The sequence below is a fragment of the Zingiber officinale genome, chromosome 7B, assembly GCF_018446385.1.
Source record: "Zingiber officinale cultivar Zhangliang chromosome 7B, Zo_v1.1, whole genome shotgun sequence".
NCBI lineage: Eukaryota > Viridiplantae > Streptophyta > Magnoliopsida > Zingiberales > Zingiberaceae > Zingiber > Zingiber officinale.
The window spans coordinates 101582646-101654734 of record NC_055999.1 but is presented as its reverse complement, the minus strand read 5'-3'; the positions used below and the strand labels follow the sequence as shown (position 1 = coordinate 101654734).

The window sequence follows — 72089 nt, the reverse complement described above, 5'->3', positions numbered from 1 at the left end:
AATAGCTAGGGACGAACTGTGCTAGATCCTTCGATTTGAGTTATGAATGCACTGAAAAAGAAAACTTAAAATAGATACCAAGACTGAGTCTTATGATAAGTGGTGTGGGAAAAAGGTACAGTTATTGCAGTTATAACTAAGTGACGGAAATTAGGAAAATAAAAAAAACAATGATCCCCCTACTCGATCGATGGTTGCACCAATTTAGAAATAACTAGGCTCTAATACCACTTGATAGATTGTGAGCACATGAGAAGGGGAGTGAATCATGTGCTTTTAAAAATAGGGTTATTTTACAAATTTAAAGTAAAATCGCAGAGGAAAGTTTAAACTAAAAATAACACAAGAATAAATTTGGTCAGTTTTACTTAGTTCGAAGCCTTCGGCGATTCCTACTCCAAGACTCAGGTTCCGCAGACCTATCAATGGGTAATCCACTAAATGTCTCTTTCGGAACTACCAAAAGAGGTAATCGAATACAAAGATAGGGACAATATAACGGTCTATACTTCCCTTTTAAAGCAGTAAAAAGAAGATTGCAACACTATTAAAAGTTACTAACAATTTATAGCATGTTTATGTGTTGATGTCGATCTGCCGGAGATGATTGGATGACTTAGAAAAATAGCTCGGTGGAAGAAAAACTTTTTTAAAACAACAGCAAGAAGTCGGAACAATCAGAACTTTAAACAGACGTGTAGAATGTCATAGAAGTGATATCTGGAAGCCTTGGTCGAGATGCTCTTTTATTGAGTATTGAAGGCGCCTTCTATAGCACTGAAGGTGCCTTCAATGCATAAAATCTGATCCTGAACAATTCGTTTCTTATTGTTGATAAAGTCTAATTTTATTAGATAGAAGACGCCTTCCAAGCTTTCGAAAGCGTCTTCCATGAACAGTACTCAAGGCGCCTTCAAAGCTCCCAAAGGCGCCTCGGGTAGTGTTCACCCAAGGCACTTTGTGCTTCTTTTGTCTTGAAAAATGTGTTAGTCAAATACTAAAACATCTAATCCATAAAAAAAAGTTAACACAAAAAATAATAAGCAGTAATAATTAGTTTATATCCTTCCAAGATCAGGAACTAGTCAATGTCTCAGTTTATGAATCTAAAATGGACCTAAATTGGACCGGCCTAAAGTCCAAACATGGACTCATCCTTATTAGAACTCTCTTCTTTAATGACTTACCTTCACTTACCAACTTGCATCTATTGACTAACCTCTCGACCCACTAAGTCTTTTCGCTAGTTGTTAGGTTCATAGACCCAACTGTATTTCGGCCAACTGTCAATCCCAGCGGACCCAGCCAGACTTTTCGCCAAATATCAGGTCAGCCTTTTGACCTATCTAAGCTTCGCACCAACTATCGAGTCCTCGGACCTAGTTGGGTTCATCCTGGTGTTAGGTCCCCTAAACCCGTCAATTTTTGCACATTCAGTAAATATGTTATATCACAAAAATATCTAACTTAACTCACTTATCATTCATCAAAATCTGAGTTAGATTGTTAATACAGTGGAAGTCTTTAAAAACTCTATCGGGTGGTGAGAGAGATTCTGATGCTTTTAGCAATGAATGCAAGCTGCATGAATCAGGCAATATTTGTTGGTCCAGTAAAAGGGGGTGAATTGCCCTTAAAATAAATTGCACCTTCCTCAAACTTTAGGCTTTAGTTAATAGACACTTGTAAATTAAGCTAAAATGAATGTATAAAAAAAATACGAGACTACCTATTTACTTAGTATACAACTGGGGAAGTTGCTAATTCAAAGCAGAAGTAAGCACTAGCAAGAATCTCCTTCAACAAGGTCAGAGGTGGAGAAGCCTCAATAGCAGTTTATAGATCAGAAAGTAGAAAAACATATTTGAAAATCGTATACAAGCATTGTGTTTGAGCTAGAGAACATCCTCTCTTTTTATAGTGCTCAGAACACTTTTTTTACCATTGATTGATGTGGCACTAGAGGAACCTCCGTTGAGCCCGAGGCGCCTCCAACTCATAAAATCTATCCGATCAATGCTGATATGGAGGTGCCTCCATTTCATTGAGGCGCCTCCTGTGAGTAGTCATTGTTGTGGCTGAGTTTTGCGTGGAGGCCCCTCCATTCCTTCTTAGGAGCCTCCCTGCCTTTTCAGCTAAGGTGCCTCTAGTCCATGGAGGCACCTTCATGCCTTTCCGTGGCAGAGGCAGTCCCAACCATCTGAGATGCCTCCATTCCTCTAAGGTGCCTCGAGTCTTCAAGGCAGAACTCTTCATTCCAAGGTTAACCACCGAGGTGACCTTTTTCAATCTTTTGCTCCTGTGGGTGATACTTCATATCGTCCGGAGTTGTGCTCATCCGAACTTAACTCCGATCTTCTTCTCGAGAAGGCTTCCTCCCTGATTTCTCGTCCCTAAGACCGCCGCATGCGTCCTTCTCACTCCACCAGTGTACTCTTCCATAGCTTCTTATCCCTCGGATGCATCAAGTTTGTTGACTCGATTCCCATGTCATCCTTCTCGTCTATTGCGTCTTCCGCTCAACTTTTTGTGTTCCTAAGCTCCTGTACACTTTGACACAAGGCATCAAAAATAAATAGGACTCAACTTGACTTGGTTAATTACATTAAAATCAACCTAGGGTACTTATAATATTGATCTTCATTATTGGCCAGAAGTATCCAGCTAATAATGTCTTTTGAGAGAATGCCCTCCCTCTAATATGGTTTTCAAGATACCTTTGTGGACCTCCCTCATTACATAATTAGCATTCTCTAGATTGAGAAACTTGAGGAGGGGCGTGAGAAGGATTGACGAAACAACATGTCCCCAACTAAAGTGAAGTGGGGAACTCTTCTTTTGAGCAGTCAGGATTGATTAGAATCAGTAGACATAATTCCTTGCTTGAGATAAGTAATGATGTGTATTCTCTAATTGGAAAGCTCATCTTAACTTGAAACTTGATCGACCTAGAAAACTAGTAGAGTTTAAGACACATAGTCATCTATTCTTTAACTCGCCAGTGCGCTTGCTAGTTTGGCTAGTTCATCCGCCTTTTGATTATCTGCTCGAAGAATCTTATGCAAAATGACTTCTTGAAAATCACCCTTTAACTTTTAAAAAATATCAGCATACTGCCACAATCAGTTGTTTCTGATTTCAAAACTTCCTTCTAGCCGTTGAACCACCAATTGAGAGTCTGAATAGATGATCACTTAGGAGGCTCTGACTTGCTTTGCTGCTTGAAGTATTGTGAGTAATGTCTCATATTCGACTTCATTGTTCGATTCTCATAAGTTGAGCCGAACAAAAATTTGGAGCACACCTTTTCTAAGAGATATTAGTAATATCCTGACTTTGCTGTCTTATCGGGTGGAGGAGTCATCTACATCAATTTTCCAAGTCCCATCAGCCTCTCGATCAAAAACTTCTGTTAAAAATATGCTAAGGCCTAAGCTTTAATAGTTGTTTACTATTAATATTGGATATCATATTCACTCAACTTGGTAGTCTATTTGATTAACCTCCTTGAGGCTTCAGGATTAGTTAACACCTGACCCAAACTATTATTAGTGAGGAATATGATCGGGTGAGCGAGGAAGTATGACCTTAGTCGATGGGCTGCGAGGACCAGTCCGAGAACTAATTTTTTCAGATTAGTGTATCTACTTTTTGTGCCCTTTAATAAATGCCCCAATAAATAGGTGGGGTGTTGCATACCATTTTCTTATTAGAGTAGGACTACGATGATTGCTCCTTCGAACATTAATAAATATACTCATAGCATTTCTCCTGTCACCGATTTGTACAATAAAGGTAGTCGAGATAAAATTCCTTTAATTAGGTAAAAGCTTCATTGCACTTTGCGTCCTACTCGAACATAGAAGCTTTTCTCAATATCTTAAAAAAGGGTAAGCTTTGAATGGGAGATAAATCGAGGAAGTGTTGTAATAGACCCGACTAATCATTGTGCCTCCTTGAGATTACAGGGGAGGCATGTTCTAGAGCGCCTGGATCTTCTTGGGGGTTGCCTCAATTCCTCGTTCAATCACAATATATCCAAGAAAATTTTCACTTTTGAACCCAAATAGACACTTATTTAGATTAAGTTTAAGTTCATATTATCTGAGTGAGCGACATGTCTCCTCAATATCTGAGATCAAGGTATTAGATTGGACAGACTTGATTAAAATATCGTCAACATATACCTTAATGTTTCTCTCGATTTGATGCTTAAAGACTCAATCCATGATCGTTGATAGGTTGCCTCTGCATTCTTTAAACCAAATAACATGCCAATATAATAAAAGGTTCCATTAGTGGTTATGAAACTAATATTTTCATGATTTTTAGAAGTTAAGAAAATCTGATGATATCCTTGATAAGCATTCAACATGCATATGAGTTCACAGTCAGAAGTAGAGTCTACCAGTTGATCAATACGGGTAGGAAATAGTAATCTTTTGGACAGACTTTATTGAGGTCACAAAAATCGATACTGACTCTCTATTTACCTCCTGGCTTGAACACCAACACAACATTAGCAAGCTAGGTAGGGAATTGAACTTCTCGTATGTATCCGACTTCCATTAATTTGGTGATTTTCGTTTGAATTACTTGATCTTGTTCTGATGAGAAGTTGTACTTCTTTTGTCAAATAAATCAAACTTCTAGCAATGTGTTTAGCTGATAAGCCATTATAGTGGGTGAAATGCCTGTAATGTCCTTGGAGGACTAGGTGAATACATTATAATTGTATAAGAGGCATGCAATTAGTTTTTGTTTTAGCTTGGAAGGGAGGTCGATCGCTACTCGAGTGATCACGTCTAGTTGGTCGGGATGGACCCATACATTTTTATGATTCTCCTCAAATAGGGGCATTGACATCTTTGGACGACTTGGACAACATTATCTTGAGTTTGATGGATTTTACATGAGTCAGTTCAGATTATATCCACATAATATTTTCTTATCACCAACTAGTTATCTTTTACCTCCCCGACTTGGCTCCCCACTGGGAATTTGACTTTCTGATGAAAAGTGGAGACCAATGCTTGGAAGATACTTAGGGACGACCTCCCTATTATAACATTGAAGGTTGAGGCGATGTTTACGATGATAAAGTATGTTTGTCGAGTTTGCACTAGTGGTTCCTCTCTCAAGGAAAGAGAGAGGTTAATATGACCTATAGGTTCTACTTCATGTACCATGAAACCATACAGAGGAGTATGTATGAGATGAAGCTCCTCACTATTTAACTGCGTCTGATTGAAAGCAGTCTTAAAGATGATGTTAACAGAACTGTCGATGTCAATGAATACTTTATTCACTCGATAATTGGCGATGAAAACTTCAATAACTAAAGAATCATCATGGGAGCCTCGACTCCTGCCAAATCCTCGGGTTTGGAATTTATGAAATTCCTTGCTCTCTTCCCCGACTGATGCTAACAATGCAACTTTCTAATCTTCTACCATGAGCCTTTCTAGCTTGAGTGGAATCCCCATCCCTGGGTCCACCCAAGATTATGTTTAAGGTCTCTCAAGCATTAATCTTGTTATTGCTTGTTTCTTTTTTTAGGTCTTTTGACGAGATCGAGAAGATCCTCAGCATTCTTTTAAAGGAGAAGGAGATTGCCGACTTGTGGGTCGGTCGACATCATGGTGGCAATGACATTTGTAGGGTTCAGGAGACTTCCTCTTGCCCGACCCACTCCGATTGGGGTTCCCCTGATCAACTACTCATTTCAACTCCCTAACAGATTAGTAACAATCTGGAATAGAATGAATACTTAATTGATGGTAGGAACAGTATTGAGTCACCTCGGGGGATCTTCAACTAGCTTCAGGAGCATTAGTCGGGATTACCTCTTAACTTGTACCACCTTTTCTCCACTCTAATTTATGAATTCCTAATTTCGCAAGGGTGGGGGAGGAGTTCTACGCTCTTGATTAGTGGAAATATGAGTCGAAGTCGACGTTTCTTTTCTTTTACCTAATTGAGCTTCTTCGACTTGAACATATTTAAATGCCTGAACTTGTAATCGTTCAAAATTGGTTAGGGGTTTTTTCACTAAAAATTTGAAAAAAAAAATCACTATCAATCAAACCTTGAGAGAAAGCACTAACCTATACCTCTAGGATAACTCAGGAAGCATCCATGGTTACTTGATTAAACCGTTATAAATATTCTTTCAGGAGTTCTTTGAATTTCTATCTAAGAGCGAACAAATCATGTGAGATTTTTTGATATCTTTGACTGGTTGTAAAGTGTTGTATGAAGATGACTCTAAATTTCTCAAATGTCTGAATAGAAGAAGCACAGAGCCGACTAAACCATCTCTACACAGAGTCTGAGAGCGTGGTCAAGAAAACTCAACACTTGACACTATCTGTGTATTGATATAACAAAGGAGTGTTATCAAATTTACAGATGTGATCCTCAACATTTGTAATACCATTATATTCCTCGATCTATAATATCCAAAAGTGCCTTGGCAATTCATCTTGAAGGATCTCCTTCAAGAACGAAGGATCTCAAGGAGCTTTCGATCCTCCATATTCGGAGCCTTTTTCTCTTGGAAAACCTCGATAAGGGGTTTTACTAAAAAATTATATAGAAGACTATCTAGCAAATGACTTACTGATTGATATGGGGGAAACAGTTTGCGGTGTCCCGTAGGCCAAGGCACCTTTTAGTGCCTGACGTCTCTTCAACTGACTAGGACGACAGTTCATTGAAAGATTGATCGTTGGAGGATGCGAGAGGTACCCCTTTAACACCGCTTACACCGTCGTCGCTATCAATTTGTCAAAAATCCTCTGTTGCCATGACGATGATATTAAGTCTTCCAGTATCATCCATCTTCACGTTTCAATTTAGGTCTTAACTCAGAGTTCCCACAAACATTGCCAATTTGATCTTGCCGGCGAAAGTCGATGAGTGAATTATCGAACAGTTGGCTCTGTTACCAATTTAATTGTCAATCACCGAATAACAATGAGGATAATGATGTGGCTGGGAGCTTGGACGATGGTAACAAGAAGAAGAAGTTAGAATGATGGCCAAGGGATTCTTCGGCGCAGCTACTCCGATGCTTAAGTTAGAGGATAAAGAATATGAGCATTAGGGTTTTGATGTACGTAGGAATGCATATGTATCTGGATATCATAAAGGATTTACCTTTTATAAGGAGACCATATATTTTTTCCTTCCATTTCCTTTTACTTATTGTCATTATTTAATTCCTTAAATAATGCGAGATTTCTTCATGATGTTATTTTTTTTCATATAATCTGAGATTTGTACGACGATTATCTTTTCATGAAATAATCTGATATTTGTACAATGATTCATTCTTTTCCTAAAATGGTCCTGCCCTATGTCGCCAAGAGGTCAGGAAGCCAAGGAGTCGAGAGGCCCGAGAGTTGGGAGCCAAAAATCAAGATGTCTAAGAAGCCAAGAGGCTAAGGAGCCAAGATGCCTGAGAGACTGAAGGTTAAGGAGCCAGGAGGCTCGAGACTTTCCTCTATTAGAACCATCTCAATAAATTTTATTAATCTTCTCTTTTTCATGTAACGTCTACTAATCATTCCCTTAATCACTCCACATGTAAAAGATCATTATGCTAGGATAAAATGTTCCTATAATTTACTTATATGTGTCTAATCGAAGTGTCTAATAGAAAGTCAGTTATACTGGTCCATTTGAGATGATTTTTATTATTTTTTTACTCCCATTTAACTTTGACCCTGCGATATATAGTTATTTATGTCAAGTAATATTTTTTTTAATTTTAAAATTATCTAATGCTCCTTCGGCCATTTTTATCTCAAATTATTTCACTCCCTCCTAATCTAAATATTAACATTATTATTATTAAATGCCAATGACAAACAATTATATCTACAAGACAAGAATATATAAAACATACTTAAATAATTTTAAAATCCAGTGTATTTGCATTGACAAATCAAATAAATTAGATGTATAATTAATGGCATCGGCGTGATGGAGGAGGTAATTAATATTATCGTGGAATTTCACTTGGCATTTTCTCTCATTTTTAAAATTAATTAATTAATTATTTTAATCCTAGAATGCCGTGCTGAATGTGAGATGATTATTTAATCGAACGTCAAGATCTGCACATGTAAATGGAGATCCGAATCGTAAAATAAATAAAATATACAGCACATTTGGATAAATAACACGACTAAATTGTTTAAGATGATCTCTTTAATAATTTCTCAGACTTGATATATATATTTTTTATTTTTCAAAAGTCTTGTTTGAACATTCATAAATTATATTTAATTTTGGCAACTATATATTAAAATTTTACTAATATTTCATGTCATGTTTTTAAGTTAGCATCCAGTCCAGTTGGTTCTCGTTGTCCAACGAAAATTTTCCACAGATCCTCTATCAAAATAAATATGAAAGTATATGTAATTACAAATGACCCAGTAGTCCAATATCTTATACAAAAACACCGTAATTGAAAATCAGATTATGCATGTCTGGGAGACTGCCTGAGGGCTCCGTAGTCCGAGGGCAATTCCATGCTATCTTAAATCAGTGTCACTAATGATCTTATTCTAATAAATCTTATTTTGTCTTATTTTTTTTCAATTTAACCCTTTATTTTAATTTTATTAAAGTTGATCGTGCATTAATTTTTACACAAAATCTATCACATCAAAAATTATTTTTAATTTATATTTTTATTTAAGAAAAAAATTACTGCTAAACTTATATAGATGTTATGTCTTTATCAGTTCCTTAAAATTTTGCATTATATTTTTAAAAAACTGTTGCATAATTCCTATCATTTACGCTACGCTTTTTCTTTAAAAATACATATACATTGTTTCGATTTATGCTTTTCAAACGTGTTTGGGTGAGCACGTTAGCAACTTTAACAGAAGAATCGATCCGTTTGCTCTAACGATAAATTAAAATAGGATGTCCTTTTTATGATTTATGAAAAAAGGGTAAAAGGGTATTCTTTTTAATTTTGCCTTTATTCTAATTTTATTTATTTTGTATTTTATAATAATATCGAACTGAAGTTAATGTCATCGAATCTAACAGAAACTTTTGTCTGAATCTTATGCTTATTCATAGTCCTGTCGAAATTAACATACATTTATATGAACAATGTGTAAAATTAAATTTCTTTAATACAAAAGAATTCTAATTTATAATTTTAAAAGTTCAATATTTTGGAAATCTATAATTTTAATTACTCACACATTGCCCAGTCAAGATTGTTAAATTATTATTATTTATTTTTATAAATTACTATTGTATTTAATTTTATATTCTATTCTCAACTTTCACTTAATTTTTTCCTTCAACTCCTTAGAGTATCTATACCAACTTTCTTATAAAAAAATATATAATTTAAAGTAAAAAAATTATTTTATTAAATTTAGATATTTATTTTTCATTATACATATATTTTTTTTTAAAAAAAATTCTCTCTCTTTTTTAAGGTTTGGAGAATAAAATCTATTCAATGAAGGTAAAAAGTTAGAAAATGGATAGGATTTTCTATGTAAAGATATTTTAATTACAAATTTAAAATAAAATTTTTAAATTTGATAACTGATATTGATGCTGATCTTAATCTATATCTCCACACATGATCTACAAAGTCAACCACGCCTAAATACTTATTCAAAAAAAAAACAATAATAGAATTGCATTATTAAATGTAGCCATCAAGATTTTGTCTTGAAAATAAACAAAACAAAAAATGACAAATCAACATGACAAGATACCACGACTTCGTTGAGTGGACGATTCAATTCGACCTTTGAGGGGAAGAATTATTCCAAAACAAGTCCTCCGCGAGGAGTTATCCAATTCCTAGAGGACAAAAACTAAGGGAGAAAGAGTCTTACTTGATAAGTATTTTTATTTTATCTTATTTAAAAAAATAGTAAAAAGAAAAACTCAATATCCAATTGATCAAAACTAAGGAAGGAATGCCGAGTGTGATACACTTCTCTGGAGGTTGGAGGATGGACAAGAATAATCCTTTGCTCTTATGATGATGACAATACATGTTCCCATGTAGAAAATTGTGAAGGGGGGTAGTTGTGGGAAAGTGAAGTGACGTGATGAGGTGGATGTGGATGGATGAGTTTCTCTGCCACCGTGAAGAAAAATCCTGGCGGCCCCCACCTGAGAGTGACCGTGTTTGCAATCCACGAGTAGGTCGAATGTGGAGATCGTTTATCGTGGTCTTCAATGCCAGTACTTTTCAAATTTACCTGATTTGTTATTTTCAAGATTAATCGGTATTAAGAAGATTATAAAAAAAAAAAATATTTTTACAAATATGATAAAGTAGTAAAGTGCAGGAAATAAATAAAGGATGCTTTGAATTTGTTGGATAGACGAATAAAAGAGACAATCTATTTGTTGTTTTTTTTTTATTATTATTTGATTTTATTTATAGCTGGTATCGGTTAGGTAACTTATATTGATTAATTTTATGATAATCAATTTAATGTTATAAAAATTTTTCATTAACTATCAGGGTAAACATTTACAGTGGACGATTCATCAATCTGCATTCTTAGGTCAACCGTCAATTAAAAAAATTCATCGGTTAATTCATCAAAATTGGAACTCAATTTTTAGATGCTTGAGAACTAGAAAGATGGTCTATCGATGTACTATTACTCGGGAGTAAGACCATCTATTTGTTGCAATAAAAAGGTTTTAGCCTTCACATAGGCAAGACCGTCTATTTGATATAATAAAAAGGTGATACTTCTCATCTGGAAGCCCCTCTGAAACTGTCCCCATATGAATTAGAAGGGAGATAAATCATAAGAACTTCCATAACGGTATGGGATTAATGAGACATTGCTGACATACTGAGATCAATCCCATGATAGACTGGAGTAATACTACGTACCAGCCTATGATGTACAAGACCGTTTATTTGTAGTGGTAAAGATGATTTGCTCGCCCTTAGCATCTTTGCCAGTTCTTCTCCAGGCTAATACGAAAAGAAATCAATTATAGATAATTGTTTGTCTTTGATAATTGAATAGTATATGAGGGGAGGATAGACACTAGGCCGTAAGACCGTCAGTGTATAAAAGGACAATAATTTATAATTCAACTGGGAATATATAAATTAGTATTGTATTGTGAGAAGTAGATAAGATATATAAGGAGAGTGAAGCAATATTAACAGAATGAGGTGATAGATAGGTGTACTTTGAATTCAAAAGTTAAGAGTCATTTGAAAGTGCCATGTTTTTCTGTATCCTTGTTGATGCCTAGTAATTAACAACTTACCTTAATGATTAACGGCACTAACTCTTTTTTTTATCCAAAATAAATCAAGATGCTTAGAGCATACGATGGCAATGAGTGGTGATATCAAAATATGATGCCATTTTATATTTAATATTATAGCACCATCATTATTAACCAACTCCATTAACATCAGAGAAGGCCAAGTTAAATATGTGCTATGCAAAAAGGTTTCTCAATAAATAATAAGCCCATTTTTTGTTATATCAATGGCCAGATAATCCTTTACACACATATTTTTTTATGCTAAAAAATTGCATACATATTCTTTTATGCTTAGTTATGCAATTAAGCACTTAATACAAGTTCACTGAGTTAATGGCCAGCTTAAAGTTGGGCCTTCACTATGGGTGATGGCCTCAGCCTATTAATCAAACTAGCCCATTAACCAACAGCAGAACCCACCGACACTGAAAGATTTTGGTCCCTTTATATATATATATTATCAAATATTATATCTAATAAATCATAGATGGATGACGCAATTAATGGCCACGGATATGATTATGGAATATTATTATATTAAAGGAGCTTATATTAAAAGCAGCAAATCTACAGATACTCCGGACTCAGGGACCGTACTTATAGCCCACTCGAGCTTATAAGACAGGCATGCGACAGTGATAGGACACGGACACCTAATTCACGGTCTCTTAAATAAATAAATACCAAATTCGATATAATCGGAACTTCGGAAGCAAACGTTATCCAAAGCAAACGCATGAAACAGAGCCCTACTTGTTCCAGCTTCTATTTGGCCACACTCCTGCTTGTTTACGGTTCCTCGGAGAAAAGGTAGGGATCGGATCGTCGGAGGTGCGGGAAGATGACGGACACGACCGACGACATCGCGGAGGAGATTTCGATGCAGGCCTTCGAGGACGACTGCCGCCTCCTGGGAAGTCTCCTCCAGGACGTCCTCCACCGTGAGGTCGGACCCCGCTTCATGGAGACCATCGAGCGCAAGCGCGTCCTCGCTCAGGTCAGTTAGCTCTTCTCCCGATCTATGGACGCGTGGCTTTGTGCGGGCATTGCTCCAACGGTTTGGGTTGGAAATGCAAGGGTGTTTTGGTTAATGCTCAGATCTTGGCATTTTGCTTAGTTTGCTAGCTTGAGGAAGGGAGGTCGGTCTTGATTGATTGATTGATTAGTTCGCTTCTTTGGTTATGGTAGTCTGCGGTTAATATGCGATCGATAGGTATGGAGGAGGCGGCCAATTTGCTAGATAAGCAGCTTGCGACGGACATATCGAAGATGACCCTCGAAGACGCGGTGTCGCTTGCTCGCGCGTTTAGCCATTACCTCAACTTCATGGGCATTGCAGAAACCCACCACAGGTGTGCTTTCTTCCACCTCCGCCTCTTTGAACCGCACTATATTTTGGTACCGCCCTTCACTAGGTAGAACTTGCTTCTCACGTAGGGTTCGCAAGGCACGCCATGATGAAAACTTATCAAGATCGTGTGACGACACATTCAACAAGTTGATTCAGACTGGCGTTTCCCCGGAAGAGCTGTACGACACTTTCTGCAAGCAGGTTTGTACTGCTCTGACATGGTTGGCGATGCTTTAACCAGTGATTAGCCGTCGTACAAGTGTTCTTCTGCTTTCTTGTTGATACAGGAGGTTGAAATAGTATTAACTGCGCATCCCACCCAAATAAACAGGCGTACCCTGCAATACAAACATGTTAGAATAGCGGTGAGCTTTTGACACCCTCTCTCTCGTGTACTTTTCATGGATTACGTATTCATTGCTTCGAGTATCTATTAGACATGTTAGAGGTTCTTCAAGACACAATTTTGGAAACATTTCTCGTTTCATACTGGAACATGATTGTTGTTAATTGCCTAATGGCATTCTACAAAGAGGGGTCAGTCTCTGTATAAGCGATAGTTTAACGCTATTTTTACACACATTTTATTTATTTCCGTGTACCGTTCTGGTTATGCAAACAGGAGGATGCACCATTTTCCATATTTAAACTATCAATTTTACTGTCTTTTGGTACTTCAACTTATTGAGATTTGTCCTAATTTTAAGCACTTCTGTTGTTCTGCATTGACTAATCATCTTTTTCTTCAATGAATGTGTCCAACTGTTCTGGTAAGGGTATCCAATCCATGTAAGTGAAAGAGGATTGCACAATGCTTCAAATAGCAAAGTAAATTTATAATGACAATCATTTATGCTCCCTGATCAGTTCATTCTGCCGTTCTTCATTAACTAATCATCCCTTGTTTTTTAATGTATGTGCTCAACTGTTCTGGTAAGGGTATCCAATGTTGGAATTTTTATATGGAGATGGATTTGCGGTGTTGATCCAATAGTTGGGCGCAGTTAGTCCTTGCCCCATTTATACTCTCGACACACCCTTTCGGTTATCGAGACACCCTTTCAAGTAATAGACATACCCTTCTTGGTATCATCATTACCGAGTTAATCTCGTTGGTCATCGAGTTACCCCTTCGGATATCGGCACACCCCTTCGGGTAAGCTTATTCCTACAGATAAGAGTATTAAGATCGAGGTGAAGGCTAGACTTTCTTTTCTTAAGACGATATGCCTAGGTGCTCATGGTTTATCGATAATCGTCTCTTAAGATACAACAACTTATGTCTTGAAATAGGAGCACTCTAAATTTCGAGCCTTATCGAACTTTCGAAGTCGTGAAACTCTTAAGAGATGAGAGAGAGAAGAGAACTCAAGAGGAGAATTCACAACTCGAGAATTGAATGTGTTGAGTGAAGGAATGAGGTTTCTTTTGTAGAGATGAAAGGTTACTCGCAAGAGGTGAAAGGTTTCTTCATGAGGTGTGTCTTTTCACTTAAATATATTAATTATCATTAATTGATTTGATTAATCAATAACATTAATTAATTAAATTAATATTATAGTTATGACTAATATGATTAATTATTTAATTAATTAATCAATCAATTAATTAATATTACAATCATGATTAATCTTTTAATCAATCAACTAATTAATCAATGAAATTAATTCTAATTTCACACCTCTCAATGGTTCTATATGGATTGACATTCATGCATACTCGAGTTAGCATATATGTAATCACATCCATGAACTCAACTCGCGTGCGAGTCAAAACTTCTGTTCGATCATATTAAACCAACCTTTCATTATACATTAATTTCTCATTTACTCAAGAAATTGGTTTACGGCGATCTACTCACGAAATAACCGTCTTACCCTTATTTAATTTATTAACAACAACAACAACAACAACCAAGTCTTTTCCCACTAGGTGGGGTCGGCTGTATGAATCCTTTTACGCCATTGAGCTCTATCTCCTATTATATCATCATTTATATTTAAATAAATTTTATCTTGTTTTATTATTGCTAACCAAGTCTTTTTTGGTCTTCCTCTTCCTCGTTTTATATGCATGTTTATCATAGTTTCACATCGCCTAACTGGAACATTTATTGGTCGTCTAAGTACATGTCCGTACCATCTTAAACGTGTCTCTCTGAGTTTTTCCTCAATAGATGTAACTCCTACTTTCTCTCTAATGCTCTCATTTCTTATTTTGTCCATCCTCGTATGTCCACACATCCACCTTAACATCCTCATCTCTGCAACTCTCATCTTCTGCTCATGTGCTCGAGTCATAGCCCAACATTCAGTTCCATATAACATAGCAGGTCTAACTGCGGTTTTATAGAACTTACCTTTAAGTTTAAGAGGTACTTTACGGTCACATAAAACACTCGACGCTCCCCTCCATTTCACTCATCCTGCTTGTATTCTATGTAAGACATCTCTCTCAATCCCTCCATCATTTTGTAAAATGATCCTAAATATTTAAATCTCTTCCAGGAACTCGTCCTCTCCTATCTTAACAATTGTTTCATTACTCTAATATTACTAAACTTAAATTCCATATATTCCGTTTTAATCTACTAAGCTTAAAATCTTTCCCTTAGTGTTTCCTCCAAGATTCTAGCTTAGCATTTACTCCTTCACGTGTCTCATCTACCAAAATAATATCATCTCAGAACAACACGCACTACAGATCGTGTCTCGAATGCATGGTTTAAATCATAATTAATGTAAAGATAGGGACTTAGAGTTGATCCTCGATGTAACCCTATCTTTATTGGAAATACTTCATTACTCCTTGAAGTCTTTACTCTGATCGTTACATCCTCATACATATCCTTAATTAGTTTACGCTAACCCTTCTCTTTTTTAGAATTCTGACTCTATCATAAGTTTTTTCTAAGTCAATGAATACTATGTGTAGGTCTTATTTTTGCTTTTGGTACTTTTCAATTAGTTGTTTGAGAAAATGTATAGCTTCTATTGTCGACCTTCCAAGCATAAACCGAAATTAAAAATTAATTTTCGGTCACCGTGATATCTTTCCTTAATCTTTTTTCTATTATTTTCCCAAAGTTTCATAATATGACTCATTAGTTTAATACCCTTATAGTTTACACAATTTTGTACTTCTACCTTATTCTTATATAAGGGAATTAGAATACTTATTCTCCATTGATCAGATTTTTTTTTCGTCTTCAATATCATGTTAAATAATTTTGTAAGCCATTCAATACCTTGTTTTCCTAAGCACTTCCATACCTCTATCGAATATCATACGGTCCAATGGCTTTCCATTGTGCATCTCATTTAAAGCTTGTTTTACTTCAGTTGAATTTACGATAAAATTAAAATTTCGATGTTCATTTGACCTAATTAAATTACCTAAGTTAAGTTGGTCTCCTAAACCTTCATTAAAAGTTGATGAAAATACCTCTTCCACCGCTCTTTATTTCTCCATCGTTACTAATACCTATTACATTCATCTTTAATACATTTTATTTGGCTAAGATCTCTTGTTTTCTTCTCTCCCTCTTTAGCTATTCTATAGATGTCTTTTCCTTCTTTTGTATCCAATTTTGATATAACCGTTCAAAAGTTTTTTTGCTTCACTCACTACTTTCTTAGCTTCTTTCTTGGCTATTATTATTTTTAAATTTTCCTGTTCATAATAATATATAATAGCTTTCAAATATTTCATTACTTCTAGACTTTCTCATTCCACCACCAAGATTCTTTACTTAATGGTGCATGCCTTTGACTCATCGAGGACACTCTTAGCTACTATTTTCAATTTTGATACCATCTTATCTCACATTGTATTAAAGTCATCGTATATTTCACCTAATATTTCGTACTTCTACCTTCTCTTTAAATATAGTTGTTTCCCATCCTTTAACTCCACCACTTAATTCTAGGATTGTATATATTTTCTTTCTATCGATACTATATTTGAGGATATCCAACACTACTACCCTATGTTGGGTAGTTAAGCTTTCTCCAGGACCTTTTAATCTTTACAAATCTTTATCCTTCTTCCCAACCATAAGAAAGTCAATTTACGATTTATTATTCTCACTTTTGAATGTGACTAAGTGTTCTTCTTTTCTTAAAAACGATTAGCTAATATAAGGTCATATCTATCGCAAAATCTAATATAGTTTTCCTTCCTCATTCCTCGCTCCAAACCCATAACTCCCATGTACTCTCTCATATTCCTCATTTTCACTCCGACATGCCCATTTAGATCACCTCCTATTAAAATCATTGGTGGAATATTTTGTAATATTTCATCTAAGTCCTCCCAAACCTTAAATTTGGTAGCTTCATCTAATCCTACTAGAGGTGCACTGAATGTCATAGCTTTCACACCATTATCTTAAGGGTTATAATTCTATTCCCTTTTCTAACTACTCCTACAACTTCATCCTTTAACAAACTATCTACAATAATACCCACTCCATTTCTTGCTTTACTCTTTCTAGTGTACCATAACTTAAAACCCGAGTTCTCTATCATCTTTGCCTTCTCACCTGTCCATTTTGTCTCTTGTACACATAAAATATTAATTTTTCTCCTAATCATTATATCTACTACCTCCATTGATTTACCAGTGAGAGTCCTATGTTCCATGTTCCAAATCTTAGATTATTAGTTTTCCTATCATATTTGTTCTTATCTAACCTATGGTGTGAGAACTCTTGTCTATTTAACACTACACCCAAGTTCTCATGGAGATGTAGCGGTCCTTACTGAGACGTTACAGTCGGACCTTGTAACGCGAACTCTTGTATATTTATCACTACACCTGAGTTCTGGAGATGTAGCGGTCCTTGCCGAGACGTTACAGTCGGACCCTGCAACGCGTTCCTTCCGGGGAACAACCTAGCATTAGCACAATAGTTTAATGGATTCATTCATGAAATATTTGCCATAGTTTGACGCTGGCTGGCAACCTAACGCAACCCTCCTCCTTTATTCGGGCTTGGGACCGGCCATGACCGGTCATCATGGGCGGAGTTTCCTTGTTTAATTTATTGGTTACCAAAAATCAATTTTCCAATAATCCCCTACATAAATGGAAAATATGGATAAGTTTCAAGTCTCAAAAAAAAAGTTTCATCTGAATACTACTGTATTAGGAGAGGTAGCTTGTGACCTTCTGTAGTGGAATACGATCGGATTTACTTGGCTGTCCAATGAATTATATCTTGAATTGTTCAACCGTTGGTGTAAACCAGACAATCATATCCACACAATAGCCTCTTAGGCTTTTATTGGTTCTCTATCGTGTCCATTTTGGCCATGAATAAAGCTTGAGATTCATAGGTGTTTCATTTAAGCAGTTCGTCTTCACACTTATATAGGTGATCTCCTATTAAGAGTATTTTGTAATACCCTATTATACTCTTTGCGGTATAATGTAGGAATCATTAAAAAAATTTTGTTTATCCTTTACTCATTTTACAGGTCACATCTTTTGTCTTCAGGAATGATTTAGAGTAATTACTCTTAGGCGCCTCTAATCTTGCAGCTTAGTTGTCCCTTTTAAACTATGATCTTGGGATCGCCAGTCAACATGGTTGGGTTATCATAACTTGATTTACATGTTGAGTTTCAAACTCATTCTCCTAGACATGCAATATAGTTGATCTCTTGGTAGACCTTTTTTTAACTAGCGGATCCTCACAATTCTCACCATTGGAGATGTAAAGCTGTGGTCGTCTAATCGGGGAGTACTGACTAAGATTGTGTTTACTCTTCGAGGGACACTTGACTCAAGAAATATACATTCCTTGGTCTTCCAATCTTGTCGAACCAAAGTTGTGGTCGTCTAATTGGAGTGCTAACCAGGATTGTATTACTCTTCGAGAGATACTCGACTCAAGAAGTATACATCCCATCCTTTGGTCTTCCAATCTCGTCGAGCCAAAGTTGCAGTCATCTGATTGGAGTGTTGACTAGGATTGTATTACTTTTCGAGAGACATTCGACTCAAGAATTATACATCCCTTGATCTTCCAAACTTGTCAAGCCATAATTGTAGTCATCTGATTGGAGTGCTGACCATGATTGCATTTATTGTTCGAGAGACATTGATTCAATTTCTTAGTCAATTGCAATACATGTGATGCAATCCTTCTAACTCATCTATTTTGATCTCTACTTATGTCTCATTGAGTTAGACTCAAATCTAGCTTTTGGCCAAGTGAGATTTATCTTCTATTTGAAGTCTTTTATTAGTCCTCTTTTTGGATAGTTTAAACTCACTATCCTCAACTTTGTGATTTTAGTACCCCACAATGCCTTGACCATCATTGTTACATTATACCCATGATTTAATTTTATTGTCCATCCTTTTAAGACATGGTTTTCGCATAGGAAAATTTTATTCTTCCTTGCGAATAACTCTCCCATCGCTTAAGGTTCTCTTTTAGATATACTAGGACATCTTTTATTAGTAACCTTAAAAGGTTCATTTTCTCCGGTAATATAGTGTCTTTTACTGCCATCGCTTAAAGACAATTATGGAGAATTTCTCTGATTTCTCTCTGTTGGTACCTCAATGTTGTTTTGATGTGATCAACAAGTTAAGTTAGGTCCTGCTTGTTTAACCTTGTATCTAAGTGTGCAGGAGCTTAGGAGCACAGGAAGTCGATCAAAAGACGCAACTAGTGAGAAGGACGACACGGGAGAGAGCCGACGGGCTCGGTGTGTCTGATGGACGAGGTGCTGCGGAAGAGTACGCGACGGACGAGAAGGAGGCACACGACGTTTCCGAGGGACAAGAAGTTGGAGCGGAAGATTGCTCGAGAAGGCCGAAAGTTGGGTTCGGGTGAGCCCTATTCCGAATGGCCGAAATCATCCAAGCGAGCGGAGCCAGAGCGGAAGACCCGGATCGAGGTGAGCAGCACCGGAGCAGAGGGCCCGGATCGGAAAAAGTCAACCATGTTGACTTTTAGGGTTTGGGCGTCCGGAACCTAATTTTATCCACTTTCGACGTGGATGTTAACCGTTGCGTCGGGATAGAATTCTATCCCACTCGAGGCGCCTGGAACGATTCCAGGCGCCCCGACCAAGGCTATAAATATAGCCTTGGTCCAAAAGCTAGACAACAACAAGCATTCTTGCATCAACACTTGTACACACCTTAGTTTTCATTTAGCTTCTGATTTTCTATGCTTACATTGCTGTAAAGAGGCTTCTCCGCCTGAAGGAGAATTTAGTGCTATTATTCCTTGGATTAACAACCTCCTCGGTTGTAACCAAGTAAATCTTCTAAGCCTCGTTCTTTTTCTGTTCATTTAATTATTTATGCTAGTGTTTGTTATTTAAATTAGTTGTCCGAGAAAGGTTCGTTCGTTTTATTTTTGTGCAGGGCTATTCATCCCCCCTTCTAGTAGGCCAACGATCCCAACACTCTCCGGTAAGAGTGGGACCATGATCGCCATAATTGTGAATATCGTCTTAAGATTATTGGAATTTTTATATGGAGATAGTCATCTCGACATGAACCGATAGAGTTCGGTATGGTGACGTGGACCTTGTCCCAATGAACTTCTCAACACACCCTTTCGGTTATTGAGACGCCTATTCAGGTAATAGATGTACCCTTCATCATTACCGACTTAATCTCGTCGGTCGTTTAGTTATCCCCTTGGATATCGACACACCTCCTTCGGGTAAGTAATCCTACGGATAAGAGCATTAAGGTCAAGGTGAATACTAGACCTTCTTTCCTTAAGACAATATTGCCTAGCCCAATACTTACGGTTTATCAGCAATTGTATCCCAAGATACAACGACTTATGTCTCGAAATAGGACACTCCAAATCTCGAGCCATATCGAACTTTTGAAGCCTTGAAACTCTTAAGAGATGAGAGAGAAGAGAAATGAGGAGAATTCATAACTTGAGAATTGAGTGTGTTCAGTGGAAGGAATGAGGTTTATTTTATAAAGATGAAGGGTTACTCCCAAAAGGTGAAATGTTTCTTCCAAGAGGTGAAAAGGTAAAAAGACATTATCATTACTTAAATATATCAATTATCATTACTTGATTTTAATTAAATTAATATTATAATTATGATTAATCTCATTAATTATTTAATTAATCTATTATAAATACTAATTAATCAGTTAATTAATATTACAACCATGATTAATCTTTTAATCAATCAACTAATCAATCAATGAAATTAATTCTAATTTCACACCTCTCAATGGTTCCACGTGGATTGACATTCACGCATATTCGAATTAGCGTTTATATAATCGCATCCATGAACCCAACTTGTGTGCGAGTCATAACTTCCATCCGATAATATCAGACCAACCCTTCATTATATATTAATTTCTCATTCATTCGAGAAATTCACTCGTAAATTGGTTTACGATGTCTACTCGTGAAATATTCGTCTTATCCCTATTTAATTTATTGGTTACCAAAACTAATTTTCCAACATCCAATACTTGTAGGTGAAAGAGGATTGCACAATGCCTGTCGAAATTGGCTAGTGAATTTATAATGAAAATCACTGATTAGTTCATTCTGATACTAGCATCATGAGCATTATATGTAATCTGGAGCATGGGCACGTAGAGAGTGCTATATCCATTCTTCCAATGGTCAGGAGTAGATTCGGTCTTGGCTTATCCCCTAAACAGTGTTTGTTTGAGCACTCTTATCCATTCTTCCAATGGTCAGGAGTAGATTCGGTCTTGGCTTATCCCCTAAACAGTGTTTGTTTGAGCACTCTTTTCTGGATGTTGCTTGTGTTTTTCTACTGTATTATTAACCTACATTTTCTCCCTTTCCTTTCCTCCTACATTCAGACACTAGTTTGCTATCATTTGGTTTAAAAATTGCAACAAATTTGGGTTTTTATCAAACCATGGTCCCAACTATTCAGAGTTGGCGTTGGCTACATGGATTTTGTAGTGAGCAATTTTATATACTTATCTTTGGCTCTGCTTGAATTGCTTTTATCTGTACTATGATCTTTTTGTTATATGCTTAATATTTGCGAGACTTTCAGATTGTTTTCTCCTATACACAATAAGCCTTAGATAGTATACTCCAGAACTCATCTATCTTTTTTGTTTTCTTAAGCATGCAAAAAATTGATCCATCAATATCACATGTTTGGACCATCATCCTTATTCTAAATAATTTTGTATTCCATCATTTTGTTTTTATTGTGGAAAGTGGAGACCAAATTTGATGGAATTGATAAGTTTTCTTCAAGAACAGCTCGAAGTAACACTAGCAAATGCTTGCTTTATCCCTTTTACCTCCATATTAACCAAATTTGATTACTCATAGCAAGATCAGGACACTTTATGCAATAGCACATGGCTTGACAAGCAATTTTGTTCTAAGAATAGAGGCCACTACAAGCTATGGGTGTGCTATTTCAGAAGTCATTGTGTCTGACACCATAATAATTGTCTAAGCCTACCCTCATGAAACATGAAACTGGATATGATGGTGAAGCCTACTTACAAAATGGACAAACCTCTTGTTTCTGTCCTCCTGTGTTTTTCAATGATTTTGCTATCTGATGTTATTTCTGAGCGAGTATGTGCTACTAGCTAGTTTGCAAGAAATCCACTAATCATGTCATGATAGCTAAAGCAGCATGTACATTGAATAATTAAGAGCACAATAATCACGTGCAAATATTGTGAATATACCTGATAGGATGTGTTTGTTGGATCATGATGAGCCAGGATGTTTTTGCAGGAAGAAAATAGATGAATTTTGAGCCACAAATGCCTGGGGTTCTAGATTGTGGTTTTGGGGGTACCATCAGAGGCAGCAAGTTCTATTTACACTCATACCTAGAAACCTTCTTCACTATATTCAATAAAGGCAGACCACAGCATGCTCTTAACTGGAATCAGTTCACAGTTCATTTTATATGGATATTATAACACTTGCTATGGTTGCAGAGTTACTTTACCATACCAATTCATCTTTCAGTTCGATGGTCTAATATGTTATGCCTTTTGTTTTAATACCTTGACCAATGCTGCAGCACCTTCTGGAGTATAATGACAGACCTGATCTAAGCCATGAAGATAAAGAAATGCTGATAGAAGATCTGGTAACCTCTCACCTAGAGTCTTGTAAGTTAACTGAGTCAAAATTGTCATATAAGTCTTTTGTTTCCTTAGGTACGGGAGGTCACTGCATTATGGCAGACAGATGAATTAAGACGTTATAAACCTACTCCTGTTGATGAAGCGAGAGCTGGTATAATTCTTTTTGGAAGATAAAGAAAAAACTTGTATAATTTTGTATCCTGAAAGCATTCTGGTAAAGTCTACATGTGATTATAGGTTTGCACATAGTTGAGCAGTCACTTTGGAAAGCTGTACCACATTATCTCCGTCGTGTCAGCAATGTTTTGAAAAAGGTTCCTTTGTTTCTGTTTCTCGACTTTGATGAGATCTTAAGAACTGTGATTTCTTCTTATCACAATTTTTTTGTCACTTGGCAGCACACTGGTAAGCCACTTCCACTAACTTGCACACCTATAAAATTTGGTTCTTGGATGGGTGGTGATCGAGATGGAAATCCGAATGTTACAGCAAAAGTAAGTTGTTTATATGTATATTCAATGCGTAAGTAAATAGTTAACACCTGAATGTGTTATTTCTAACTTTTTTTTCTCATCAAGAGTGATGTTACCAATTCAGTAATTTTTATTCAATTTCCCCCCTTGTTGCCCAAGCATCATGTCAATTATAAATATCAAGTTTATGATTTGGATCCCATCACTTTCCTTGAATTATGAAAGGATTGCTCCCATGGGTTCAAGATCAAATGCAGTTCTTTACTCATTGTTAACAAATGGATATACTCAAATTCTTGATTATGTGCTGCGCTAAGCTATACTTTTCTAATTTCTAACAATTGATTCATATGGTGCTTTATTATATGAAAAAGCTACCAGAACACCTTTGTGGCAAGAAACTATACTGCTTGCCTAAAAAAATCACTGGATTATTGGAGTCAATTTTTTTTACCTAAAACCAAGAGTTGAAGTTATGTTTGTTGACCGTGATTAAATGTATTTCAATCTTTAGTAATATTGAGAAGTATCGGTCTCCAGCATTTGGAATCAACTTGACAAAAAATACAATATTACATGTACTTGTTATACATCACTTTGATTTGGTATTGGAAATGTTAAAATAATGAGTTGGTTCTTAAGAACCGGATCACATAACCTAAATGTGCAAGCACAAATTAAAATGTAAATCCATTTGGGTTTACAAATTAATACAATTATCTACTTGAGTCCAATGGGAGACTAAACAGACTATCCATGATGGCATTTCTGGCATTTCATTGGAGGACTAAACAGACTATCCATAATGATTTTTTATTGTTTTTTGTAATGTTTCTTTTTCTGTCTAGTTAATTGTAATAACATGACAGATTTTTTTATGTATCTACCAAATAATTCCAAGTTATATGAGTTCTCATGTGCTGGAGGATATGTCTTGAACTCATCAAAATTATGGTGATTAACTGAATGCTTGACCTAACCTACATACATCAAATGCTTAATTGTTTAAATATATTGTCTAATCCCTAATAATTCAAGCTTTTAGAACAAATGTTTAACCAAACAAATTTGATATAGGGGTCATGCGCTTAAATCCTGCTTTCCTCGATAACATAAAAAAAGGACAGTATGGTGCATGAAACTCCCGCCAATGCGGGATCCCGGAAAAGGTCAGATCATATTGGACCTATTGTACACAACCTTATCTGCATTACTAGAGGCTATTTTCGCGATTCAAACATGTGATTACAAGGTCATATGACAACAACTTTACCATTGTGCTAAGACTTCCCATCAATATTGGAACTATGTTGGTTAGGGTTGTCTGATTGAGGTCTCTTTTACAAGATAGAGAGGTAAGTTAAGGGACACAAACAACTTTAATTCATTCAATCTCAAGTAGCTTTTCTCTCTTTGAGTTTTCTCTTCTCTCAAAAAAATTGGAGTTTTAAACTTGTGTAATTAACTTATCCTGGCTAACCCAACAACAATGGTAGACTTTTATGACAAATCTAATTTAATTAACATAAGGTAGATTAAGACGATTAAAGGGAGTCTTTGTCGAGCCCTACAAGGTAGGAAACTCTCCTGTATGGTTCTAAGGGGAGGAATTGCCTTTTTCGATTGGGCGAACACGTCATTCTATAAGATGACTTGTAATTTGTGCAGTGCAATCAGGCCCTTGTTTTTTTTTAAAAAAAACAAAAGATAAATAATATAACACTATTTTCCTCACTTAATGCTTTAAATTTTCATTTAGGCTTAAAACTCTTATAGGCTAGAACCATGCCTAATTGCCTAATTGTTAGAGGTCTATAAGTGGCTCTGCCTCACATGCAAATACCCTATTCAAACACCTCACTGTGGTTAGGATCAGGGTTTGAAGTGCCGAGCCGTGCTACCCGTGTAAGGATCTAGTACGCTAAACACGTAGAAAGCGCAGCGGAAAAACAAACTAGATCCTATCTAGAAGATCCATGCGAAGGAGAAAACCCACATATACAAAGTTTAATGAAAGAGGTTATACCTTTGTTGCATGCCCTTCACAATCTCGGCAGCAACTTTTCTTTGGATGCAGATCTCAGTGTGATCAAGTGTCTGCGCCTCTACGGTGTCCACATGAACATGTTCCATCCGTCTCACGAACTCACAATTATAGAGAAGAAAACAACCTTTGGTTGTGCTAGCAACCCAATAAGGTAGTTTCGGCAATGGAAAGGGGAAGAGAAGAAGATAAAAATGAACACACACACTTCACAATGGTCGAAAATCACCCTTTTGTACTATCATGGAATACCAAAAGTCATGTGATCTTTTATCTTCCTTCATGAATTGACTCTTAGTCATCTTTCATGAAGAGACTTTTCATCTTCCATGAAGAGCCTTTTAGTCTTCTTTTACATGATCAAATCATGTAAACGACCTTTCCTCTTCCTTGATGAATACCAATGTTTTTGTCCCTTTGTATTCCTCTTAATGGGTTGGGTTGCTATATTGAATTAACCATTAATCTAATATGTCTAATTCGGATTGCACTCAATCCAATAAGTGGATTCATTTGAGTCTAACTCAATGAGTAACCCAAGAAGTCTAATCATCTCATGATTGGATTTTAGGGCTAATATTAATAATCTCCCACTAGCACTAGTGTCAATCACTACAAAGATAACACTAACACTTTGGATTGACTCATTATTCTTAAAGCCATAATAATTTAGTCAAACTAAATTAAACCTATCTTTAAATTAACATATTCTTTGTGTGTGACCCAATAGACTCTCGTAACGTTGGCAATGTAGCCAAATCAATATTTTAGATACATAAACAATGAGTGACATCTAGCAAGGTATCATTGTTACCCAAGTGACAAGAATGTCGAGATTCGACTTCATCTTTTTGTGGCTATTATCTTCTATGATTCAATCCTTCTATCCTTGATATCTAGATTGATCAATGAGGTATAGACCGTGTTGAGAATGTTTATGACACTCATATAACGATTCATGAAATATTTTTATGGCGGGTTATTCAGTACATATTATCTAATATATACCCATATGTTATCGTGATATCTTACATCCATGACTTGTGAGATTAAGTCATCAATTGACCTACATGCTAGTCTCAATGCATTAATATTGTCCTTGCATATTAATGCGTGACTAAGAATAGTTAAGAATAGTATCTATGTGTATCTACAGGCTCCCATTATCAATTCAACCAATTGATATAATGTAGACTAAAACCTACTACGCTAGGACATTATTATACTTATTCATTCGGCACTGAACTGAAATAAATATAATAACCAACTTTGTCTTTTTTTATTAATAAAATAAAATATGATGCAATAATGCCCTATCAATCATCTCACAATTGGTATTAAGGCTAATACTAACAATCTCCTTATGTTACTAGTGCCAATCACTGAGATATCTAATATCCATTGACCTAGTGTGACCATCATACTTTCTCTGTGCAAAAGCATTGGTTAAAGGATCCGCAATGTTAGCATCGGCCAATATTCTGCATAATCTCACATCTCCTTTATCGATGATCTCTCGAATGAGATGGAATTGCCGGAATATCTAATACCTAGCATCACTATTTAAGTAAAATACATACCTTTACTGCGATCTGGAATCATTCTTATTAGTTTGGAAGCTAGCATCGATGTAACCCTTTACAATAAGCTCTTCATTGCCTCTAAAGATCAAGAAATAAGCTTGAGTTCTTCTCAAGTACTTAAGAATATTCTTGATTGTTGTCCAGTTGCCTTCACCTGAAATTGACTGGTATTTGCTTGTCATGCTTAATGCATACGAGACATCTGAGCGAGTACAAAGCATGTCGTACATGATAGACTCTATAGCAGATGCATAAGGAATCTGATTCATATGATCCCTTTCTTCCTTAGAAGAGGGGCATTGAGTCTTCGATAGACTCACACCCTGTGACATCGGTAGGAATTTTTTTTTTTTGGAATTCTACATGGCAAAACGATTAAGCACCTTGTCAATATATATATACTCTGACATAGACCAAACAATCTCTTAGATCTATCTCTATAGATCTTGATGCCTAAAATGTAAGTTGCTTCACCTAAGTCCTTTTTTGAGAAATAATTCTTAAGCCACGTCTTCACTGATTGAAGAGTAGGGATATCATTTCCAATGAGTAGTATGTCATTTACATACAATATGAGAAAGATTATAACCCTCTTGTAGAGACAAGGTTCATCTTCATTCTTGATGAAACTAAACGCTTTGCTTGCATCATCAAATCAAAGATTCTAGCTTCTAGAAGCTTGCTTTAATCCATAAATGGATCATTGCAACTTACATACCTTTCCAGCATGCTCTGGATTGACAAAAGCCTTAGGTTGTGTCCTATACATATCCTCGAATAGATTTCCATTGAGAAATACAGTTTTAACATCCATTCGTCAGATTTCATTATCATAGTAAGCTGCAATAGCAAGTAAAATTCGAATAGACTTAAGCATTGCAACTAGTGAAAATGTTTCATTATAGTTTGTACTATGAATTTGCTTAAATCCTTTAGCTATCAATTGCCCTTTATAGATATGCACCATCCATGTCAGATTTTTTTTTAAAGACCCTCTTGCACCCAATGAGTTTAATCTCTTCAGGTGGATCAACCAAAGTTCATACTTGGTTAATGTACATGGATTTCATTTCGGATCTCATGACCTCTAGTCATTTCTCAGAATTTGGGCCTTGTACAGTTTGTTGATAAGATGTAGGCTTGTTGAGACCAACAAGCTCTACATCATCGTGGTCAGATAAGAGAAAAGAATATCTCTCATGTTGACGACGGGTCTTATCAGATCTGCGTAGAGCTTGTGCTACTTGAATAGGTTGTTGCTCCACAACTTCTTGCAGTGTAACAAAATCATGATCCACAATATCTTGTGGTACTTGTTCAATTTCTATCAAGGCTTCGGTGCTAGATTGTGTATCTTGAATTTCTTCAAAATCAACTTTACTCCCACTAATTTTTCTAGAAATAAACTCCCTCTCTAGAAAGACATCATCTCTAGCAACGAACACGTTGCCTTGTGTGAGATTATAAAAGTAATATCCCTTTATTTCTTTGGGATATCCTACAAAATAGTATTTGTCTGATTTGGGTCTAGCTTATCTGTCGTCGAATGTAAGCCTCACATCCCCAAATCTTCATGAAAGACATCATGAGACTCTTCCTAGTCTATATTATACATGGTATCTTTATGACGGCCTTAGATGAAACACGATTAAGTGTGAAAGCGGTCGTCTCTAGAGCATGTCCCTAGAAGGAAGCAGGAAGATCTGTTTGACTCATCATCGATCGTATCATCATAGAAAAAAATTTCGTTCCGTGCTGGGCGGAACAGGCGGAACAGGCGAAACTTACCGTTCCGCCCGCGCACCGGACGAGCAACGATTTCGTCGCGTCGTGCTTCACGCGCTAGGAGGAGTCGCGCGCGCACCAGAAATCGTCGCACCAAGAGGAACACTGTCACCAGAAGTTTCCGGCGTCGTCGGAAGGTTCGCATCGCTTGAAGCGTGTCGCAGGCAACGGAGGCGTCGCGACGCGACGTCTCTGGCGACGCCGAAAACGTCACTGACGCTTCTGGAGCCGTCGGAATCGTCGCCGGACTCGTCCGGTGCCGCCAGCGTCGTCGGACGCCTCCGGCGTCGTCGGAGGCGTCGAGGGCGCAGGCGCTGGGTCGCGGGCGCAGGTCGCAGGCAGGGGACACTGTGCAAAATTACAATTTAAATAAATTAAACAATTCCCATTTAATTGTGATATTTTAAAGAGACTTTCATAAACCCTAATTAAATTATCCAAATAAAATATAAAAAATATATTTAAAATTTTTTAAAAAATAATCAATTTTCTTAAATAATATTCTGAAATTATTTTTACTATTTTAAATTTTTTAAAAATTCTAAAAATTCTTTAAAATTCTAAAAAAAATTAAATTTTTTATAAAAATTCTATTAAATCAAATTTATATTCTTATATATATATTTTAATTATTTTATATTTTTTACTGATTTAATGTTTAAATAAAATTATCGAAACCGTATCGGCATGGCATGATACGATATCGAAACCGTATCGTTCCGGTCTTGGACCGAAACCTCGGCACGGGTCGAAATTTTAAACCTTGCGTATCATATCTTATAAAGTACGATTTCTCCTTTCTGATACACCATTCCTTTGTGGTGTTCCAGGTGGAGTAAGTTGAGATATGATCCCACACTCAATGAGATGGTCATGAAACTCTTGACTAAGGTATTCCTCATCTCGATCTGATCAAAACATCTTAATACGCTTACTAAGTTGATTTTGTACTTCATTCTTGAATTCTTTGAACTTTTCAAAGGATTCTGACTTGTATCTCATTAGATACACATAGCGGTACGTACTGAAATTATCAGTAAAAGTAATGAAGTAATAATAGCCTCCTCTAACTGCTATTTTGAAAGGGCCGCATATATCAATATGTATGAGTCATAGCAAGCCATTAGCTCTTTCACTGTATCCACTAAATGGAGTTTTTGTCATCTTGCCTTGAATACAAAATTCGCATACCTCATATGATTCAAAATCAAATAAGTCCAGAAGTCCATCCTTAAGGAGTTGGGATATGTGACTCTCATTTATGTGACCTAAGCGAAAATGTATATGTTTGGTTCGGATCATTAAACTTGAACTGTTTGGTATTTATGTTATAGATTGGGTTGTCAAAGTCTAGAACATAGAGTCTATTTACAAAATGTGCACTACAATAGAACATTTTATTGAAATAAACAGAACAACATTTTGTTGGTTGCTACTCGGAAAACCTATAGGTTCCACTGTACAAAAATTTTGTACAAAGGTCTGAACCTTTTCCTAGCTACCATGTGTTCTTTTAAATTAAATTTTGGATCGCCTGCGGAACTTAACACGTTTGATCCAAAACTTAATCTATTTGTTCTTTTAGGTTTTGACTTGGATCTCCTGCGGAACTTAACACGTTCGACCCAAGTCTCCTTAAGTTATTAATTCCATTAAATATTAATTTCCATAAAAGGTTCCAGTACTGACGTGGCGAGGCACATGGCCTTCTTGGATATGGGAGCAACCACCACCGACTAGACAAAACCTTTAATAGAAAGCTAATATTTAATTTCCTAAAATAACTTTAGGTTAACCAAAGAGAACAATCAAATCACAAGGAAAAGAAAGAAACAAAAGAACACAACTTCGAAAAACATATTCAAATTTCTAGAACGTATTGTATTTGGTATTATTTCCATAAATAACTAGCATGATGCGGAAATAAAATTTACTAGTTATACCTTGTAGAAAACCTCTTGATCTTCCACCGTATTCCTCTTCTAACCTCGGACGTTGTGTGGGCAACGATCTTCCGAGACGAGAAACCACCAATCACCTTCTTCTCCTCCTAGCTAGGTTCGCCAACAAAGAGGAAGCTTCACCAAGGAAGAAAACAAAATACTAACCAAGCTCCAAGAGATGCTAGCTTTCTCTCCTTCTTCTTCTTCTCCCGAGTAGTATCCCGCCACCACAAGAGCTCGATAGAAGGGTGGGTTCGCCACCACAAGAGGAAGAGAGGAGAGGTTGGCCACACCAAGGAACAAAGAGGGAGAGGAATAATAGATGTTGTGTCTGAAGGCACCTCACCCTTCTTTTATATTCCTCTTAGCAAATTAGGAAATTTAATTACAATAAAATTTCCTTAATTTCCTTGACATGATTTAATTGAGAAAAATTAAATAAAATTTCCCAATTTAATCTCTAATGGCCGACCACTTCTAGAGGAAATAAATTAGAGCAGTTTTAATCAACAAATTAAAAAATTTTAAAATAAAATTTCTTTAAAATCTCTTCATGGTTGATAAAGGAAATTTCTATAATTTTAATTTTATCAACATGGATAATTTTAAAGAGAAAATAAAATAACTCATCAATCTACGAATAAGGAAAGAGATCTAATCTTTCTTTAATCTTTAGATCTTTTACAAGAGAGATATTTTAATTTTAATTCTCTTTAAAAATTATTTCTTCCACATAATAAAAACTAAAATTAAAATCCTTTTTTAATTTGGCCGGCCCCACTAGCTGGGTTCAAGCTAGGGCCACCCAATATACCTCCTTAGGGCGTTCCCAAGCTAGTATAGTGGGTAAAGTGGGTATAAAACTTCTACAATAAGAGGCTACGATAGGGATTGGTTTGGTCTCCAGATAAAATTACATCCGTGTTCAACACAACTTAATTTTATCAATGATAATTCATTCCACTGAGAATTATCATTGAACTACGCACCAATCCCAAATTACATTTTGGGCTTCTTATTATGAGTGTGTTAGTCTCCTGTTTAAGATATCAAATGTCCACTAATTAAGTGAGTTACCGACAACTCATTTAATTAATATCTAAGTCCAAGAGTAGTACCACTCGACCTTATTATCATGTCGGACTAAGTCCACCTGCAGGGTTTAACATGACAATCTTTATGAGCTCCTCTTGAGGACATTATCAACCTAGTATCTCTAGGACACAGTTTCCTTCTATAATCAACAACACACACTATAAGTGATACCATTTCCCAACTTATCGGGTTTATTGATTCAACGAACTAAATCTCACCCATTGATAAATTAAAGAAATAAATATCAAATATATGTGCTTGTTATTACATTAGGATTAAGAGCACACACTTCCATAATAACCGAGGTCTTTGTTTCTTTATAAAGTCAGTATAAAAGAAACGACCTCAAATGGTCCTACTCAATACACTCTGAGTGTACTAGTGTAATTATATAGTCAAGATAAACTAATACCTAATTACACTACGACCTTCCAATGGTTTGTTCCTTTCCATCATGGTCGTGAGCTACTGTTTATAATTTATAAGCTACTGATAACATGATCTTCTGTGTGTGACACCACACACCATGTCATCTACAATATAAATTAATTGAACAACTACATTTATCATAAATGTAGACATTCGACCAATGTGATTCTTATTTCTAGATAAATGTTTATACCAAAAGCTAGGCTTTTAGTATACACTCCAACACATTTGTCCTTTATTACAAATGAAAAACCTTTCTTGTCTAAACAAGAAACAGAGATGATGTTCTTAGTCAAGGCAGACACATAACAACACTCTTTAAGTTTTAAAATAAACTTAGTGGGTAAAAATAAGGAATATGTTCCTACAGCTATAGCAGCAACTTTTGCTACATTGCTTACTTGTAGGTCCACTTCGCCCTTTGTTAATGTTCTCCTATTTCTCAGCCCCTGCACATTAGTATAAATGTGAGATGCACATCTGGTATCTAATACCCATATAGAAGAAGTAAATAGATTGACTTCTATAACATATATATCTCAGGAAGAAGTCTCACTTCTCTTCCTTTTCAGTTTCTCTAGGTACAATTTACAGTTCCTCTTCTAGTGTCCGACCTCACTATAGTGGAAGCAAGTTCCTTCCTTAACAACCCCACCTTTGCGTTTCAATGCATGAATCTTGCCCTTGCCTTCGGTTTGGGTCTTATTTCACTTGCCTTTGCCCTTTGGCACCATCAAAATGGTACTTGGCTTTGCCTTCTTAAGGTTGAGTTCAGCAATTCTCAACACGCTCAATATCTCAGATAATGATTTGTCAATTTCATTCATGTTATAATTCATGACAAATTGACTGTAGCTCTCGGGCAATGACTGCAGAATAAGGTTAGTGGTCAATTCTTGGCCTAGTGGAAATTCCAATCTTTGTAGGTTTTCTACATACGTAATCATTTTAAGTACATATGGTCCTACCGGACTGCCTTCTTGCATCTTGCATGTTGCATTGAAATAGAGCCTTAGATATCTCAAATCTCTCTTGCTTTGCTTGTCCTTGATATAGTTGTCTAAGATGTTCAACCATATCATAAGCATCCATGTTCTCATGTTGCTTCTGAAGCTCAGAGTTAATGGTGGCAAACATAAGACATGATATATCTAATACATCATCTTGATGCTTCTTGTAAGCATCCTTATCAGCTCTAGTGGCAGTAGTGGAGGGTGGTTCAGGAATGAACTGCTCTAGGACGTATAGTTTTCTCTTCTGCTTGAGAACTATTCTCAAGTTTTGGTATCAGTCTAGGAAATTAACTCTATTGAGCTTGTCCTTATCAAGGACAGATCACAGAGATAGTGTATTCGATGTACAAGATGACATGGTGATTTACAATAATAAAAATACAGAAATAAGTATCATATTTATATCATTTAATTAGGACTTTAATTAAATGATTCTCCTACTGAATTTGAAAGCTTGGTAGGAGCAAGTCACTACTAGCTCTATACCCATAAGCAAAGACATTCAAGTGAAACAAGGTCCATATTATACCTCATCTTGCGTTAGCTTTGCTAATCGCCCAAGACTTGTATAACTTAGATATGCAATGTTTACTAATTGGACAAGCTCCATATTATACCTTATCTTGAGTTAGCTTTGGCTAATTGCCCAAGACTTGTATAACTTAGGTAGATAACGTTTACCAATTACATCTTATGTAACTCTTGCATCATTGGGTGAACAAGACTGTTTGTTCATTTGCCCATCTTATGAAATCCATATTATAACTCATCTTGAGTTAGCTTTGGCTAATCGCTCAAGACTAGTATAATTTGAATTATATCGCATGGGATATACTTCTAAGTTCTGAATCCAATTGAGGTAACTTAGTTAAGTCACATTCAAACTTCAATAGTCGGACATCACAATTGTCCTGTCGCACTCTATCAAGATAAAACGGGTCACTGTGCTTTGGCAAAACCTGACTACAGATGATCGAGGTAGTAGTGAGTTCCAAACTTTGGTAGGTATATGAAAGGGACCTAATTGCGATAGCTACACATACATCACATACATTCATGGCATATCCTGACATACATCAACATATACGCCAATTAAAGGTGGCATGGTTATGACCCCATCAACTACGATCTTCTTAAGCCAATGAGAAGATCGAAAGATAAACCTACGTTAAAGCATCTTTTTTAAGTGCTTCCTTGGTCATCGTGTGTTGTTGTCCTTATCCTCTTTTCACCATCGTCCAATAGATTGGTTCTTTCTCTAATTTGTACATTACAAAATTTAAAGAAACCTCGAGTCACATTTGAGGTAGTCTAAATTTACAATAAGAATGAAAAAGGAGAGACACGATACACAGGCCGTATTATGAATTACAACACACATATCCAATCACATCGGGGTTAAGGGCCATAACCATGCACCATGTCATATAACATTCACAATATCTTTATGACATAAAAATCTCCTATGATTTCAACAAAGACTTATGAGTCGTAATGCCACGGCAGTCCTAGAAGGAGAAAAACCACATATACTCAAGATAAGCCAAAGCTAACTCAAGATCTCCTGTGATCTTTCATCTTCCTGTGATCTCCTGTGATCTTTCATCTTCCTTCATGAATTGACTCTTAGTCATCTTCATGAAGAGGCTTTTCATTTTCAAGAGCCTTTTAGTCTTCTTCTTTTACATGATCAAATCATGTAAAAGACCTTTCCTCTTCCTTGGTGAATACCAAGGGTTTTTGTCTCTTTGTATTCCTCTTAATGAGTTGGGTTATTATATTGAATTAACTATTAATCCAATAGCTCAATGAGTCTAACCCATTAATCCAATGTGTCTAATTCGGATTACACGTAATCCAATGAGTGGATTCATTTGAGTCTAACTCAATGAGTAATCCAAAAAGCCTAATCATCTCATAATTGACTCTTAGGGCTAATACTAACAGGACCGCTGGAATTTACTGTTCCGATGAGGAAGCGAAATCCGCACAGCAGGCGGACAAATTTCGCCTTCGTCATCCTCCCACGATCGACGCCTCCGGTTAGCCAGAAGCATTGTAGGACGCTTCCGGCGGCGGCGGCGGCGGCGGAGACGTTGCTTGACGCTTTTGGCACTGCAGTTTCCCGTGACGTTTTCGGCGCCTGCTAGAAGGTGTCGGAAGCGTCGCGCGACTCCTCCGCCGCCAGTGGAAGTGTTGCGTGAGCGCTGCTCGCGGGACTCACGACTCGCAGGACGGGATCATTGTTGCAAAAGTAAAAAGATTTAATTAATTAAACAATTCCCAACTAGAGTGTGATATTTTGAATATATTTCTATAAACCCTAATTAAATTATCTATATAAAATATATAAAAATATTTAAAATTTTTAAAAAAAATTAAAATTAAAAAATTATTAATTGATATTATAAAAAATTCTTTTTTACTGTTTTAAATTTATTTAAAAATTCTAAAAAATTTAAAAATTCTAATAAATCATATTTGTATTATGATAATTTATTATTATCATTTTATATAATTTTTTTTGCTATTTAATTGATATTTTGATTTTTTTTACTATTTTATATATATATAAAATTTAAACTAATAATTAATTAAATGAATAAATAATTAATTTATATAATTAGGATGTATCAATACATTTTTAAAGAAAATTATATTTAATTATTTTTTCTAACCATGTTAAGTTGTTCAAACAACATATAAAATAAATATACAACTTATTTTTAAATTATACACAATAAACAAATTTATCTAATAATTACTATATATAAATAAAAAATACCAAAACTGTATTGACACGACACGATACGATACTAAAATTGTATCGTTCCGGTTTGAGACCGAAACCTCAGCACGGGTTGAACTTTTAAACCTTGGCTAGGATTAGCTCTATTTTGACACATTATCACAACAAATATAGATAACCATTAACTTGTTAGGTTTTACCATATGTGCAAAATGGTTAAGCACTAGTTAATGGCGTGCAGTGTTTGAATAAATAAACTGTTCTTTCAACATTTAAGATAAAGACATGCTGGTAGTCACACCTTGTTTGTGCTGTCAATCAGAGGTATCTGTTCTGTTTAATGCAGGTTACCAGGGATGTTTCATTGCTGTCACAGTGGATGGCAATTGATCTTTACATTCGAGAGGTTGATAATCTAAAATTTGAGTTATCTATTAACAGATGCAGTGATACATTGGCTAAGTTGGCACAGGAAATCTTACTCCAAGGTTTGTTAGTCTAATATATGTTTGCATTGCTAGTGTGCTTCTATCATTGAGAGATGGCGAGGTGGTAAATTAACTTGGTTATGCATGGACAATATTATCACAATATAAAGTTTTCTACCCAGTGCAAGATCTTCCTAAATGGATCTGTTCAATTATGAAAATGTTTTTCCCGATAACATTTGCATGGTTTTCACCTTCCTATCGCGTTTGACAATCTGGAAAAAAGACCACTTATCCATTTATATGCTAGTATGTCAAGGTCATTGAAGTGATAGTCACCAAAGTTTGTCTATCTGCTTCCTATTTTTCCTTGCTAGGAACTAGGAGTTTTAAGCAGTGAATCTGTTACTTATATTCTGGGCAAAAGAAACTGTTGAAGTTTCAAGTATTATATGATGATGATCATCAAGAACATCAGTTAACACTTATTACCAGTTTAATTAGAGTTTGTGATCTCCCTCTACCAATTATAAATTCTAGTCTGATTGATTCAACTTGTCTAAATTTATTAGTTGCCTTTGAACATATTCATATCATCTCAAATTATTTTCTGTTATCTATCAACATTAGATATAGTTCCTCTGCATAGTAGTATTTGTTATTTTATCTTTTATAGTAACCCATGGCCTGCACGGAGTACAATAATAACATAGTGAAACTTATCTAGGTGTTGGTTTATAGATCGTATCAGGTTGGTGAAGTTGTTCAAGGAGATAATTGAATTTGCTTATTCATAGGGAAGAATATGATTATTTTTTTCTCCAAAACTGGAATTACTATTACTCTTGTACATGCATGGTGAGCTTGCTAATCCATCCACAATGAATAGGCACTAGGAAGGTCACCTCCTGAACACTAGGCCATGTGGGACAATGAGATGGTGTGCCAGCCTTTACACTGACGGGCATGAAGCACTCTCATGTTCCATCAGGCTCAAAGGTATGAATTAATGCCCTAAATACACCCAAACACAGCCCTGGAATCAAAGGTATAGGTTAGGGCTCTGAGCACGAGTAGGATGTCCTTACTTGGTCATCATGACATAGATATGGCTTGAGGTTCTATATAATGTTAAAGTTCTCCCAAAATGACTACTGGGCAGAGGAGTGCCCCTTGCTAGAAGCACTTTATGGATGCCTGTACTTGGTAGTGTAGGAATATGAAGCGGTGTACTTTTCTCTATACTTATGGTCAACGAACATCCTTGATAGAATTAATACCCTTCAATATTTTTTCACTTAAGTTTGTGGACGCCTCTATTATAGTACTGAATGGTTTTGAATGGATTTTTCCTAGCAATTATCCTTGTTTGTCAGGTAGTTTCCTTGAATATGGTTCTTCTGAAATCGAGTTTCTAATGTGCATACATTGGAGAAAAAAATCAAGTTGTCACCTTAGCAACCCCTCCAGGGCGGCCCTACACTCTCTAGAAGCGGGTAAATCACGGGGGGCATTTGTCTTAGTGCAGTGACTCTTTGCATGGGGAGGTCAGACATCCAACGAATCATTTTGCACCCGCTGGGAATTGACCCGAAGACCTATTAGAGCAACTATCTATGTAGGTACCAACTATGCCAACTCATGGGGCTAAACTAGAGTGTACTGTATATTACATTGAAACAAGATGTAAGAAGGATAACTTAGAGTTAAAACTATATTATAAGCGGAACCTGTCGTCTATTACTTAAAGTCACATTAAAACTACCAAGTAAATTTTTTTGTTTTTTTTGAACTGAATTTCATACTTCTTGATGAGCCTTCGTAAGTAGTATATTTATCTTTGGTTTCTATTATTGGAATAATCAAATTGATACCAGTGTACTATTTGATTATATGATATAATCTTCTTTTAGAGAAAATATATATATTGTAATTTTTTCAAAATAAAAGGGTTTTCCATAAAGGTTTTCAAAACATAGAAAAGGAAGAGAAAGAAGAGAGTTTTTGGATGTCATGGTAAGTTCAAGTGTGAATTTTAATCTCACATCTAATGCCTGGAGGGAATTTTAGGACATTTGATATGGATGTACCAAAAAAGTACTATGAGAAAAAGGTGGAGTTCATGGAGGCACCATGTGCATTAAATATAGTAAGTTCATGTGAGTGGTGTTGTGCAGTGCACTGCATTGTATGGTCGTGCAATGGGCGTTGATGTGCCGCATGAACGGTACATATGGGCACACATGACAAATAAGATTTACGTGGTGCTCCTGAGACATAATGTATTTGTTAGCTCACTTTGCACTGCCCATGTGCACATTATTATGAGTTGTCTTGAGACGCATATTTAATTGATGGCCACATAGGAGCTTCTCTTGACTTAGGTCGCTATGTAGGATAGTCTGTCAATGGATCGCAAGTGATAATGATCCAATTTCGACTTGTAAGAGTGCAACCTAATGATCCGATGGATTTAGATAAACTAGTGTCTTGAACTTGTGCAATTTGGATAGTCCAAGCGATCCAAGGGTCCTTATCGAGATTGGATGGATTAGTTCAAGAGACAATCTAATAAGGTGTAGAGTTGGACAATCTTTGCTGGAGATATGAGGATATTCTGAATTGAAAATTACAACAATTCAACTCTAGATTTATTTGCTAGTTGGTCTGAATTGATAATCGCCGAGTGCTTCCTGAGCCCGAGTGGGAAGTTGAGTGACAAGTGTTCTCAGTGCCTACTTCCTGAGTCCAAGTGAGAAGTCAAGTCCGAGTTAGGATGCCATTCGACTGCCGAGGCTGAGTGAGCCGAGCATCGAGTCGGGATGTTAAACCGCCAGAGCAGGTTGCTGAGTCAGGCCACTGAGTGTCCGACTACTAAATGTCGCTTGAGCCCGAATGGGTTGTTGTATCCGGTCGGGAAAGTGATGCATAGTACATGGGAAGTAATCCGAGTCTGAGTGGATTTTTGAGTACTTGAAAATAGAGAAGCCGAGGCATGCGTTCAACGCAGTTTCTGTTAGGTCCGGTTGATCTAGAGTTTTGGGGGGGGGTTGGTGAATGGCTTACTTTGATTTTTTGATTAATTTGATTTTGCGTAGCGGAAACTTGAAGGCAATGCTAACTACTTGTATTTACTTGGTATCCACCTCCTTGAGGTGACTAATCCAAGGTTCCACACCACGGTCACACTTTGCACTATGAAACTTCTCGAATCAACACCGAAGGTGGAGAAATCTTACACAATCATCTACAAATCTCCCTCTCAACAGAATACCTCGCAAGGAAGAAGAAGTCAAGAGATTAGGGTTTTAGGTATACCTTCTTCTTCTTTGAGTGGTTTGAGATTGTAGTATCAGTGAGAGCTTGAGCACTTGAAGTTGAACTTGAGGTTGAGCTTGAGCACTGGAGAGCAATGGAGAACACTTGATCACAATAGAACAGTTCACTTCAAACAGGCTCTTCGGATCTTAAACCGTAGAGAAAGAGTCATTTTTCTTGTCGTTTTGTGAGTCTTAATCGATTAAGAAGTGATCTTAGTTGATTATCCGACGTTAATCGATTAAAGTAGTCAATTTGGTGCGTGTTTCGTTTAGGTGACTTCCAAATCGCCTATCCTAATCGAATAAGATTAGGGTAATCGATTAGCTTAAGCGATTAAGAATTATTCTATTTTCGAATAGAATGTCTCTTAATCGATTGAGCCAATCACTTAAGCTTCGAACAGAAGCATTCTGTATGAAGCAAAACGACACCGTAAGCGATTGATTCAATCGCTTATAGTTTCCTAATCGATTACTGTAATCGATTAGGAAACCTTCTGTTTTAAACAAAAGGTTTGTTAAGCGATTGACTCAATCTCTTAACACCCTCTTAATTGATTAAGCGTTTTTCTTAATAAATTAACTCACTTTGCTTTAGCTGATTATCAATTGTCACGCCAAGAATCTTATTCTTGACCTCCCTGGACTTCTTTTGCCTTACATCCGGTCTTTCAACCTGCAAGAGCTCCTGTGCCAAAGATTTGGTCCTCTGACCTCCTCGGACTTTTCTTGCCTTGCATCCGGTCTTTCGACTTGCCAGGAATCTGGTCCTCAACCTTCTTGGTCCTGCAAATCAAACTCATATTAGATCCAATGTATTAGCTTAAACTTAAATAATTGTTAATTATCGAAATTTCTTCCTTAGGGCTTGATTGTACCAATAATCTCCCGCTTTTTGATGTTTGATAATGTATTTAAGTATAGACTAATTTATAGCATAATATAAGCATAAACAATATCATGTAGGATAATAAACTTTTGCGATAGCATGAAACTATGTAAATTGTATTTGCAAACTAGCATACGATGTTATGCAATATCATGAAATTTAAATGCAATGTTTTCTCCCCCTTAGCAAATATCAAAAAGAATGATACACAAGAGTAGAAACTAAAGAAGGAAGCCAAACTCCCCTAAGCTACGCATATAATCCATATCACAAAAGCATATGTGCTCCTTTTAAATATATACAAGTAACATAAACATAGCAGGGACACTCCCCCTAGGCATATGCAATATGAGAAAAACATAATCATATAAACAGATAGATAGAATAGGAGTACCCCTTTCCAAAAATCCATATATAAGTCAAAAGGTTCATACAAATAGTCATGACCCAAAAGAAAATATCTAAGTCCACTGTAGACATCCTCTAGTCCCTGGGGAAGGGTATATAAAACTCCATCGTGTCATCAACACCAGTAGCATCACCGCTAGCTGAAGGAGGAACAACTGCTCCAGAGGTGCCAGCATCAGTAGCGTTACCACTAGCAGGAGGAGGTGGAAATGAGGGCCCGACAATCTGGGAATGGACTAGCTCATGGAGTGAGGCGATATCGGATTGAATGTTGACCAGACTCGTCTACGTAGCAGCCTGCCCCCACGCAAGAGTCGTGAGCTGCCCACGGATCTGCACCATCTCCAGATCGCGCTCTAACCGTAACTCAAATCGAGTGTCCATGGTCTCCTTAAATCGAAGAAGTTGAGTCCGGACGTCATCCTCAGACTTAGATGTGTCAGATCCAGCCTCTGCCTCAGCATTTGCTCCTGCAGCCTCGGCCGCCTGCCGCCTTGACCTCTGTGCGTCCCAACGAAGATGATCACCCTTGGTCACAATGTGAGCCAAGGAGGAGCGCCAGAGATCCTCGAATACTTCCGCAACATTGGAAGCTAACGATCATGTGTCACATCGATCCCCACATACTCCAACCATTTAGTGATGACATGGCCAAGCAGAATGTGTATCGTCCCATGAGTTGGCCGAGTGAAATGAATGATGCATTGGAACATGTTTAATGCAATATTGACATCAAGGGATTGGTTGAGAGCATATATGTCACGCCCCCAGGTAGTCCCTGTCCGAAGAAATTTCGGCAGCATCTCCCCTGTACGGCGGACAATATGAAGCTCAGTATACATATATCTCTATACCTCGGCCACACACGGCCGGAATAATACAATACAATTTAGAAACAACCCACGCAGTTTATATCAACATTCCACACAGATATAATATATGATCAATCCACGCAGTTTAATAAGGAAAGACGATATAGAACCTCGAAAATATATGTAAACAGCCTACTCCACTACAACGAAGAAAACAAATCCACGAAGTAATGAAAATACAACCGCAGCGGAAAACAAAAGTAGCAAACCCGAATGTTCAATGTAAAGTCCACAAATACAAACCCACAATACAAGTATATAAGATGCAAAAGCAAAATATAATCCGACCAAGAAAATCCTCGCGATAATGGGGCTAGCGACTGGAATCTCTCCTGCTGAAAAATAATAATAACGGGTGAGTTCAAAGAACTCAGCAGGTAATCCAAGATGTACAGAACATATAACTACCAATAATATCCTAAGGTATAGTCTCTAAACCATAGGACCTACAGTACAGACAACTGTAATAACCAATAAAAAGCATAAAGTACAGTCTATAGCAAGAATAATAAGAAAATGCATAGAAATAAATCAGACTCACCGCGAGGTCGAACGACGTGGACATACAGATAAAGATAGTCGAACAAATACGCATGTATCCGATGCATGTCAATCATACGCAGTCACCCAAGTGCATCATCCAATACGCAACAATCACAATAAATGCAACTGCGTATGATGCGATATGATGGTCACCCCGACGCTAGTCAGTCTCACACGCTGGCGAGGCCGAGTAGGTATGTGACACTGCACTCTGTCGTCACTACCCCGGATGAGTGACCGGTGGGCGGGATGTTGTCGAGTACACCTATCCTCCTACCTCAAACATAGTGAGGGCGTAGCTCTCAACTCCGTGACGCAATGACGGGAGGGATCCTCGTCCGCTACCAGCTGCGGTCACACTACTGAGGGACCAATGGAGCACTACCGCCATACACACTGGTGCCGTGCCACTACCTACGCAGCGGTCACGCCAGTGAGGCGAGCTCAACAATAATGGAGTCGTTAATCGCCCAGCATGCAATCATGTGATATGCCATACCTAAACATAGCCTCCTCCATATATGTGTGTGCCCAAAAGGTAAACGCATACATATAACCATGATATAAACAGCATAAACCCAAAGACATCACATATAACAATGATGTAAGTATCATGAATCCAAGAGCATGTATCACACATGTAAAGCAACTAATCCAGTAGAGTAGAGCACTATAGATATGCATCTCTATGAACATATATATACATGGCAAGAGGTAAATATCCAATCCTGAAGTAAAGCAACTAACAGATGAAGCATGTGATAGGTATCAACTAGCTAAGACCGGGGAAGAAATAAATCTACCACCTATCACTAGTAACTATATATAAACTATACATATCATAAGACAGTATCAAAAGATAAGTCAAAGGGTACCCGCCTCAAATAGAAGGTACAATCCAATATCGAGATGCTCGTCTCGAATCAGAGTCCTGTGTCAAACAACATATATATTTTATTTAGCTAAATTCAAATGAAATAGCTAAATAAAATTCCTAAAAACTAAATTAGGGCAAAACCCTAATCACCACAATCACAACTTACCAATTTAAATCTAATGGTCGATTAGGGTTAGTTACCTAATCCCTAATCACCAATTAGATTATAAATCCAACAGTTGACTAGGGTTAATTACCCTAACCCTAATCCATTCCATTAGATTAACTCTAAGCAAATAAATCTAATCACGATGTTCCAATCAACACAAAATCTACAACTAACATGGATAAAAATCCCTACACATACAACTAAATCATATCTAATACAACAAGTATCAACTATCCCTACACGTACCTTAATTCAACCACTGCTCTTGATCCGCAGCCAAAGAGGAGCTGCTGGTTGGGGTGCTGCCAGAACCAAACAATTCACAGAACAGATCCTCAGGATACAAACCTCCCTAGAATTAATCGGATCAAGAAGGAATCAAACAAGGAGATCACAGATCAACAAGAAATGGAGATCTCTAATCAAGAAATACCCAAATTCCAACAAGAACCTAATTCCTGAAGCCAAACCTTACCTTCAATCGGTTGTCTCCAGAAGAAGTCGCCCAATTTGATCCAACCAGAGGAGACACAGATTGTTCTGTGAATGGCTCAAGAAGAAAGAGCGAAGGCAGATTGTTCTGTGAATGGCTCAAGAAGAAAGAGCGAAGGGTCAATAGACCGAAGACAATGCTGACAGAAGAACCCTAATCTAGCTAGACCTAAGTCAACAATGATTCGACGAAACCTTACCTCTCTAGATCTCCTGATGGCGTCACTGTCCAAATCCAGTGATGAAGCTAGGCCACGGTTCGGAGAGAGTTAAGAGAAGAAGAAGAATCGAAGCTAGCTCCTCACCTCTGTGCTCCGAGCCCTAATCTGCGCCGGCGATCGTTGTGGCAGTGAGACGAGGCTGTGAGACACGATGCGATGACGATCAGGAGAGGAAAAACTCTAGCCGGATCTGAGCTTAAGACGTCGGTGCCGGCGAAGGAAGATCGCCGGAGCTGGAGACCCTAATCTCTTCGGCGCCGCCCGTCCACGAGAGAGAGAGCAGAGGAAGAGGAGAGTGCGCACGGGGTCGGGGAGGAAAAAGGGTGGATCGGCGTTTATGGGGGAAAAGAAATAAGGAAAAAGGAATTATATAAATAAACATTTCCTCATTTAAACGGGTATCCCAAACAGCTTAATCCGAACCTGTTAATTCGTCCCCTCAAACTACGTCGTGCAAGCTCCGAAAAATTCCCAGAAAACTTCTAAAAATTCCGGAAAAATTTTACAAGGCTATTTCTCAAATAACCCTATTTATTTAAATTTTCCGAGATCTCACATCCTCCCCTACTAATAAAAATTTGGTCCCCAAATTTCGCTATAACCGACAGCAAACATTGAAATATAACCATGCAGTATAAATGCTGAAGAAACTCTAACCCACATACCTCAAGTAAAAAGATGGGGGTATCGAGCTCGGATCGTATCCTCCATGTGAGCCAAGGAGGAGCGCCAGAGATCCTCGAATACTTCCGCAACATTGGAAGCTAACGATCATGTGTCACATCGATCCCCACATACTCCAACCATTTAGTGATGACATGGCCAAGCAGAATGTGTATCGTCCCATGAGTTGGCCGAGTGAAATGAATGATGCATTGGAACATGTTTAATGCAATATTAACATCAAGGGATTGGTTGAGAGCATATAACATGAACATATGCATGGGTCTGATGGATGCAAGGGCCCATGTGACAATGGGTAAAATGCAGTTGACTATGACCTTAAACAAGACATAGTTAGTTGGAGAGAGCTCTATAGCAGAATATGTGGTGATGGAGGCTAGGGGTCCATCAAGACGTGGTTGGCCATAAAGATGCTGATACATGCTATCAAGAGAAATGTGATCAAATAGTGGAGGCAGAAGCTCTGACAATATAGGGTAGAAAACAAACGTATCGGTGGACGACCGACACTCTAAGAACGACCGTAAAATAGAAGGAGAAAAATCCAAAGTGCGTTTAGCAACGTGAGTTCGATAGTAGTATTCGTCACTATGAGGATAGAGGTTGTTATAAAATTAGGATACAAAATCCTCATGGATCCCATGCTCAAGATGTACTAATTTTTCCAATTGATAGTGGCGTAGAACGCGCATTACATTGGGTCATGAAAGAACTTTTGATCTATGGAGCGAGGAGAAATAAGTTTGAACTTATGAGTGTTAAATTTGTGTTGTAAAGATGCATTTAGAAACCTTGAATCTATAGGTGGGTGAGGAGATTGAGAAGAACCCTCACCCCCAACAGATTTTCGTCTATTATGAGGATGAAATGCAAACAATGTTGAATGATGCACCAACAATGAAAATTAAACACAAAGCATGAATGCAAATGAGGTGATGCATGAAGACATCGGAAGCAACTGATTAGCAATGAACATAGAGCAACAAAAACACTAAAGATCGAGTTCTAGGGTTTAGGAGTTACTTTGTTTTCGGAAGCATGGCTGAGAAGGAGGAGGTGCTGATGTGTGCTGTTGAAGGAGAGAGCTTCCGATGGCGGGGAAGGAGAAAAGGTACGAAATTCTGTTGAAGGAGAGAGCTTCTAATCGATTAGGTTCAGTTGAGCTAGGAGGGGGAGGGGGGGTGAATGACTGACTTACTTCGATTTCTTGATTAACTTGATTTTGCACGGCGAAAACTGGAAGGCAATGCTAACTCCTTGTATTTACTTGGTATTCATCTCCTTGAGATGACTAATCTAAGGTTCCACACCACGGTCACAATTTGCACTATGAAACTTCTCCTTCTCGATCAACACCGAAGGTGGAGAAATCTTACACAATCATCTACAAATCTCCCTCTCAACAGAATACCTCACAAGGAAGAAGTAAAGAGATTAGGGTTTTAGGTACACCTTCTTCTTCTTTGAGTGGCTGGAGATTGTAGTACTAGTGAGAGCTTGAGCACTTGAAGTTGAACTTGAGGTTGAGCTTGAGCACTGGAGAGCAATGGAGAACACTTGATCGCAATGGAACAATTCACTTTAAACAGGCTCTTTGGATCTTCTTAAACCGTAGAGAAAGAATCGTTTTTCTTGTCGTTTTGTGAGTCTTAATCAATTAAGAAGTGATCTTAGTCGATTACTAGGCGTTAATCAATTAAAGTAGTCGATTTGGTGCATGTTTCATTTACGCGACTCTTCCAAATTGCCTATCCTAATCGATTAAGATTAGGATAATTGACTAGCTTAAGCGATTAGGAATTATTCTGATTTCGAACAGAATGTCTCTTAATCGACTAAGCCAATGACTTAAGTTTTGAACAGAAGCATTCTGTTCAAAGTAAAACGACACCGTAAGCGATTAATTCAATCGCTTACGGTTTCCTAATCGATTACTGTAATCGATTAGAAATTTTTTTGTTTTAAATAGAAGGTTTGCTAATCGATTGGCTCAATCGCTTAACACTCTCTTAATCCATTAAGTGTTTTTCTTAATCAATTAGCACACTTTACTTTAGATAATTATCAATTGCCTTGCCAAGAATCTTGTTCTCGACCTTCCTGGACTTATTTCCTTACATCCGGTCTTCCGACCTACAAGGGCTTCTCTTGTGCCAAAGATTTGGTCCCCTAACTTCCTTGGACTTCTCTTGCCTTGCATCTGGTCTTTCGACCTGCAAGGGCTTCTCTTGCTAGGAATCTAGTTCTCAATCTTTTTGGTCTTGCAAACTCAAAGTCATACTAGATCCAATGTATTAGCCAAAACTTAAATAATTATCGATCATTGAAATTTCTACCTTAGGGCATGATTGCACCAACAGTTTCCTTAATACAAATTCGTCCACCTCCAGTAGTATTTCAAGGTTATGTGAGATGTCTGTTTACTAGGATACAATGGAGAAATCATGATTGCAACCTAGCACAAGTTATTCGTGGCAAGCTTAGAAAGTGTAGGATTGTAAAGTTGCTAGGGGGGAGATAGCGTCGTCGAAAATTGTGATTGAAAACGAATTATGCAGTGGAATAAAGAAAATAGAAAACAACGCTAACACAGATGGTTTTATTTGGTTTGGAGCCTGTGATAACTCCTACTCCAAAGCTCGCGATCGTCGATCACTTTCGTTAGGCAATCACTATCAGGTCGTAAAAGAATTACAATGATTGTGTACAAGAACTGAAAATAAAATTTGTTACCGACAAACAGAAAGGAAAATGAAGTCTCTTGTTCCTCAAACTTCGAAGCAACCTTTCGATGTCGTCAGAGCCTTTTGGGAGCAACACTTGAATATGAAAATTGTAGTCAATGATATTTTGAAGCTGCTAGTCGAAGGTCCTTATATAGGTCCATTCTGGGCGCCTAGAACCCCTCCGAGTGCCTGGACCATGCTGATGTGGCTCGGTCAGTTGACGCACTCTAACTCAACTCCTGGATAAGTTATCTGGTTCGGGCGCCCTGACCGTCCGAGTGCTTGCGACACCTGCCCGGGCTAGCTGGTCGGGGCGCTCGGACTCCCTTTTTTCAACAACTTATTCCCTATAAAAAGGGTTAGTCCAGGCAATAGAAAATATGTTTATCCTGCAAAACAGAGTTAGCACAACATTAATAAAATAGGAGTAGTAATTAGATCCTGTCTTTCTGAGAACAGGATCCAGTCAAGGTCTCAACTTAGATTTTATAAATAGACCTAAGTGGGATCGCCGTTGGGAATGCGTGCTCACTGAATCTCTCCTCCAGTTGCTTACCTCCACTTACCAATTGCAGTCGCTTGACTTGCCTTTGACCCACCAGGTCTTCCCGCCAGTTGTCAGGTCCCGCGGATCCAACTGGACTTGGGCCAGTTGTCAGGTCCCGCGGACTCAACCGGACTTCTCGCGAGATATCAGGTCCCACTGACCTATCTGAATTTCGCACCAGCTATCAGGTCCCGCAGACCTAACTGGATTTTAGCTTGGTGTCAGGTCCTTCAGAGCTGCATACTTAGTAGAAAGGTTAGACAAATAACACATCTAACTTTAAGCTATTTGTCATACATCAAAACTTGATTATTAGTGCAACCTGCACCAACAGAAAGCACCCAATTCCTATCATAGGAAGAGTACTGATTGAAATGAATTGGTAGAGAGAAGATAAGGAGGAACAAAGGTGGAAGGCTTCAGAACGAAGGTGGAAGACTTCTACTTGCTTATCGTTGTGTGTCTCAATTGCATGAAGTCACAACCTCCTTATAAAGGAGCTTAAACCTTCGGTAGCAATAACTGGTTGAATAAAGGCCATTATTCGCCAGTTCGAAACGTTAGCCACTTGACCGAGATTCTCCATTAATTCCATTAATCATAGATCAATGCATCCATTACACATGTAAGCAGTTGGCAAAAAAGGATTCACGTGACAAAACTATAGTTGTCAAAAGCGCGTGAAGCGCTCGCTTAAGCATGAGCACAACGAGGCGCAAGCCTTGCACTTCATAGACTTAGAAGCACATGAGGTCTTCGAAGCGCGCACTTCACTACGCTTCATGCAAAAGTGCAAGCTTTCGCTTTTACGCAAAGTGCAAAAACTTTCCTTTTTATCATTTAAAGCCTTAAACCCTCTTTAAATATATCAAGTTGATTGGTTTGCCTCTCTCTCACCGTTAGAATAATTTGCTCGATCATCGAATTCATACAGCCGACCCCACCTAGTGGGAAAAGATTTGGTTGTTGTTGTTGTTGTAATTTTACTGTAATGTATTTTTTCGGTGTCTCAAAGGCATCGTGAGACTCGTTAGGCGCCACCAGAGGCGTCGTGATGTCCGCGATCTCGTGGTTACTGGGATGATTTTTTTTGTCGATCTTATTATTTGAGTAATTAATAAAATCCTAACTTAAATGGGATAATTCGAATAGTCTTTTATAAATCCTAATTAAATTATCTCAATAAAATATATATAATTTTATATTTAAAATTAAAAAATTCTAATAAATATTAATTTCATATCTAAAATTAAATTTTTTTAATAAATATTATTAATCCATATAAATCATATTTATATTCATAATTTTATATTTAAAATTTACAAATTTTAATAAATTGTATTGTTTTATATTTTTTTATTTATTGATTGTTTATTATTGATTTCAGTGGTCTTAAATCTTTATCATGTCGAATACAATAATTTTATCAACTCGAAAGGATATTGCTTGGAGTAATACATGATCCTAAGAATCCAAACATAGTCAGTTCTATTTTTTGGGGGTAAAATAACAAATGATAGAATTTATCGATACAAACTACATTTAGTTGGCGGTAATAAAAATGTGAAAGCTTGTCTGATATGATGAAAATAAAAATAAGTTAAGAGATATTACGGTTGAGAAATTTGCTAGATGGATGTATAATGCCGAAATTTCTTTCAATGTTATTTAATATGATTCTTTTGAGTCTTGTATTAAAGCTATTGGGCAATTTGGATTGGGGATGAAACCTCCATCATATCTTGAAGTCAGGGTTAAGTATTTGAAGGAGATGACCAATATAAACTTGCCTCTCAAATGTTACAAAGATCATGCTAAGTTTGGGTGCACAATCATAGCAGATAGGTGGACGGATAAAAAGGTAGGATTCTTATAAAGTTTTTGGTAAATGGTTTTAAAGGAAACGTATTTGTTGAATCAGTTGATGCCGACAAGATGTCTGAGTTATTTTCTAAATTTGCATATCACATTAGAGAAAAGAATGTGGTTCAGGTTGTAATAGATAATGCAAATTGCAATGTCAGTGCAGATAATATTTTAAATTTATGTTACTTTCAATTAAGAATTGGATCATATTTTCAATTTTTTTTTTTTTGACAAAATTCACTTTGTTTTTTCAGATTGTTTTTTTTTTTTTTTTAAATGATTTCCACAGTTGTATTGGACTCCCGATGCAGCTCATTGTTTAGATTTGTTGCACGAGGATATATTCAAAATTCTTCTATCAGAAAATTGCATGAACGAGCATTGATGGTGAATGATTATATTTACTGATCCTGTCTGAAAGTCGATGAGATGGATACTGGGCATGTGACGCTCACAATTACCTCCTGTGGACTTCGGCGGACCTGTCAGTGTCGAGTCAGAGAAGGGGTCTCCGGTGATGGTCCTCCGATGCTCAAGTCAGTCTCCGACGAAGAAGAAGAAGCGAAGTAGCAAGAATTGTAGCGCAACAGTAAAAAAATCGCATACCTCCGCCGATGCTTGGACCCCCCTTTATATAGAGTTTCGGTTGTGCGCGTGCACGCTTCCCAAGATGGGCACGCATCCCAAAGCTTTCCTTCAAAAGATGTGTTAAAGTGTCCCGGCATAGTACCTTAATAAGCCAAGTATATCTCTGAAGTGAGTGGAAGCTTCCGTCGTATGATCGTCTGACCATGCTGCCTGTCAGCGACACTAGCTCCCAAAAGGATATCAAAAGATAGCCTACTGTGTTTGTTGCTTGGCCGAGCAGAATAGTCGCTCGGTCGAAATTCTACTGTCCATGTGCTGTCTGTTGTCGGGCCGAGCGGGATAGCCGCTCGGCCGACAGTCCACTGTCCGAGTGTTGTCTGTTGTCGGGTCGGGCGGGAAAGTCGCTCGGCCGTAAGTCCATTGCCACATTCTCTGTTGCTCGGCCGAGCGGGATAGCCGCTCGGTCGGAAGTTCACTATCCACGTGCTTGGCTGATGTCGATTCTGTTGTCAGGCCGAGCGGGGTAGCCGCTTGGCCGAAGTTGAACTCTGTCGATGCCAGGCCTCGCTGTCTGGTCGAGCGGGATAGCCACTCGACTCGGCTTCTGCGCGTCGATCTTCCTTGAGCGTCGGTTGTTTTGAATGTTTCCCGTGTTGAAGTCGACGATGGGTCGGGGCCTTCTCCCCTGTCGAGGCATGTTTCGCCCGACCTACCGATGCCTCCTACGCATTGACCTCCTTGATTTTGGCCGAAGTTGATCTCCACCGGGGCAGCAGGGTAGGGCCCCTCATCATCACTGCATCATTTACAACAGACTAATTTGAGCATGATGAGAGTTTACTAGACAAAGAGACATGGTAAGAACTGCAAAGACACGTTTTGCAACTGTTTTTAAAGTGGTTTTACATACAAGCAAATTTCATAAAGATGTTTATATCATAAAAGTGAGCAAATAGTTGATTTTCTAAAGATGTTGTAGGAAAGCGTGTAGCAGAAGTGATATTGATGTATTCTTTTTGGAAAAATATAATTTTTGCATTAAAAGTGGTGACGTATTGGTGGAAGTATTGTGGTTGGTGGTGAAAATATATTTGAGTCAATGGACAAAGCCAAACAAGATATCGTTGCGTCATTTGATAATAATGAAGAGAAATATTGTAGCGTTTTTGAATTCATTGATAAAAGATAGAATGCTCAACTCCATCGACTTTTGTGTGAAGCCGGATATTTCTTGAATTCAGAGTGTTTTTACTCAAACCTTGACATAGAAAATGATACAGAAGTAATGGAGGGTTTATACAAGTGTATATCTAGATTGGTGAGAGGTGAGGATTTACAGGGTAAGATCACGGATCAATTGAAAAAATACAAGAAAGCAGGACTGCTTGATTTGCCAATGGCTATCAGACAAAGAACATCAAAATCATCAGGTAAATTTATAAATAATATATTATGCAATATTAATATTGGATGGTAATAAAGTTAATCTTATATGTTTTTGTGTTTTAAGCTGATTGGTGGTCTTCTTATGGTGCATCAACACCTGAACTAAAAGCATTTGCAATGAAGATTTGAGACTTCACATGCTCTTCTTCATACTGTGAACGTAATTGGAGTGCTTTTGAATATGTAAGTTGGAATTTTTTAATACATATTAAAATTTATATTATGGACTTAACTTTTTTTTTTACTTTTAATTTTTTTGTAGTTATATTCCAAGAAAGAAGTAGGTTGTCTCAACAACAATTGAATGATTTGGTATATATCAAGTGCAACAGAGCTTTGTATGAATGGTTGTTGGGAAAATTGGATGACAATAATAATGATTTTTTCTATGAAGGTGAAGGTTTGCGTTAGAGTGATGTAGCATGAGCATCTGGGTTGGTGAAAGTGTGGATGACTTTCGTTCTCGAAATGCATCTTCTTCAAAAGGGGCATCATCATCTGCTTCAGCAAAAAGAAAGCAATCTTCAGCTCAAACTAATCTTGCAGATGAAGAAGAAGATATCGATGGATACAAATCAAGCAATGGAGTTGATGACGTAGATTTAGACCATGAACATGAAGAACATGATTATTTTGATATTTGGTATTTTATCTATCACATTTTCAAAGATGTTGATTTATTTTTAGTTTTTTTGAATAATCTACAACTTCATCAAATAATATTTTGTTTATGGTAGTTATTTGGATTTTTGAAAACATTTTTATAGACTTTTAATAGATATAATAGTTCTTTTGTTTATTACATTTTTTTCGTAAAGTGTGTGTTTTGCTTTGCGTTTTAGTCCCCAAGACCCTTGGGCGCTTTTTAACGCCTCGCTCTTTTGACAACTATGGACAAAACACAAGTTGATTTGCTTGGTTAAAGTTTGCCTCGACCGGTCTGACATTCGACACGTACAGATCGTGCTCGCACAAGAGTCACCTTTGGTTAAGTGCAATATGAGGCCAGATCCCTTGGTCCACAAAAGTGGACTAGGGGATGGACCACTTGCAATTGCGGCCGGATCGTGGCCATTATTCGGTTATAATTGGTTGTGATCCTTCTTTGAGTTCACCGTCCCCCCAGATTATAATTTGGGTGGGGGCGGATGATCGGAGGTTGTCCGAAGGCTGCCCAGCCTGGCCACTTGGCCAACGCCGGTGGCCTCCGGCCATCCGCCCTAACTTAAACTATAACCTTGGGGACAATGAACGCAGGGAGGGATCACAACCAATTACGGCCGGATCGTGGCCACGATCCGACCGCAATTGCAAGTGGTCCATCCCTTAGTCCACTTTTTTGTGGACCAGAGGATCTGGTCTCGTGCAATATGGGTCATGGCCCCTCCTGCTAGGCTGCGCGTGAGAAAGTCTCTTCCCATGTATTTATTCATAACATCAATACTTGTGATACATTATAAATTAACCTCAATACCCTGAAACTTCCAATGTGAGACTAAAGTCTCATTCACAATGGAATATACTTCCTTTTCATTTTTTTTCCATTCACATTTTCAACAATCTCCTACATAAATGGAAATAGGGTATGTGATAGCATGCAACAAGTGAGTCCAGTATATGACAAGTAGATTTTATCCTTTGAACCATCTCTTATGAAGACATGTTTGTTTACTAGTCGACAGTAAACATGATGTTTAACTGTTATGCCATCTATGTAAGCATTGACATATTTTACCTTGCCTAGTTAGTGTGTTCGTACTTGACCATGAACACGCCCAGTTTTGTAAGAAGTTTTAAAAATTGCCTTTCAATTCTATTCGAAGCGGCCCCACTTCTTTTGTTACATAAATGATCTCTCGAGAGTAATCTACATTACTCCAGGATCATTAAAAGTCATATGCTTAACCTCCATCCTTTCATCGATCCATTGGGTAGTTCCCCATAGTGATCTACTTAGTCGGTGCAGTTAGGTGGTCCCATTGAACTTAGTTCTTGGGATCTCCAGTCTGTATATGTTGGGTTTTCTTTGCACTAATTTTTTTCTACCGACATCAAGCCGATTCCTCGTGATGAGCTCGCAACTAACTCTCTGTTTAACCCTTTAGCTAGTTGATCTATTAGGTTATCTTTTTGACATTACATAGTCAATAGTTGTCTAATGGTATTGTATCTATTATATATATGTCTAGACTTACCATTATTGTTGTCGACATATATTTCAGTCATCTAGGAACATCTTCTAAGAATTGTCGTAGTCATTCAGTTTCTTCACCACATTTGTGAAGATCTACAAACTTAGATTCAATTATGGATCTAGTTATTATGGTTTGGATTTTCATGAAATGACTGTACCTTCCAAAGTGAATATATATCCACTCGTGGACTTAGAGTTTTTTATATCTGATATCCAATTTGTATCGATGTATTCTTTGATCACAATTATATATCTTGTATAATGCAGTCTATAGTCACGAGTATTTCTCAAGTATGTCAATACTATTGTTATCCTTTTCCAGTGCTCAACACCAGGATCAATCGTGTATCTACTCTGTTTAATTATTGCGTAGGCTAAGTCTGGTCGTTTACTAATTATTAAATACATTAGACTTTCAATCATTCGAGAATATTCTCTCCTCGATTCTTCGATAGATGTTGACTCATATCTATCGGAGTTCAGGCCAACACAGTATCACTAATTTTTTAAGAATCTTGTCCACATAATAAGACTACTAAGAACAATCCTTCTACTATTCTAAGAATTTTGATTCATAGAATCACATTAGTTAGCTACATGTCTTTCATGCCAAATCTTAAGTTTAACATATTTCTAGTGGATTTGATTATTTTATCATTACTCCCAATGATAAGTATATCATCTACATATATACAAGATAACATAGTCAATCTCCATGGCTTTCATGTAGACACATTTATCACATTCATTGATTTTAAATCTATTTTCTTTCATGACATTATCAAATTTCTCATGCTACTGCTTTGATGCTTGTTTCAAGCTGTATAATAATTTCATCTACAAACCTTATTTTTTTGCCCTGGTAAAAAAAAAAACTCATTCCATGTAGATTTCCTCTTCTAAATCCCTATTTAGAAAAGTCGTCTTTACATCCATTTGATGTATTTCCAAATTTAATTGAGCGGCAATAGTGTTGGTACCCCGTGATAGTTTTGATATGATCAACCAAGTCAGGTTAGGTTCTATTGGTATTTAATCTTGTGTCTAAGTGTGTAGGAGCTTAAGAGCACAGGAAGTCGAGCGGAAGACACGCGCGCGGCGGTCCGAGGGAAGATAAACCAGAGCGGAAATCTGCTCGAGGAGAAGGCCGGAAAAAGGGTTTGGGTGAGCCCGTTGGCCGAAATTATCCAGACGATCGGAGCGACAAAAGAGCATAACGTGACTGTAAGCGTTGTTGGAGGCGCCTTCAAAGGAAGTTGAAGGCGCCTCCGCTCCTTCGGTGGAAGACGTCTTCCATGGCTGAAAGGCGTCTTCTATGAACAATACGAAGGCGCCTTCAACCAGACAGATTTTGCCGTTGACAGTGGATAAACTTTTATCCACTGGCACCTTGCTGGAGGCACTTTTTAGCCCTATGGAAGGCGCCTTCCAGCCCAGGATAAGATTTTCCGGGGAGTATAAAATGACCCCTAGACCTAGGAAATAGAACGCAACACTTGTAATTGAATCTTCTTGAGTTCTGTTCTATAATTGAGTGTGCAAATTGCTGTAAAAAGGTTTCTTCGTCTGAAGGAGAGTTTTAGTAAGCTTTTAACTTCCTTGGATTAACAACCTCCCCGATTGTAATCAAGTAAATCGATTGTGCCTCTTTTTCTTTATTTAATTTCTTAATTCCGTCAAGTGTTAGATTTAATTACGCTATAAAAGTTCGAGGAAGGTTCGTTTTGATTGCAAGGCTATTCTCCCCTCTCTAATCGGCCGCTACCGGGACCAACAAATAGCCAACAACATTTTTATGGAAGTTATTCTCAATATCGGATACTAGTATCAAAGTAATCAAGACCTTCATATTATCGGTAACCTTTAATTACCAATCTAGTCTTGTAGTGTCATATGATTTCATTTTTCTCTTTAAAATCCACTTGTAACTGAGCGTTTTACTTCCTGGAGGAAAACCCGCAAGTTCCAAGTATGGTTTTGCAAGATAGAGTCAATCGCAGATGCAATTGCTTTATTCCGGTGAGATCCATCAGAAGAGCCTATAGTTTCTAAGTAACTTTGGGGATCACTTTCCAATATGAAAATGATAAAATTTGTTCTGAAAGATTTTTCTACACGAGCTCTTTTATTTCATCTAAGTTCAATCTCAACTGGTCCTTCTTGTATTTTATATGCTCGTTTTGAGGAACTTGCTTCCTTTCGGGTCTTATAAGGAAACACATGTTCGAAGAACAAGGAAGACTACAAAGAGCACTATCACGGGAAGACTATGATTGAAATAAATTGGCAGAGAGAAGATGAGGAAAATGAAGGTGGAAGGCTTCTGCTTGCTTATCGAAGTGAAGATGAGGAAAATGAAGGTGGAAGGCTTCTGCTTGCTTATCGAAGTGTGTCTCAATAGCTTGAGGTCGCAACCTCCTTAGAAAGGGGCTCAGACCTTTGACATCAATAACTGGCCGAATAAAGGCCATTACACGCCAAGTTCGAAACATTAAGTGTTGGTATGAGATTCTCCATTAATGTCATTAATCATGGATTAATAATGCATTTGTTACACACTAAGCAGTTAGCAAAAAAGTATTCACGTGACAAAACACAGGTCGTGTTTGCACACGAGTCACCTTTGGTTCTGTACAATCCGGGCTCTAGATTTGTACCCCCTATGTGGGCATGCATGAGAGAGAGTCTCTCCTCATGCATATGTTCACAATATCAATGCTTGTGATACATTATAAATAAACCTCAATGCATTGAAACTTTCAATATGGAATTAAAATCTCATTCACAATGACGTCTCCTTCCTTTCCACCTCTTTTCCATTCACATTTTCAATAGAGTATTCCATAAGAGGACTAGGGGTTGAACTGATCTGAAACACTCAAATTCAGTAAGACCAAAGCATTCTAACATCCTTTTCTCCCTTGAACAAGAGCTTTCTTCCTTCCTCCCTATAGATAAAGCTTTGGCTATTGGTTTGTGCACATATTTACTTTTTAAGTCAAAATATGCTTTCTTTCAATCTTGTATAATATCAGTTTGGTTAGTCAACTCATGTCATAATGCTTGATAAGTTGCTTGATTATGAGCAGTGGGCTTAGAAATCAAAGAAATATCTCATCTTTATCAAGATAACTATAACTGTGATCAAGTGTGCGATCATTAGATGCGTGTCAAATTTCTATTTGTCTGTTCAACAGCACCATTCAAATTGGTTGATAGAAGTTTAACTGAACTTTCTTAGCACCTCCCTTTTTTATGTTGTAACACATTTAATTGTTTTTCTACAACTTAATCTAACATATCTCCCATGATGCCTATAGGGTTGACCATTGCAAGATTGAACTTTATGCCAATTATGATTTTCATAAGTGCAATTTTAATTATTTGGTTTTACTAGGAGTGAGTAGCAAATCCAACATATCCTACTTGATCCAGAAAACCGAACTGATGCCAAAAAAAAAATGTTCTTTGGGTTTTAGTCAAGTTTCTAGATCTGCATATTATAAAACTTGGATTGGGTTCATGGTTTTCTGACCTACTTATGATATATTTTGTCATATGCCACATGTTATCACATATCATATATCACATAAATATCTTATACTGAAAAAAAAACCGGAAAAAAGAGATAAAACTTAAAAACTGAAAAATACAAAACATAACCCGAGCCAGATCAATTTTCTGATTGCGTCTGGGTTTTGGAGTGTTATATACATTTATAAACTACACGTACACTGTTTGAGAGGAAGCCTGTGCTGAAGCATGAAGCCAAACGTTTAAGCATCTTTTTCTTAGTTATTTGCAAGAGTTTGCTAAATATTGTCATGGCTATTAATTTACTCAAATTGTTTTTTTTTATTGTTGAAACATAAATTTCCTACCTATAACTTGTTCTTTGTTGAAACTATGTTTTAATGCAACAAGGCTGCTGCACAAGGGTAATTAGTTTAATGAATAATAAAATGATTAGTTGAAATTTTGTAGCCGTTCTTTCAAAGTAAATACTTGACTTTGTAAGTGCAGAATCAGAATCAGAGGACTTGCATTCTGAAAAATGGAATTCAAGCATAAATCAAACCCTGCTAAAGCATCAAAATCAGCATATATCTGCATTGCCAGCACAGCTTCCTGCTGGTGCATATCTTCCAGCTTGCACAGGTAAATAATCATGATATCTTACTGTGCTTTATTCCACACAATAACATCTTATACTATGAATTGCAAAAGAATAGTGTTTGCAATGGAATTTTAAAGATGCTTTAACCATGAACTTTAACAGGAAGTGGTTTATGCTCCCATTTTCCCCGGTATCTATTTTCTTTTGGTATATGCTCAATGTATCAACATTCAACTATCATTATTGCTTACAAAAAGCTGCTTTTAACTTGTGTAACAAGTTGAAAAAATACCAGTTGATTTTTTTTATTGCATTATGGTCATGAAACAATCATCATTGGTTGTTTATTTTTCATGTAGAATGCAGTGATGGAGGGTCTGAATATCCTGTAGTGAAAGTTCCAGGCAACATTAATCGTCAGGTAAGTCTTAATGGATATTGTTTGGATTATTTCACTCATTCATATCCTGAGGTAATTAGACACTCTATCGTCCTTCAGTTGAAACTTGAGACTTATTTGTTTTTCTACAGAATGATAAAAAGTCTCCAGTTCAACTGAGTTTGTCCTTGCCAAAAACTGAAGATGGTGGTTCTTTAGCTAGCCCTACTAGCCAGTCATCAGTAACAGGGTCTCAAAAATTGAATAGGTCAAGTTCAAGTCAGCATCCTGCACAAAGGAAATTATTTGTTGAATCTCAAATAGGTAGGTCAAACTTTCAGAAGCTTTTAGAACCTAGCCTGCACCAACGTCCTGGATTCACTCCTTACAGGGTTTTTCTTGGCAATGTCAAAGACAAGGTTTGTTTTACCTTTTTGCTTGCCCAGTATCTCAACAAATAATGCTAAATGCTATCTCGATAAATAATCTTAAATGCTAGAAGTTATGTGGTTCGTTTCTCTAATTTGCCCAATAAAGTTAGATTTTTACCATTTTCAATGTTTTAATAGATGTAGCAAGCCTAATTTTATGCTCTATCAACATGTACATTAGCTCCTCAAGACTCAAAGACGGCTAGAGCTTCAACTTGAGGATCTGCCATCTGAACACGATCCTAGAGAATACTATGAAACTACAGAGCAGCTTCTGGAACCACTTACTCTTTGTTACGAGTCTTTGGTATTAGTCTTGTCTCTCTTGCATTTCTTATTGTTTCTATAAAATATTTGTAGCTTTCTTATGCTGTTCAACAGTCATCCACCAATCTTCTATGTTCACTTCTTTGAAGCATTCATGTGGATCTGGCATTCTTGCTGATGGGCGGTTAGCAGATCTGATAAGAAGAGTAGCAACCTTTGGCATGGTCTTAATGAAGCTTGATTTACGTCAGGTACTAACTGTAATTTTATTAGCTTCATTATGGAAGTAGTTGCGCATTTTGTTAGGTATATTATATATTAATCGTGTATTAACCATTGACAGGAAGCCAGCAGACATTCTGAAACTCTAGATGCTGTTTCTAAATACTTAGACATGGGATTGTACACTGAATGGGATGAAGAGAAAAAGTTGGAATTTTTTACAAGAGAGCTGAAAGGAAAACGCCCTCTAATTCCACTTAGCATAGAAGTATGTCGACTTTCTGAGTAGCTCATTATCTTCAAATGTTGTTTGTGCCATTGAATCACTGTTTATATGAAATCAATTCTATTTGAAGTATTCCTTGAGAACAGGTTTACCTTTCTAATTTAGTTAATCATTGATCATGTTGATGCAATCAAAATTTCATTGATAGGCTTTATTTATTAAATAACATAATCTTGTAGAGTAGTTACTAAAATCTCCTTTATATTGACACAAAAGCTTGCCATCTTGAAATAGTTCAAGATGGCAAAATGTTTAATCGTCTATATCTAATAAATGTTTGAGATACTGTTTTTGAGAATAGACTTTGATGGAAAAATGAATCAGGTGAGCTACGTTAGTGGATTAGTTTATAATTTTGTCAAAATTTGAGATTATGAAGAACTACTTTAACTGCATAAAAGTGAATATGCATTGCTTGGTCAAACCACCTAATTGTTTTATTTTGCTAGATATGGTTCATTAAAACTCGATAATGGTTTGGTTGAGGAAGAAGAGGGAGAGGAAAACAGCACGATCCATTCCCTCTACCTTCCTTTCGCTTCTATCTCTCCACTCGAGTAAACCAAGCCAGTGTATTAATTGACAATTGATAGGATAGAATAAAACAGTACAAAGAAGCAAATTAAATAATGTGGCTCTGAGGTTGGATTGAATTCTTGGCAGCTCAATTACCTTGGGAGATTATATATGATTCTGTATCTCACTGACAGTAAGAACACCATGCTAAGCATTATGGTAAACCACAATAACAGAGCATATTTGAAATCAAATATCAAACATTTTGCAAACCCTATCAGGAACCTGGTTGTCAATTGCAGTGCTCTGTTTTTACATAAATAACATGTAGCAAGAATTTCCTTTGAACTTATCTACTGTAACCTACTGATCTATTAATGAATAGAGATTAAGAAATAGTCGATTGTTTGCCTTCTGAACATGTTTGATTGCTCATGCTTGTTATGCTCATATTGGTAATTGTATCTGTATGGTCGAATTGAACCAGTAGCATTTGTTTCTCATTCATCCAAAATTAGATGTGTTTCAGGTGACTTCAGATGTGAAAGAGGTTCTCGACACTTTTAGGGTTGCTGCTGAACTAGGGAGTGACTCATTTGGTGCATATGTGATTTCAATGGCTTCAAATGTACTTAATGAATACACTAGTTATTACCTTGCTATTTATATATTTGCTCTAAGGCAGAACTTGCAAATGGCAGGCAAGTGATGTTCTTGCTGTAGAACTGTTGCAGAAAGATGCTAGACTTTCAGTCAGTGGGGAACTAGGAAGACCATGTCCTGGAGGAACGTAAGATTATTAATTATTAGTTTCAGCATGATTAAATGTTATAGAGAAGATATGTAGGGTCTTGTTTCTTGAAATTTGAACAAGTGGTTTACATATATTATCAAATATGATTCTGAATAGATAGAATCTTAGAACAAATAGTAATAAATATCTAGGAACAATAACTCTGGGCCAAATGATGGAAGGAGTATGTACATAAATGGTGTGAATTATATACCTTTTCCCTTTTACAGGCTTAGAGTTGTCCCTCTGTTTGAAACTGTGAAAGATCTCAGAGCAGCTGGCTCTGTGATCAGAAAGTTACTGTCAATCGATTGGTACAGGGAGCACATTATAAAGAATCATAACGGGCATCAAGAGGTGATGATATTTTACTTTACTATTTCCTTCCTAGTTCTCATCTTTAATGGTGGCAACTGGGCATTAATATCCAGGTTATGGTGGGTTACTCTGATTCTGGTAAAGATGCTGGGCGATTTACTGCTGCATGGGAACTATACAAGGCTCAAGAGGATGTTGTTGCTGCCTGTAAGGAGTATGGAATTAAAGTTACACTTTTCCATGGCCGAGGTGGTAGCATTGGCCGTGGCGGCGGCCCAACATATCTAGCCATACAGTCACAGCCTCCTGGTTCTGTAATGGTATGCCAGCTCTGGTGAAGTACTTCATTGTGTTGAGCCCAATCTGGCTTAAGCCTATTTCACATTTTGTATACATAAGTTAAAATGAACCCTGGAATCCTTTAATTTAGCAATTGATATGTGTGGATTATGATCCAATTACTCAGCTGCCATAGTAAAATCTTTTACTGAGAAGTGATTAATCCTGTTTCAGATAGACTTTTATGTTTCGTGCTGATTCAGAAATATGCAATAAGAACTTCCATACAAAATCATATAAGTATTTATGTTTATTAATTCTTTGAGATTTTGCTACAAGTACTGGTTCTCCTGCATTACAGTATGTATATTCATTGTATAAAGTTGAATCTATTCTCTTCCTTTAATGCTAAGATGGAATACTTGTATTCACTAACATGTAGTTCGTCAAACTGTGTACTCTTATGATGGGCGTTTATATAAAGTTTGAAGAAAAAGGGCTGAATAGATGTTGCTGAGCCCAAAATGCAGCGAGTCTTTATATTCATACATATTTATGCTAAACTGTACCCCAAGCAACCAATGCCTTCTAGGTCTTAATGGAACAAATGTCATTGCTTCTAATTCTGCCCTACACTTGACATCACAAATGCCTCGTAAATTAGTGAAAACAGTACAAGAAAGATGGATCAGACAGAAAGTGGCTGAGAAAATGGCCACATCTCTCAGCATTCATTTTTAATATATATTTTTTAAAATTAATGTTGATGATTTCTTATTTGTTTATATGGGTTAATCTTCATTAACATCTTTAATGCAACTGAGAGACATTATTTTCTCTAATGGCAGGGAACCCTTCGGTCAACAGAACAAGGTGAGATGGTCCAGGCAAAGTTTGGTCTTCCCCAGACAGCAGTAAGGCAACTTGAGATCTATACGACGGCTGTACTTCTTGCAACAATGAATCCTCCACTCCCACCTAGAGAGGAGAAATGGCGTCATGTCATGGAGGAAATCTCCAAGGCGAGTTGCAATTACTACCGGAGCACTGTATATGAGAACCCCGATTTCCTAGGCTACTTCCAGGAGGCCACTCCTCAGGCTGAGCTTGGATTCCTGAACATTGGAAGCCGGCCTACACGTAGGAAAGCGTCCACTGGAATTGGGCACCTTCGGGCCATTCCATGGCTCTTCGCTTGGACCCAAACAAGGTTTGTGCTCCCTGCATGGCTTGGAGTGGGTTCTGGCCTCAAGGATGCATGTGATAAGGGGTACCAAGAAGACCTCAAGGCTATGTACAAGGAATGGCCTTTTTTCCAGTCGACCATTGATCTTATTGAAATGGTAGTCGCGAAGGCTGACATTCCCATCGCGAAACATTATGAAGAGATGCTTGTCTCTGAGAGCAGAAGGGCGCTAGGTTCCCAGTTGAGGTCAGAGTTACAGACGACGGAGAAGTTTGTGCTAATTGTTAGTGGCCATGAGAAACTCTCGGACAACAATCGAAGTTTGAGGAGGCTGATTGAAAACAGGTTGCCATATCTTAATCCACTTAATCTCTTGCAGGTTGAGATTCTGCAAAGGCTAAGGCATGATGATGATAACCATAAACTTCGGGATGCACTTCTCATCACGATCAATGGCATTGCTGCAGGAATGAGGAACACTGGTTAATATGCTTAATTTCCTTTGTGATGACACCAGGCCGAGGCTCAACTGCATCTTAGAAGCTTTCAAATGTTGTTGCTTAATATTTGCTCGCCAGATATGGGACTGGACTCGATAACGATCTTTTTGTGTTGTTTTAAAATTTGATTTTGGTTGTGGTTTTAAGTTGAGAGATGCTTGTGTTAATAAAATGAAGGGTGCACTGGACTTGAAAATGTTTCTTTTTAATTGACGTGCTTCGTTTTGTTTATGGGATAAGATGAGAGATAAAGAAACCCATTTACAGCAAGGCATTGCCTTTCAAAGTTCAATTTTGGTGAACCATAGTGACCGTTCAAATGAACGGAGTTGTGGATCATTAAAGCAGCGGTTGAACCGGTGAAGACATACCGAGGAACAGACTAAAATTCATTTAAATTTTCCCCAGGAAAACGGTGCAAATATAAGCCACAGGCTATCATTGTGGTAAAAAATGTCAGAAAAATATATGCAGGCATCCAAACTATAACTTGCAACAGAATATATTTCAGTTAATTCAGTGCTTGATTAATAAATCGAATTCAAAACAAATTTTACTGAATGAGCAGTTCTCTCCCAAAAAAAAAAAGAATGATGTAAATTTGCTTGTAAAGATAGTAGCCCCTAACTTTGATGTCTATTTTTGAAGTGTTGGCTTAATCAAGATGATCAATGGTTGAAACTCTCAGCCTTAAATTTGGCCTCTGGGTTCCTAATATCATCTTGGCTCTGAATTAATCTGATTTCTAAGCTGCTAGATTGTGGGTCAAAGCCTGCAGCTTTATAGTCTGCTAATGTTCTCCGCAGCAGAGCCTGAAACAGATTTAGAGAACAGAATTATTATGTTAATCATTCATGAACATCAAATCCAATCAGCAAATTTAAAAAAAAAATGCGATACTACAGATAATATTAATATTCAAGCACCTGTAAGCTTGATACTGCAAGCTCTGATGCTTTCTCAAGATTATCTGGATATTTCTAAACATCAAATATGCAGAAAAGATAGAATGAACACCAGAACTTTTCACATTAGGTACATATTTGGTTGTTATGAAACTACTGTAAAATGAAGCCTTACATTGCTCCATCCTAATAGAAGTGCAGTCATCAAGTCACCTGTACCCTGTGTTACAATAGAACACATACAACAAAGATTTATCGTCCATTTAAATTTCACTGGACATTCTTGAAAATGGGACAACAGGCATAACAATAAAAACTATTGGCTAATACTGAGTATTGATAGCATCACATATTACCATCCTATACAAATTATAAAAGATCCACATGAACAGCGAAAGAAGTATTCTCATTGAATGTGAAAAACAAGTTGGCAAATAGTATAAAGATTGGAATTAACAAGATCCCAGACATCTGACAAAAGAATTATTAGTGGCACATACCGTAAAATATGCAGGTATCTTAGAGATCACTATCTTAAACTGTTTAGGAGGCTGACCCTGCAATGAAAAACATTCAAACCATATTGAGTTGATCCAAGTGTATATGCTAGTAGCAAGATGGTTCATCAAGCCACATTACTACTTAGGGTTTAGTCACCTTTCTTCTCATTCCTGTGTTTCAATTAATGTTCTAAAGTAAAGGAACCATTATCTGTACAACCTTTACAAGTTACAATGTCAGAATGATTATGATCTATCAATCTCTTGCCAAGTACCTTGCCCTGAATTGTTTCGACATTCATACAAAAAGGTTTAGAGCAGTACCTTGACTTTCTGGTGACTGCCAATGAGGAGGAGCTTGTCCGTTATATTTAAGCTGGTTATTACCACCTGATACCAAGAAATCAAATAAGAATATGATGTATAAATGGAAAACCAAAGTATTTTTTTATCCATGGCTATCAAAGCAAATATTATATTCCACATGTTAATTACTTTAGTGCAAGATGATGTTCCTATGGATAAACATTCCATATTATTTATTTGTAAATGAACCAGAACTTTCTTCAGCTAGAAAACTAAGACTTAACAATTAAAAGAGAAATGAATTGAATTTCATATTCATATTTATATGACAGTGTAAACCTTTGAAGGTCCAGCTGCATGTAGGATATTGCAAGCTTCCCTGCCATCACTTTCCGATGTGATACTGCAAATTAATAGCATTTTAATGTATGGAAAATTAAAATGTTAGATAGCACAGAGTAAGTGCAATTGGAAGTGGGGCCATAATGCATATCCTTTTAAAAAATCATTCAAAAATATATCAGAATAAAGGATAAATTTTGATTTTTTTTATTTAGGTTTGGTTTAAAAATACAAGTTTATATCTATGTTTACTAGTTTCAGCACATCTAATCCACTTTGCCCAATCATGGTTTTAGAAAGCCCCCTGCTTGAGCCACACATGGCCACTAAGGCGGATTTGAAATGGGATCACATAGCACCCACATATAGCAAATGCAATCTACATATGCAGTTAAAAAACCTTATTTGGTTCATTTAAACTAATTCAAACTAAACCAAGTTGACTTAAAACCCTATTTACTAGCTTATAATTTATAAGTGTTAGCTCAAATAGTTATTTTGCAAGTGATGAATGCTTGAGATATCAATTTAAATATTGTTAAATATTTTAATACAAACTGTAAAAACATATCACATATGGCTAAGAAGTGGGTCAACTCCATACACTTTTTTGAAACCTTGTGCCTATCCTACCACACCAAGCTATGTAAACTCTTAAGTATATAAGAGATCATCTCATTGTTTCCTTCATTCAACCACCATAAATCATCAATTTAGGGTCAACTACATAAATTTACGACTCTGTTAAGCTCTATGCAAAGATATAATATTAGTAATGTTACACTGTTTTGTTCATACAATCGATAATATAATTATTTTCCTCAAATATTCTATTCTCTCTCATATAATTGTTGACTAAGATGTAACCTTGAAGTCTCACCAACTGACATACTGCTGTGTTAGGTGTTGTGCCGTGTAAAAAGGATTTTCTATTGCAAAATACAGGAAGTGAATGCTCTCCAGGATTCTAGTGAAATCAGATACTGAAGTTTTTAATCAAAAGAAATTGACACTTTGATAATATAAATTTTCTCAGACCAGTTGCCAGTCTAATTCTCACGAGTGACAACAACTTCCATCACATCATCAATCTGAAAATTCAATTTTGTTTTTCCCATTGGATAAGGTTACATCATGAACATTCCAAGAGGTAAAATGCAGCATTACCTCACACCTGTTAGCAACTCAACTTCAAATTGATTAGGAGTAAGCATTGAAGCAACAGGAACAACCTAAGAAAAAAATTTGTTAGTCTGGACAGGAATAAAGAAAGGAAAGCATATAAATCAGTGAGTCTGATGCATAGTTCTTAGATATTTAATACAATACAAGAAACAAATAGGAGCATACACTAAAGGATATGTACATTCAAGCAAAGTAAAATATCTTGGCAGTGGAAAGGGTTTTCTCAAATACCAATGACTATACTCATTTAATCAGGGCTCGAATACCTATTAGAAAGGTGTGGGAAGGTTTGCGTCAATTGATAGATATACATGAAGGGTATCACACACAAACATCAGGCATGTGTGCGCGCGCACACACACAGACACGTATCTATCCATTTAATCAGGGTTCAAATACCTATTAGAAGGGTATGGGAAGGTTTGGATCAATTCATAGATACACATGAAGGGTATTACACACAGACACACACACGCTAAGTTTAGTGGGTATATAATTAATAGATTACATTGGATGTTTAAATTAGTGGTTTTTAAATGCCTTAAGACACACATGCACATATATTATGAGTTTGGGTATTTAGTTAATAGATTGTAATGGATGTTTAAATTAGTGATTTTTTAGATGCCTAATTTGTTATTATTATTATCGTTAAAGGTCTAAATCATGATGTGTTGAAGTGAGGTCAAGTTCTCGTTTGGTCAAGTCAAGTATCTATGGACAAAAAAAATACCAGTATATAATGAATCAGGATAGTGGACACACCAAGGGGGTAAGTTAAAATTCACAGGTACCCATACCTTCTCTCAAAATCCCCACACAATATACCTACAATACTAATTGGCTTAGCTATTTTTCCGACAGCACTAGATGAATATGGAAACCCAAAGAAATGAAAATTGTCTGTTCAGAATCAAATTAAGTCCCCATTCACTGAAATATGTGAAAGGAGTGTAGTAAATAACATCCAAGAGAAATATGAAGAAAAAGTATTATCCAACACAAATGAATCCATTAATCGGTTAATATCTAACCTTCTCACGATATACAGAAACCAGATTGTGAGGAACGTAGAGCTTTCCTTCATCTCCCATAACAGGATCACAAACTGATTCAATTAGTACCAAGGTAAGAATTATAAGCACATTGGAACCCAGAGAATAAAAAATTAGTATCAGTATCAGATAAGCAAGGTGTAATAACTTGAACAAGGACAGATGGCCGACAAATTTGTCATTGCATCCCTAGGTTGGGTCACTGTAATAGAATATTAATTGAGAGGCTGAATCATAATTAAAGCATTTCCACGGACATTGGCTTAATGACAAAATTCATGTATGGTTTCTCTCATATGTCCAATTCAACATCTTTTTCTCTACATAAACAAACTACAGCATGTCAGCTAATATATCGTATGAGTTCTCCATAAGCTCAATGCGGGCTTAGAGAGAAAGATGAATATGCAAAGCATATAGTCTACAACTGTTCGATATAAAAAGAAACATTTGTTTCTAAATCAGTAAATCTTCTTAAACTATAATTTTGTTATCTTTGGTCATAAATTTGTCAAGTAAAAAAATAAAAAATTATCAAAGTTGAAAATCATGGTTTGAAGGCTTCAAAAAGAATCCAAATGATAAGTAATAGTAAATGAATTTACTAACAAAGTTAATGGCCAATGTCAGATTAAACATTTCACATTTGATAAAACATAAGTTTATCAAAGAATTACCATATACAAGCCCAGGATTTACTGAACGTAGTCTCTCCACAACTTGCAATACAACATCTAAAAAAGAAATTGAACCAATATAACCTGCAGATTCACAGAGTTAGGAAGATAAACATTTATAAAAAAAAATAAATCAAGAAGTCTTTTTTAGCTAATGCATGCTCAGCATGTCCCTAAATTTACATATAAATGTAAGTAGAGAATGAATACAAGAACTTGATAGATGCAAAAATAATTTTGGATAAATCACATGTATAATAAGTAACCAAAGACTACATTATCATGCATCATATCTAAACTGTGGTGCATTGCAACCTTGAATGGATGCAGAGCTCAAAACTTGAATTCATTGATATTTTCAAGGTGTTCCCTGCATCATTAGAGATGTTGAAAACCATAAACCCATTGGCAAGGTTTGATTTAATGTCCATGTCATTAGCACCAGTTTTGAAGATAAAAACTCAATAAGCTTAGAATCACTCTTGGCCCTAGCAGATTATAGTCTGTGATTTAAACCAATTGGGTCCACCATAATAGTCAAGATAGCCATAACTGTCTGAAACAAGTATATTTTGTGCCAAATTTCAGTCAGCCATCTGAAGTAATAATTTGCATGTTGATCAACCATTTTCATTGTTGATATAATGATTGCAGCATAACAGATCCTGCCAAATCAATATAAAGATTAGCAATTATACGAAACTGGCATATTTTGTGCCAAATTTCAGTTGACCATCTTAATTATTAATCTGCAGATTGATCAATCATTCTCCTTGTTACATGATTAAGACATGATATAGTCATATCAGCTCAACAGAGATATGGCTAAATCAACTCAACAACTCCACTAGCCACTAACCAACTCTTAATGCTTATATCGAGTTGTGACCTGGCAAATCTTTATCTTCCAAAAGCACAACAGAGCTGTAGTGAGCCACCATAATGAGCCATTTTTGCACTCCATGTTGTTGAATCAAGGCCCTAAGAAGCTACTTCACTTGAAACATACACCCTAGAAGACGTGAACATGAGCATTCTACACTGTTTATCTTATTGCACTGATTGTTTCTTGTTTTTGTTCAATCCTTGTCCTCCATGACACCATTTTTAGTGAAGTGAAACATTTGAGAGCTTAGGATAGCTCAGTTAAGAAAATTGAGACCGTGCCAAGGTTAGTGAGTCCCACAGGTTACATTTCTACAAGGTCCTTCAAGGTGTCGTATACCACCTTGTTTAAGATAAGTTGCTTTTATGGAAGTTTAAGAAATGATTAATTTCAAATTTAACTGCTAGTGGGAGGGGGAATCACATTTCAATAAAAACTATGAGAAACAGAATGACATAATTCTTTGAAAGGCAACAATAGGTTTCCTGATTTTTCACATAAGCAAAAAATCCTTAGTTTCTAGAATTAACAAGTTGAATATAAGCAAACCCAAAAATACTGTTCAATGGCTGAGTTACATAAAAGTCACAAGTTCACAAAAAAAACATGAAACATTCAGTTAATTTGTTACCAAATCAATGCCCACATATTATCCAGGCTAACAAGAGATCTACTGAGCGAAATTGCATGCCAATTATACTGGATAGAATGGCAAACCCACCTGTTAATAAATGGGTATAATATAACAGATCATTTTCTGCTAGACCCTCAATTAGATCCAATAGTTCTTGACCATTCAGAACTTGTCCTTTAAATGTTGGATATCCTGCATCAAGTTTCAGTCAGTGAACTTCAAACTAAATTCAAGTAAAATTACACACCCTCTCAACCATGCATTCAGAAAAATAACTTTGCACCATATATGAGCCCTTTGATCCTGAGACTGTTGGAAGGAAATTATGTAAAACATCTTGCCTGTATGATTTGAAAATTGCACTGAATTAATAGGGTCAACGTCATAACCAAGAAGTTGAAGGGGGAAGACAGCAGATTTGTTGCCTACATACCCCTGAGAAAAAACAGGTATAATTTCAACATTATTACAAGTAATAACAACAAAACAAACCTGACAAACAGAATCAAGATGAACTAGAAAAGATTTTTCATCGCACAGCAGAAAAATATATTTATATATTACACAAGTAGCAAAACTTAATACAATAGTCCTGGTCCCACATTTTGACAAGTGAAAAGGAAGTTTATGTGGGCAAAGAAAAGTGCAAACTCTGATCTGATGAAGAAATGAGGACTCAAGGGTAAGGAACTACATTTGTAAGGATTTATGCATGTTGAGAAAAAAGAAACAGAATAAGGAATACTTGATGCAGCATATATTGATTTACTTTTAACGGATTGAACGTTTGGGATGAGTTGTTAGCCAAACAATTTTAACATAATATTAAAATATATTCATGTATTGGGTATAGGCGAATATAGTATACCCACCCTGTGTATGGTTAGCAAATCAACTTAATGACATACAAGCAAAGATGAACTTCATTTCATCAACAGAACAGACATAAGAGAACTATGAACTAAGCAATATGCTTTAAGATGAACAGGGAATACGAGCCTTTTAGATTATTTGGAACACATTAGCTTTCCATATCTGATTCCATAGTAATTAGGCCATAAATGACAGTGCTTGTTACAGAAGATCCGTATTGCTGACAAAATTATTAAACAACCAGATGAAGTGCTCGCTCAATTGTTCAAAATCTGATTGGTAGTAACCATGCAAACGGGTCGTAGATAGAACGGCCAATCAGAAAATGGAAACTAGTTCACACTTAAGCCTAGAATAATAGAAAATTTACTTCTAGAACTCATCCTAGGGGAAAGAAGCCAACAGAGAGGACAACGATTTCTCCATAAAAGTTTAAATCGAGATGAACAAATAATAAAGAACGGGAAAAAAACCGTGACGGAGACCACCTGGACGGTGTGAGATTGGATGCTGAGAACACGTCCAGTCTCGGAGGGCAGCGCCAGGGAGAGAATCGGAGGACGCGCCATCGCCGATCTCCTCGACAGCTGCCTCCACAACCTGTTAAACCCTAAAATCAGCCAAAAAAATAACACGGAAACACGAGAGAAACCCGATAGCTGCACAAAAGACGAATCCAGAAAAAAGGCGAAGCACTTCCTAAATCTGCTTCCGAGGAAGAGATACCTGAAGGAAGAAGACGAAGAAGAAGACGGCGAGGAAGAGAAGAGCAAACCGAGCTGGAGTTGGCGTCGAACCGCACGTAGTTGCTCCATTTCTTCTTATAATCAACGAGATTGCAGATTGGTCACTGCTGACGCACGATGTGAGTCAGCTTTTATCGACAACTGTCCATAAAAAACTCTTATTTTTATTTTTATTTTTATTTTTATTTTCCCATTTTTTAAATAATTCAATTAACTTTTTTATTAATATTAGAATAAATTTAACAACTAATAACTCAATATAAAATTAAATCTCTCTTGTAAAAATAAATTTTGACGAAATAGAAATTCCTGCAGCAATTTAATTATTATTTTTTACTAGCATTATCATGAAATTTTTAAAGACATTTAACTCAACCACGCCTACTGCTTTGAATTTTCTCATCCGAATTCAAAATTATTCTGTTTTCACTTTATAACGTCGAATTTAGATGGACGGCGTGCATACATTAAAAATACTTTTGAGAGTATATTGATTTTAATTTAAAATTATTTAAAATTTTATAGGAT

General features: G+C 36.8%; 2 protein-coding genes across 4 annotated transcripts; one reads left to right on the top strand and one right to left on the bottom strand.

Annotated features, from left to right (window-relative positions):
* The first annotated feature begins 12016 nt into the window (after positions 1 to 12016).
* LOC122006563 (phosphoenolpyruvate carboxylase 4-like) lies at positions 12017 to 63661 on the top strand. 2 transcript variants are annotated; one of them, XM_042562114.1, is made up of 20 exons: positions 12017 to 12304; positions 12496 to 12659; positions 12745 to 12859; positions 12946 to 13023; positions 22708 to 22776; positions 22847 to 22925; positions 23012 to 23088; positions 23173 to 23268; positions 36235 to 36376; positions 58182 to 58316; positions 58635 to 58696; positions 58807 to 59073; positions 59267 to 59392; positions 59502 to 59603; positions 59696 to 59842; positions 60906 to 61004; positions 61078 to 61166; positions 61400 to 61526; positions 61601 to 61807; positions 62615 to 63661. In XM_042562114.1, the coding sequence occupies exons 1-20, from the start codon at positions 12149 to 12151 to the stop codon at positions 63437 to 63439; spliced, it is 3162 nt and encodes a 1053-aa protein (XP_042418048.1). In that variant the 5' UTR covers positions 12017 to 12148; the 3' UTR covers positions 63440 to 63661. The 2 variants fall into 2 exon arrangements, with proteins under 2 accessions (XP_042418048.1, XP_042418049.1); XM_042562115.1 differs by having other exon boundaries at positions 12163 to 12304; positions 12521 to 12659.
* Positions 63662 to 63955: 294 nt separating this feature from the next.
* On the bottom strand, positions 63956 to 71664 carry LOC122006562 (pyridoxal kinase-like). Of its 2 annotated transcripts, none has more exons than XM_042562112.1 (13): positions 71542 to 71664; positions 71304 to 71415; positions 70284 to 70377; positions 70030 to 70134; positions 68423 to 68506; positions 67725 to 67798; positions 66673 to 66737; positions 65503 to 65566; positions 65182 to 65247; positions 64858 to 64914; positions 64533 to 64577; positions 64379 to 64432; positions 63956 to 64264 (listed from the first exon to the last, which is right to left on the bottom strand). In XM_042562112.1, exons 1-13 carry the CDS (start codon positions 71628 to 71630, stop codon positions 64121 to 64123), a joined length of 1053 nt encoding a protein of 350 aa, XP_042418046.1. In that variant the 5' UTR covers positions 71631 to 71664; the 3' UTR covers positions 63956 to 64120. The 2 variants fall into 2 exon arrangements, with proteins under 2 accessions (XP_042418046.1, XP_042418047.1); XM_042562113.1 differs by having other exon boundaries at positions 71304 to 71425; positions 71542 to 71661.
* Between the last annotated feature and the right edge of the window lie 425 nt (positions 71665 to 72089).

Bases quoted from the DNA above. Each gene is read 5' to 3' on its own strand.
- LOC122006562 (XM_042562112.1), bottom strand. From the start codon at position 71,630: ATGGAGCAACTACGTGCGGTTCGACGCCAACTCCAGCTCGGTTTGCTC. The intron at 67,799-68,422 runs GTAATTCTTTGA...TAATTGAATCAG, and splicing joins AAATCCTGGGCTTGTATATG to TTTGTGATCCTGTTATGGGA. The intron at 65,248-65,502 runs GTTTACACTGTC...TCTTGGTATCAG, and splicing joins ATGCAGCTGGACCTTCAAAG to GTGGTAATAACCAGCTTAAA.
- LOC122006563 (XM_042562114.1), top strand. From the start codon at position 12,149: ATGACGGACACGACCGACGACATCGCGGAGGAGATTTCGATGCAGGCC. The intron at 23,089-23,172 runs GTTCCTTTGTTT...GTCACTTGGCAG, and splicing joins TCAGCAATGTTTTGAAAAAG to CACACTGGTAAGCCACTTCC. The intron at 58,317-58,634 runs GTAAATAATCAT...TTTTTCATGTAG, and splicing joins ATATCTTCCAGCTTGCACAG to AATGCAGTGATGGAGGGTCT.